Source organism: Pogona vitticeps, chromosome 2, assembly GCF_051106095.1.
Source record: "Pogona vitticeps strain Pit_001003342236 chromosome 2, PviZW2.1, whole genome shotgun sequence".
In the NCBI taxonomy this organism is placed as follows: domain Eukaryota; kingdom Metazoa; phylum Chordata; class Lepidosauria; order Squamata; family Agamidae; genus Pogona; species Pogona vitticeps.
In genome coordinates, this window is record NC_135784.1 from 8143199 (window position 1) to 8215141 (window position 71943).

The 71943-nt window shown below is 45.6% G+C and overlaps 2 protein-coding genes across 3 annotated transcripts in view; both read left to right on the top strand.

The window, feature by feature from the left end:
* The first annotated feature begins 7708 nt into the window (after positions 1–7708).
* Positions 7709–40477, top strand: LOC144587410 (uncharacterized). The gene is given in 5 exon segments (XM_078387999.1): positions 7709–7943; positions 9090–9216; positions 22093–22172; positions 22443–24186; positions 38465–40477. Coding segments are annotated over 5 exon segments (3735 nt in total). The 5' UTR covers positions 7709–7723; the 3' UTR covers positions 40029–40477.
* Positions 40478–44531: 4054 nt separating this feature from the next.
* The window catches only part of LOC110071311 (uncharacterized), a 29080-nt gene continuing 1668 nt past the window's right edge, over positions 44532–71943 (top strand). The window contains exons 1-3 of one of the 2 annotated variants that reach the window (XM_072987749.2): positions 44532–45382; positions 60127–60188; positions 70860–71943. The exon at positions 70860–71943 is cut by the window's right edge and continues 1668 nt beyond it. In XM_072987749.2, coding sequence (XP_072843850.2) covers positions 71191–71943 — 753 coding nt within the window. In that variant the 5' untranslated portion in view covers positions 44532–45382; positions 60127–60188; positions 70860–71190. The remainder of the gene's footprint in view (positions 45383–60126; positions 60189–70859) is intronic. The other variant, XM_072987751.2, reaches the window with a different exon arrangement.

Below are 71943 nucleotides of genomic sequence, written 5' to 3' on the forward strand. Positions count from 1 at the left end.
GGAGGAAAAGTACAAGTAACTTCAGAGCTAATGAAGTGGTTGGGCCAAAGCCGAAAGGACGCTCAGCTGTGGATGTGCCTGGAAGTGAAAGGAAATTCTGATGCTCCAAAGAAAAATACTGCATAGGAATCTGGCATGTAAGATCTATGAACTTTGGTAAGCTGGATGTGGTCAAACAGGAGATGGCAAGAATAAACATTGACATCCTGGGTGTCAGTGAACTAAACTGGCCGGGAATGGGTGAATTCAATTCAGATTATTATCATATCTACTATTGTGGGCAAGAATCCCACAGAAGGAATGGAGTAGCCCTCATAGTCAACAAAAGAGTGGGAAAGGTGACAGCAGCCACAAAATTCAAAGACGCCTGCTTCTTGGGAGGGAAACGATGACAAACCTCAACAGCATCTTAAAAAGCAAAGACATCACCTTGCCAACAAAACTCCAAATAGTTAAAGCTATGATTTTTCCTGTAGTGATGTACGGAAGTGAGAGCTGGACCTGTGAAGGAAACTGTGAAGGCAGGAGGAGAAGGGGACAACAGAGGATGAGATGGTTGGACAGTGTACTCGAAGCGACCAACATGAATTTGATCCAACTTTGGGAGGTAGTGGAAGACAGAAGGGCCTGGCGTGCTCTGGTCCATGGGGTCACAAAGAGTCGGACACAACTAAACGACTAAACAACAACAATTTTCCAGATCCTCTCAGAGGACCTGCAAGAGACACCTACACACACACCCCACACCCGCAACGCCTGCTCGCCCAGCCTCTCCCGGCTGCTTTAGTACTGGGTCAACTTTTGGCTGGATGGGGACAGAAAGGTTTTGCTCTTAGGAACCTCTCCATTCTTCCTCCACCAAGGAAAATCTCCATCCCTCAACAGCTATAATGCTGACTTGCCTTTCTTGGGTTCATATCTGCTATATCACCTCCGTTCGTGGCTCTAGGGGGTTGGAATGGGGCTTCCCAAGAAATGGCCGCCCTGGTCATATTTAGGGGAGAAGATATCCGAAAACGGCTGAAGATCTCACCTCAATTGGAGGGATCTTCCCAAATAAGCCACTTTTATCTTCCACTTCTGGACCAAGTTCAAAAAGACCTCTGAAGGGCTATGTTTTAGATCAATGACTTTCTCCATAGAATTTGCAGAACCCACCTTCAGACGTGTTTTTTTTTTTAATTTTATTTTTAATCCAGGCACGATTGCGACTTGTCCAACTCATTGCTAAACAAAGGCCCTGGCTGCAGCTCCAGAGAATAAAAATGGTGTAAATGGCGTATATAGGGCCGTCTAGTCCAACCCTCTGCTCAATACCGGGATCGAAGTGAAATAATTTATCTGGCAGATCTGGTGTTGGGACCGCTTGCCACCTCCTGAGGAACTCCGCTTCTATTGCTTTACTGCTTTTAACAGTTTAGGACACTTTCCCAAATACTTGCTTCACCATGGGGAAATGAATAGTCCTCTAAAAACAACATAGAATATCATGGCCCAGCAACATGGCCACAAGATGGGTCATTGAAAGATCCTCCCCCCCCCCTATATATGAGGGTCATTTTATACAGGGAAAGCATCTCTTTACCACTGCCTTTTGCAAACGTACAGGTTTAGCAAAAAGGAAGGGGAGGCATTGCTCCCTTCCTTTTCCTTCTCAAGAGGCAAGGGCAGGGCTTAGCAAAATAAGTTGTTGCTCCCTTCCTTTTCGCTAAGCTCTAAAACTTTGGCCATCTTATGAGAAGAGAAGACTCCCTGGAAAAGACACTGATGTTGGGAAAGAGTGAAGGGAAGAGGAGAAGGGGACGACAGAGGACAAGATGGTTGGACAGTGTCATCGAAGCGACCAACATGAATTTGACCCAACTCCGGGAGGCAGTAGAAGACAGGAGGGCCTGGCATGCTATGGTCCATGGGGTCACGAAGAGTCGGACACGACTAAACGACTAAACAACAACAACCCACCTAGAAAACCTCCTCCCATTTCTCCTCCTTCTCACAGCCTATTTATTTGTTCTATGGTTCATGTTTGTTATGTAATGGTTCATGTTGCTGAAAGGCGGACTCAAGTGAGATGCTATAAGAGGTGGAGTCAGAGAGTCAGAGAGGGAGTTCAAGCCAGAGTGTGAGATTAAGAGAGAAATTAAGTCAGTAAGAGTCAGGCAGAGTAATAGGATGTGTAGTTTGGGGAAATTCTGAGGAATGATTAACTACTGAAGATATTCAGGAATCAATCTATGTAATCAATAAACCAAAGTTTTATTTAAAAAGGACTTGAAGTGTGGACCTGAGTCTTTCTGAAGTAATGGTGATTTAGAGGTCACCTGGTGGCAGCAAGTGAAAAGGGTGAAGTTTGTTTGCCTTTGTGTGCTCTGGGGGCTTGAAGGTCAAGCAAGGGGCACGACGGTGGACGCCACACCCTCTTAGACTGCTCTTTCATGTTTGCCATATAAAAATGTATACTTTTTGTATCTGGGGCGTGCTTCTTCTCTGCATGTTTTCTGCCTGTGAAGTTTGTGCCTATTTGCTTGCTTTCAGATGAAAATAAACAAATATTTATTGGATCTCTCTGTCTCTAGCTGGTTGATTCATACATTTTAGGCATCCTTCAGTCTCGAAAGACTATGGTAACATGCTCTGTATGGAGGGCTTGGAACAGCGTCTAGTGTGGCTGAGGAGGCCAATTCGACAGTGACAATCCCTTCCACGCTGATGACAAATCCAATCTGTCCCCTGTCCAGCTCCCTAGTTTTTGCTGCTTTTGTAACTTCTGGATACCACACTTCAAGAAGGATGCTAACAAACTGGAACATGTTCAAAGGAGGGTGACAAGGATGATCAGGGGGCTGGAAACCAAGCCTTATGAGGAAAGGCTGAAAGAACTGGGCATGTTTAGTATTGAGAAAAGAAGGCTGAGAGGTGATAGGATAGCACTTTTCCAATATTTGAAAGGCTGTCATACAAAGCAGGGGCAAGATCTGTTCTCGATCATCCCAAAGTGCAAGACACGCAACCATGGGCTCAAATTACAGGAAGCCAGATTTCATACGAATATCAGAAAAAACTTCCTGTTAGAGCCGTACAACAGTGGAATCAGTTGCCTCAGGAACTGGTGAGTGCTCCAACCCTGGAGGCATTCATGAGAAGCTTAGATCTCACCTTTGATTTGTATTCCTGCCTTGAGCAGGGGGTTTGACTGGATGGCCATGTAGTTCCCTTCCAACTTCCCTTTTCTGTGATTCTGCAGGTGAACAATTCAATTCAGCAGATGTTGTCTATGAGCCATAGAAGTGAACAAGGGACTTGTTCAAGTGGACAAAAGGGAGCAAGTTGTGGCCATCCATCGGGGAAATGATCTCACCTCCAGGTGGGGCCGGATTGGGGGCAAGGGAGGCCGAGGAGGCTGAAGGATGAGTCAGGAAGGAGGCCAAAGGAAAGGAAAGCAAAAGCCATCCCAGAGAGGAGGAAAGGCCAGAACAAAGCAAGACCAGGCTGAGATGCAGCAAAAGCAGCAGTGGCAAAGGGGCCAGGGGCCAGGAGGGGTTGAAGGAAGGGTGGTGTCTTCCCCCATTGGAAAGGGGGCGGCGGGGATAAGAGTCGGGGGAGCTCCATCAGTGGGTCTAAAGCAGGGGTGTCCAACCTTTCACCTTCCCTGGGCCACATTAGAAGATGAAAATTTTGTTTGGACCACACATACATTTGGCTTGGCCCAGTAGGGGGGGGCAGCCCTAGCCGTCCTCCGCAGCCCCGCTCCAAGTGCGCTTACCAGGAGCTGTGATCTCAGACAGCAGAGGCTGCCAGCTTCGACTCTGGTGGCTTTATGGGGCCGGGAGGGTGTCCACCTATTGACGGGGATGGCACAATGCAGTCACACAGCCCCCCTGTCCCCTCCCCTCCCACTCATTCCTTCCTTCCCTCTCTCCCCCTCTACTGTTGTGACATGCCCCGGCCACATTTCCGGCCGCAAGCGCCAGCAGTGTAACTTGAAACTTTGGAATTTCTTTAAAAATAAAAAATTGCACCGGGCCGCACTATGAGCTGATTTGGGCCGCATGCGGCCCTCGGGCCACAGGTTGGACAAGCCTGGTCTAAAGGGTGGGGGGTTACTGCCGTTTCTCCCTCCTGCAGAGGATGATGGGTGTTTTGGAGCAGCAGGCTGCCCAGGCAGGGGAGAAAAGGGGTGGGGGTGGGGGCTTCCCACATCTGGAGGGGCCCAGGAGGAGCAATGAGCGAGGGCAGGAGGGAGAGAAAGATGACTGGAGGAAGAGGCGGCTCCCTGAAGCCTTCTCCCCTTGGGCAGTGACCTCCCTCCATGGACTGAGTTCCTACTCCAGTCCTCTGAAGATGCCGGCTACAGAGACTGGTGAAACATCAGGAAGAAGAACCTTCAGAACATGGCCAAAGAGCCCGAAAAGCCCACAACAACCACTCTAGGCAGTTTACAACAAATAACATAAAACAACAAAGTAAGAAAATAGCAAATAACAACATCAATACATAGGGGTGAAAATGAAAAAAATATAAAGTCCAGGGAGGATAAAATTACAGTACAATAAGTCCAATTAAAAGCATGGAAAAATATTTAAGAGGGTGCCCCACAAGCAGGCTTGCTCAGCAGCTCCTTCCTTTCAAACCCTTCTTTTCTTTCCAGGGTTTTATCTTGTGGTTGGCAGAGTTATTTTCTACCTTTGGGGGCTACCTGCCCATCCAAAATTACCCCAGCGAATGCTCAAAACAGTGGACCCAGATGGGGCAAGAAATCCAGTCCCAGCTGAAGCCAGGTGCTCTGGTGCAGTGACCTGTTTAAATGGTGACTTTGTGAGGTTTCCAGGGGCCTTAAAACCTATTTGGTGGGTGTCTCTTGCAGGTCCTCTGTTATGATCCTGAGACAAAGGAACAGTCTAAGGAATGGAAGCACAGTGGTTCCCCCAGGCCACTGGGAAACACTCTCCAAAGGTGTCGTCCTGTTGCATGACAACGCCTCGTCACATACTGCAGGTGAAACAACGGCAAAACTGACATCCTTAGGCTTTCAAGTGATGCCCCAACCACCCTATTCTCCTGACCTGGCTGCTTTTGACTATTATCTGTTCGCCAAACTCAAAAAACACCTTAAGGGACAATGATTTGGGAGTGTTCTGGATGCAACTAATGCTGCAAATAAGGGTTTCGCGAGCTTGCTGGAGCCTCTATTCTCTCAGGCCTCCAGGAGATGCTCACTCTTCTTCTCAAGTTGCTGCCACCAGGTATTGCTGTTTCAATACCAATTAATCACTGAAACATGTGTTTCTTTGAAACTTAAACTTGTTTATTTGATTAACTATTAATAATAGGTAAATCACAAGTTGCTAATCAATCTCTCTCACTCACTGAACTCACTAATACACAGAACCCTACTCTCACTGACTCACGGGCTCACTCAATCACAATCTCACTGACTGCCAGAACTCTCCAAAACTCTCTTCCTCATACTCCATACCCCCCCTTTATATACAAGCCATTCCCCCCCTTAGCACCACCTTCCATTCACTCATTGGCTCCTTTTCCACTGCTCAGCTGTGACGGACAGGTGAGGGCAGGGCTGAACACTACAAGGGTTACACCAGCAGTCGGAAGAATTTTTATTTGCAAGGACTTAAGAAGCTGCAGGACAGATGTTGGAAGTGCATTGACTTCCTGGCGGAATATGTAGAATAGTGTGGCAGTTACAGTTTCCGAGCTGAATTTTTTCTGGAAAAGGCTCAATAGTTATCAGCACCTTCTTGTACACTCTGCTGTTAATGGCCACTAAAATAAAACATTGTGTGTGATTTATTTACTCCCCCATAGGACTTAAAGCACTCTCTAAGCCGTTTACCTTGGGAGGAATCCCAAGCCCTGGGAGGAATCCCAAACTGAGATTAAGATTGCCGGAAGAAATGTCAACAACCTCAGATATGCAGATGATACCACTCTGATGGCAGGAATTGAGGAATTAAAGAACCTCTTAATGAGGGTGAAAGAGGAGAGCGCAAAAAATGGTCTGAAGCTCAACATCAAAAAAACTTAGATCATGGCCACTACCCCCCTCCCTGGCAAATAGAACGGGAAGACATGGAGGCAGTGACAGATTTCACTTTCTTGGGCTGCATGATCACTGCAGATGGTGACAGTAGCCACAAAATTAAAAGACGCCTGCTTCTTGGGAGGAAAGTGATGACAAACCTCGACAACATCTTAAAAAGCAAAGACATCACCTTGCCAACAAAAGTCCGAATAGTCAAAGCTATGGCTTTTCCAGTAGCGATGTATCGAAGTGAGAGCTGGACCATAAAGAAGGCTGACTGCTGAAGAATTGATGCTTTTGAATTGTGGTGCTGGAGGAGACTCTTGAGAGTCCCTTGGACTGCAAGGAGAACAAACTTGTTCATTCTGAAGGAAATAAACCCTGAGTGGTCACTGGAAGGACAGATCCTGAAGCTGAGGCTCCAATACTTTGGCCATCTGATGAGAAGAAAAGACACCCTGGAAAAGACCCTGATGTTGGAAAAGTGCAAAGGAAAGAGGAGAAGGGGACGACAGAGGATGAGATGGCAGGACTTTGTCACTGAAGCTACCAACATGAATTTGACACAACTCCGGGAGGCAGTGGAAGACAGGAGGGCCTGGCGTGCTCTGGTCCATGGGGTTACAAAGAGGCAGACATGACTTAATGACTAAACAAAAACAAAAACAACAAGCTGTTTACAATCAAGCTATGCAGGCTATACTTTATTGCACCCCAAATCCAGCAACCTGGGAACTCAGTTGACCAACCTGGGAAGGGTGGATGGTTGAATCAGCGTTGAGTGTGCTACCTGGGCTTGCTGGGCTCATACTGAGGACGTTAGCAGGAATCTTGACTGCAGTCTGACGGCTGCACCACAAGATCTCTGCCATTCGGAAGACCCAGCTCACAAACTTGTTGATCCCCTCATTGATCTGCACATCTTTGGGGCAGTGACTGGGAGTCCCCACCCCTGAAGATTATGAGTTTCTCTTTTGTTTTTGTTGTTGTTCATGTGAGAGGCACCACAGTGTTATTCACACACACACACACACACACAAGATATTTTTTATCAGACAATATATATATGTCTGATAGGATGAGCGTAGATAAGAACGAGAACACCGAGGAAAGGTTTTATGGGTTTGCCCTATAAATGAATTTACTATTCCTGTTCTTATTATTTTTAAATTCCCACATTTTTCTCTTCCAAAGGACCCAAAGCAAAGAAGCCAGTTTGGTCGTGTTAATAAATGAGATCTTATTTATTTATTTATTTTTACCCCGCCCCTCTAGACAAAAGTGTCCCATAGCACATAAATTAAAATTATTTGGTGGGTGTCTCTTCCAGGTGCTCTGAGAGGCGTGGCTCCTAACCTTGGATAACCCAACTATTCTCAGACTGCGACTCCCAGAAGCCTTTGCCAGCACAGCTAGCGGGTGAAGGCTTCTGGGAGTTGCAGTCCAAGAACATCCCTCATTATTGTCCCCCGGGCGCCAACGTTTTCCTGATGTTTATATTTGCAGGGTCTTCTGTCTCCAGGCGGGAGAGGAACCATGAGGAGGAGGCAGGGAGGAAATGGGTCCCAAGCGGGTGATGCATCTTCACCTGTTGGAATCCTGCCTGTTCCAAAGCCGTTAAAAGACCTCTCTCCCCTCCCCCCTCCTCCTCCGCGGCTTCCCCCAGCCACACCGCTGCGCATGCGCCTCCGTCCCCCTCCCAGGGTGGGAAGTCAAGAGCGCGCAGGCGCCGCCTGGAGGGTCGTTGGAAAGAAAGGGGGGAGGAGGGGGCAGGGAGATACGGCGGGCGGGGCTGGAAAACAGGTGCGGGAGGGGCGTCGCCGCTGTTTATTCCGGTTGGGCGCCCCTCCTGTTCCCCCCTCTGCCGGTGTTTGCCTGGGAAAGGGAGGCAGGAAAGAAGGTGAGAGGAAGACCGGGCATCTCTTTGCGGCTCGCCCGCCTCCCAAAGCCAACCTTCTCCCTCCAAGCGGCGGGGTGTCTTCTCACCTGGCTTCCCCACATCCACCCCCTTTCGCTTCCCTCCCCGGGCAGCCTTTCCCGCCATTTCCCTCACCCCCCAGGCCCAGGGACCCTTGTGGTTCCCCCCCTCCTAGTCGTCCTCCTCCCGCCTGTCAGCGAGGGGCATAAAATGGCGGCTCCTGGGTGACCCGCTTCTTTTCTCCCTCAGCCTCTCTTCTGTCCCTTCTCCGGGGCAGGGCAGGGGGAGGTGGGCTGGAGGAGGAGGAGGAGATGGTGGGAAGGAGGCACCCCCCCTCCTTGAGCCCCACTGATGGAGCCCCCCCTTCCTATCCCTGCTACCCCCTTTCCTAAGGGGAGAGACGCCACCCTTCCCTCGCCCCCTCCCAGCCCACCCCCCCCTTCGTCCCTTTTCCCGCTGCTGCTTTTGCTGCATCTCCTCCTCGCCTCGCTTTGTTCTGGCCTCCCCTCCTCTCTGGGATGCCTTTTCCTTTATTTTTGCCCTCGCCCTCCCGCCCTCCATCACCTCAGGTCTTAAACTGTGAACCTCCTGGGCTTATAGAACGAAACCCTTGTCCCTTGGTGGATGAGCTGCCACCCCACTTGGCCTTGTGGTGTGTGTTTGGCTGTGACAGTCCTAGGGTGTGAGAAAGTAAATTTGGTCTCCAGCATTAAGATTTTAGCCTTTAAGATGCCCCAGGCTCTTTGTCTTTATTTTTAAAAATTCTCATGCTAGAATAAACAACAAAGCTATTTTTTGTTTAAAACCACAGCTCTGAAAGGCGCCTCGTTCTGCTAGTGAGACTGTAAAAGAGTCTGAATCGTCCTCGACTGATCCCCCTTTTTCTCTCCCAGGTGAGTAAAGGACGCCAGAAATGCCTAAGCAGGAATCTTGGCTTTGTCTTGGAGTACTCATGGCACACAATAAAGTGGGTTTAGTGTTGCACAGGTGGATGGGAGGCAAACTGGATACTTTACCTCTCTACGCACCTTGCTAGGTGGAAACAACGCATTTCTGTTGTCTGTCGACTGCGTGAGCCAGTCTTCTTCGTTCACTTTGTGAAGAGAAATTGTTTCTTTTTTCTTTCAGGATCTGGTGACGTTTCAGGAAGTGGTCGTGCTTTTTACATAGGAAGAGTGGGCTTTCCTGAGTCAGGACTAGAAAGCTTTGCAGAGAGAAGTTGTGGAGGAGATCTGGTGGCTGTTGGACTCTCCTGGTAAGCCTTCCTTTTTTCTTTTGGTCAATAGTAATATGTCTTATTAAAACATTATTTTAATAATTGAGCCAGTAAATTGCATTTCTTACAACTCATCGTCTCAGTTCACCTCTTAATAGCCTGACAGGAATTATCTCCTTTTTGGAATTTAAGTACTGATATACCATCTTCCCATTAAAGTGAAAACCGTGATAGGGCTAATATAACAGTGAAGTCGCCTGTGCTCCATCTTCCATGTGTCAGCCCTTGAAATATTTTAAGACGGGCATTATATCACCTCTCAACCTTCTCTTCTTCAGACAAAGCATATGCAGCTCCCTCAACACTTCCTGACAGGTCTTGGTTTTCAAACCTTGCACCATCTTGGTTGCCCTCTTCTGGACACATTCCAGCTTGTTGGTGTCTTTCTTCAATGATGGTGCCCAGAACTGGGTAACGATTGCAGGTGGGGTCTGAGCAAAGGTGAATTGTTATCATCTATTTTATTTTATTTATATCCCGCCTATCTGGTCGGGTCAGGACCAGTCTAGGTGGCTAACAACAAAAATACTACTACAATAAAATTAATATATAAACAATTATTAATAATAAAACATTACACAAAGTGAAAGGAACGATAAGAGAAGGAAAGGGTGTCAGGAGCGTCAGGGATTATTTGATGGAAAGGCCACCCTAAACAGCCATGTTTTTAATTGATTCTTAAAGATACCCAGCGAGGGGGCTACGCGAATCTCAGGAAGTAAGTTATTCCAGAGGCGAGGAGCCACCGCCAAGAAGGCCCTATTTCTTGTCTTTTCCTTCCGGGCCTCCCTCAGCGTTAGGCTCCTCAGCCTCACCTTTAAAATTGCTTCTGATTTATCGCCTCCCTAACTGCGTTTTTGAGGCATGTGAGAGGCTGAGCTAACAAGCTGGCTGCTATACTTTCTGTACCATGGGGTAGCAGGCTAGTTTGGGGTCTTCATAACAACTCACGTAGCACATGCCCAGCTTGGCACTGCTCCCTGTCACTCAGCATGCGTTCTCGAAGATTAAAACTTTCCTTTGCCTAGTGATAGATAGGGCCAGCCCTTGAACATCACCGCATTGCATTTTAGAATACTTTTCACTCCTCAGTGTTTTGTATTTTGCAAGGGGGTGTGAGGCCGTAGTATTTTGAAGTGCAAAATCAATTATCACATTTTCCCCCATGAAACAATTCCCAAAATATATACTCTGTGACGGAATCTGACGTGCTGATAGAAAGCAATAAAAGGCAACCATCCCCACAGATCCACTGTGCCAGGAACAGAACTAAATCCCTGATGTAGCCAAAAGTTCAACTTCAGACCAGTTAGACTCTGTTTTTTAAATTTTCTTTGTAACTTTTACTGGCAATCTGGCAGGGGGGGGAGATTATAATACAGGGCTGATAACCCAATTAATACACAACAATATATTTATCTTTCAGAATAATACAGTCAAATTGAGTAATCCCTTTCTGCCCACATTCCATTGACCTTAGAAGATACAAAACCAGGACTCCACTGGACTTTTCAAAATGTCGTCCTCCCCATTTAAAGCCAAACCAGTATAATTTTGCCCCATCCGTAACCATTCATAGAATCATGCAATAATTGAAAAGTAAAGTTGGAAGGGGCCTACAAGGCCATCAAGTGCATCTCCCTGCTCAATGCAGGAATACAATCAAAGAATATCTGCTAAATGATGATCCAAGTTTTTTTTTTAATGCCTCCAGTGTTGGATCACTCACCAAATCCTGAGATAACTGGTTCTACTGTCATACTATAACAATTAGGAAGTTTTTCTTGATATGCATTCAAAATCAAGTTTGAACCCATTGTTGCGTGTCCTGCAATCTGGGATGATTTTGAACAGATCTTGCCCCTCTGTATGACAGCCTTTCAAATATTTAAAAAGTGCTATCATATCACCCCTTAGTCTTATTTTCTCAAGGCTAAACATGCTCAATTCTTTCAGCCTTTCCTCATAAGGCTTGGTTTACAGGCCCCTGATCATCCTTGTTTTTTAAAAAATTATTATTATTTTATAAACTACAACATAAAATACATAAACCAAAATTATACTAAACAAATGTTTTTCAATATCAACCTGTAGTTCTGAATAGAGGGGGGCTAGCACCTCATGGGATTTGGAAACTATACTTCTATTAATGCAGCCTAAAAGTGCATTGCCCTTTTTTGTAGCCATATCACACTGTTGGCTCTTATATAGCTTTTGATCTATGACAATTGCAAGATCCTTCTTGCTCGTAGTTTTCCTAAGCCAGGTATCCCCCATCTTGTAACTGTTCAATTCATTTCTTTTTCCGAGGTGCAGTAATTTGCACTTAACCCCTGTTGAATTTCATTCTATTGCTTTTGACCCAGTGCTCCATCCTATCAAGGCCATTTTGAATTTTGTTGGCTATTCCACCCAATTTGGTATCATCTGCAAATTTGACAAGCATTCCCTGCACTCCCTCATCCAAGTCATTAATAAAGATAGAGAAGGCCACCGGGTCCGGGACTGAGCCTTGTGGTACCCCACTAGTTACTGCCTCCCAGTTAGAGAAGGACCCATTCATCATCACCCTCTGAGTATCATTCTGTACCCATTAATGGGTTTCCTGTTATTAATAAATTTTCAGCATATAAACCAATTTTAGTGCCGGCTGCAAATTAATTTATTTTTTGTAATAACATTGGTCAAGAGTTCTGTAGCTAAAGCAAATAATATTGTGGAAAGGTGACATCCTTGTCTAGCACCATGGGATATGTGGTCTGTTACACCTTCATTTGCCAGTACTGTTGGGCTGTTCTCTGAATATTGCTGATACATGATTTGGAAGGCTGCATCATCCATGTTCATGCTTATGGTTCTTCTGATACTGTTCTGATACCTCAGACTGCCTTGTTACAGGCCATCAAGTTTCCTCCCAACTTATAGTGACCCTGTGGTGAGCCCTAAACCGGGGTATTGTCTTGTCCTCAACAGCCCTGCTTAGCTCTTTTAAACACTAGCATATGGCTTCCTTTTGCTGAATAACTTTGGTAAAATGTTATATCTAGCTAGTAGAGTGTGGGATGAAAAAAATAACATCCGCAAAGTTTCAGACATAACCTCCTACTCACAATTATTAGTCCTATGTGTATTAAATATCACTTTAGAAGCATTTAAATTGAAAAGTGGGTCTTTACTTACAATCAACTGTTACAATCAGATGAACAAAAGGTAAAAAGAAAGTGGGAGTCTCTGTTATGCCACTGACATACATTCTTCCTTGCCTACCAAGTGGACCTTGGTAACAATAAGCAATAATTTCAAAACCTACAAAACGGGTGCTGGTGTAGACAAGCTGCTGGGAAAATAACAGTTTTGCACAAACTAACACTGGGAAGGTTTTCTTAAAAAAATCAACGTACTGGTTCTTGCCACTAACCTATTGGTAAAGATTTTCCCCCTTCCAACTTGCCCCTGCCATCTTCCTATTTGCTTGCTTGTTTTCTCCATTGTCCTTTTTTGTTTTCCTGGTAGAGTCTCCTGACGTAGACTTTACTTTTGTTCTGAGTTTTTTAAAAACGGCTTTCCTAAACTCCACCATATGCACATGGCTACACTGTGCTTTTGTTTCCTTTAAAATCAAGAACTGAAGCAGAACAAGGACACTTTCCCCCAGTGTTCCCCTTACTGATTTTTCTTCCATCAGCTCTTTTCTATTGGTTAGAATCTAGTCAAAAATATCTATTCCTTGAATTTAATCCTCTACTTTTTGTGTGGCAAACTTAATAGCAACACAAGCCAGGAATTCCTTGGAAGGTCCATATTTGTCAGATTTTGCTCCCCAACATGTGTCAGGGTGATTGAAATTTAGTACTACGTTGTGTTCCTTGGTAATCCTCAGGTTGTTTTTCAAAGGTTTCCTCTGCCTCATCTTAATTGGATGGTTGGTAGTCAATTGCAACTACCATATTTTGTTTTTTGCCCCAATAAAATTAATAAAGCTGCTCTTGATGGGATAAATAAGCCCATTTTTCTATAATTTTGTGCAGGAATGCACATTTTTTACATAAACTTTGACTCCATCTCACTTCCCATTCTTTCTGCTCTTTTTGAACAATTTATATCCTTCTGTTGTTGCATTCAAGTCATGGGAATCATCCCACAAAGTTCAAGTTACACCTATCAAGTCATAGTTACCATCCTGAACTAAGACTTTGAGTTGTTAGTTTCTTCTGAGCTACTGGATAGCTCGGTTCTTCAGGTCTCTGGCTGCAGAGCCAGTGTTTGGGAGATAGGTTCCCTACTGTGTCTCGTTGATAAGGGCTGGAAATGATCCATAGGGATCCTTCCAGCTCTGCAGTTCTAAGATGATGATGATTTTGTTTCCCATACTTCTGGCACTCATGTATACATAGTGATGTGTGTGGGGATTTTGGTTTCTTTTCCTTCATATCTTTTTATGAAGATTATTTTTGGGACCCGTTGGAGCTGATCAGTCTGTTCCTCTCAATCTGTGTAAGCCTTTATCAGTTTTTTACCTCTGAGCTGGCACCTATCCTCCAATTCAGTTTAAAGTCCTCTGGATGAGATGATTCATGCTTTGGCCAAACATCTTCCCAGGCATTGTGAGGTGCAACACATCACTTGCCAGTAGTCAATCTTCCAGGAAGTGTAGCCAATGGTCCTACAATCCAAGTTGCTTCTATCAGCACCGTCTTCCAAGCTAGTAGTTCATCTGGAACATTTTTCCTCTCCTTTTCTGTTCTTTTTCTGAGTACTAATAGGTTAGTCAAGAAGAATATCTGGTCCCCATAGTTTCCATCCCAGAGTATCGATATCTGATGTGATTTCCTGGTAGTTCCTCTTGGGTGTGTCATTTGTTCAGCCAATCTGTCCCCCAGATTCCTCTTCAACAATCTGAAAGTGGTTGTTGTGGTTTTTTTGGGCTCTTTGGCCGTGTCCTGAAGGTTGTTCTTCCTGATGTTCCAAAGAGCCCAAAAAACCCCACAACAACCATCAGATCCCGGTCGTGAAAGCCTTCGAGAATAAATCTGAAAGTGGTTTTGCAGTTCAGCTGGTGAAACGTGTGGCATTTCCCCTTTGTGGCCCTTATTTCTTTGGGCTCCACAAAGGTTTTATACTCCCTTAATCACTGCCACCAGGTATTCTCCTAATACCACTTCACGTCCCACACAGGAGCTGCCACCCCAAAGGGTCGTATATCTTAGGAAGCAGGGGTTTTAATTAAATAATCTTTTATTATTGAACAAATCATAAGGAGAATCAAATATGAGTTGGTTCAGGTGTTCATGTCACTTGTATTCAGAACTATTGCAGGTTTTAAATCAATATTTCTCATCTTTCAGTTCATTCCTGCTTGTTCCATATGTTGTAAACTGTTCAATTTCCTTTCCTAACCCCATTTGATCTGTTCCTAAACCCTAACACTCTCTATACATCTTCTGGTCCCTGACTCTTTCTACCTCTCTCTGACTCCAACTGCCTCTAACTGTCCTTCCAACCCTCTAACTGTCATTGTAGCTCCGCCCCTCCTGCTCCATCCTTGGTTCCTCCCCCTTTTCTGCTGTGATGGACAGGCAAGAATGACATCTCCTTTTTGCATTCCGCTACACCATATCTTCTCTTTCTTTTGCTTCTGTGATTCTTTTCCATGGTGCTTCCTCACTGTGCTTGTTCTGTCCTCACATTTTCCTCTCCTGCTTTGTTTTGCTGTTCTTCCACATCCAGTGCTTTCTTTGACTGCTGCTGCTCAAGATTTATAGGTATCCTTCATCTTCCCTTAAGCCTGGTCACTTGCTCTTCCATTTACTTCACTTTTTCTTCCAACAATGCTACCAGTGTGCATTTGCTACATATGTACATTGTGTTATTTTCAGACAGAAAGACAAATATTGCACACGCCAGATTTTTCTTATGGTGCCCTGTCAAGGGGAATTCCCAGGAGTTTTCTGCAGGTCATTGCTAGTGTTGATCAAAATCAGTCACCTCTCTGTCTTGGTCTGCTTGGTTTCTCCTTTTCTTTGGTCTCTTCAATAGACCCTGTCTTTACAATATTTTCCTGATCAAGATCTTATTAGCTCTCTCTGTAAGCCCACTCCCTAGGGCAGCAAAGGCAGACCTATGGCACATGTGCCACAGCTGGCCCTTTCTGCTGGCACACAAGCCATAAGTCGCCAGATCGCTACTCCCACCCCATGCAGCCAAACCTGAGAAGGCGTCTGCAGCTGTGGTGCTGGCACTTCGGCAGGTGGATCCAGCAGCAGACCCAGAGTGGGGGTCTCAAGGCTCCTCCATGCCGGGATTCCCCCTTCCACTGCCACTTCCAGTTCCGCAGTGGCGGCACGCCAACCGCTCTTCCCAGTTTGGGCACACAAGCCCAAAAAGGTTCGCCACCACTGCCCTAGGTTCTCTCTCAGATTTATGCCTCTGCTATGCTCTGTTAGGACAGGGGTCCCCAATCCCCGGTCCACGACCCAGCAGCACTCTGCAGCCTTGGCAGGACTGAGCCGCAGACACAGATCTCCTACGCCATGTGCATGTGCATGACTGTGCTGTGCCCACTAGTGGGCGTGCCACGCCTCCTATGTGAGCGTGCCACCCCCAACCAGTCTGCACTGGGGAAAAGTTTGGGGACCACTGTGTTAGGAGAATCCCCCATCAAACTCTTCTTAGCTCTCCCTGTGTCCTCTCCCTGGTCACTTGTGCTCATAGAACTCTGCACTTGCTCCTGTTAAATGTCATTCCACTCTCTTTAGCTGGTTCGTGAGGCCAATCAAGATCTTTTGCCAGTCTCTGCGCCCAGCATCTTCAGAGGACAAGAGTCAGAACTCTGTCTGTGCTCTAGTGCAGTTTGTTGGATAGTTGAGTATTTATAGCTGTAGGATCAGCTTTTGTCCTTAATGTGTAGGCTGCATAATTAATCTGTAAACCATCCAGAGAGTGCTTGAAGCAGTATGGGGTGGTATATAAGCAGCACGCTTTGCTTTGCTTTTTTGTTGTGGGTTTATTGTTCTGATAAGGAGGAGAGATTATCTGTCACTGTGATTGATGGGTGTTGTTAGCTGGTCTTTTGTGTATAGTGATCACTGGTCCTTGTGGCTGGGTAGAATTCGTTGACCTTTTGCAGGTTGTATTTTTCAGTGCTGGGAGCCAAGCTATGTTGAGTTTTAAACTTTCTTCTTTTTTGTTGAAGCTCTGCTGGTGTTTGTGGATTTCAATGGCTTCCCTGCGCAGTTCAATGTAACTATTGTTGGTTTTGTCCAATATTTGAAATACAATTTCATATCCAGCTTGTTTTAGGGCATGATCAGCTACTGCTGATTTTTCCGGTTGTTTTAGTCTGCAGTGTCTTTCATGTCCTTTGTTTCTGGTGTGAATGCTTCGTTTTGTGGTTCCAATATATACCTGGCCACAACTGCAAGGTATCTGGTATACAAAGAGCCCCAAAAAACCCACAACAACCATTAAATCCTGGCTATGAAAGCCTTTGCTAATACGTTGCTTGCTTGCTTAATTGATTGATTGATTTGATAGATTGATTGATTTTTGCATTCTGTGGCTCCTAGGGTTTGTGTACTGAGACCTCTTGTGTTTTAAATTGTGTGTGTTTAAAATGTGACTCCAAAATATTTTTGTTTTAAAATCAGAAACCTTTCTCTGAAGGGCTCTGGTTGCTGGAATGGTGTGAAATGTGGTTTAGACTTCAAAGTCTTTTTGTTAATCAGAAACCTTTTTCTAAAGGGCTCTGGTTGCTGGAATGGTGTAAAATGTGGTTTAGACTCAAGTCTGCTCCCTCCATTGTTTTCTCTCTCTTTCTAATCTCTTTAGGTGCTTAACATCACAAACCTTTGTCTGAGGGGCCTGTGTACCCCAGGGATGACCTTCTTCCTTTTCTCTTTTCCCCATTTTTCCTTCCCTCCCTCCCTCTTTTTGTGCCCTTTTTTTGAACCTAAGTCATCTTAGGTTAAAAGAAGAAAAATCCTCCCTCTAGTGGTAGAGGACGGATTAACCGCATTTGCATTAGTTCCTATGGGAATGAATGCTCGGGTTACAACCAGCACCTTGAAATACAACCCAAAAATAGCCGGAACGGATTAATCAGGTTTCAGTGCATTTCAATAGGAAATGCTGCTTCGACTTACAACTATTTTGACTTATATCTTCTGGAACAGATTAAGTTCGTAAGTTGAGGCACCATTGTAATCAATAGGGTTTTCATATCTCCTATTAGTACTACTGCCATGGCCAGCTGTCTTGTTCATCATAGATTTCACTTTCAGAGCTGTTGATACCAGAATGCCCAACCCCCCCCCTTCAGTTTCCCTGGTCCATGCCCTGGGATTGCCCTTAACATGAAAGAGTTCAAACTGTCTAGTACTATGTCTTTGTCATACTAGGTTTCTTGCAGAAGAATGATGTAATATTTACAGCAGAAAAAAGGAGTATCATGGGTATGGGAGATACATCTGGTCCAGCCTGCCACATTCCATGATAGAATGCTTGAATGTCTGGTGGCCCATTTCGTTCATGAAGTTTCAGTTTGTCTACTTTTGGGGTCATTACGCCTCCTCTGGCAGAGAGAATTTTAATGGGGTTCCCTTCCTTGTGTATCATAAGCTTCTCCAGAGCAGGCTGAGATACCTGCATCTGGTGACTGACAATTTCTGTGGTTGAGGGGACTAGTTGTTGTGGGTAAAGGATAGTCTTTACTGGCCCAGTCTCTGTTGTTTTGGTTTCTTTGTGTCCCTCTAATACATTGGGGTCTTGACTTGTGAACTTAATTCGTATTGGAAGGCGGTTCGCAAGTCAAAAAGTTCGCAGGTCAAAATCTGTATTCCCATAGGAATGCATTGAAAACAATTTGATCCGTATCTGCACCAGCCAGAGCACAGGCAGGAACAGCCGCAGCTGCAGCAGGCACTGCCCTGGCCAATGGACGAACGACAGCAGTTTCCCCGCCTATGCCACCCCTTTCCCCCCCACATTTTGGTTCGTACGTCAATTCTCCGTTCGCAAGTCAAAATGGATTTTTGCAGATGGAGAAGTACGTAACTCAAAAAGTTCGTAAGTCAAGCCGTTCGCAAGATCCCACTGTAAAGGAAAACCTTTCATCTTTGCATGGGTAAGTAATCTTTGATACATTTCAGACTATGGGATCTTTGTGAAGTAGGGCTTTTTGTTTCCCCCGCCCCATGCAATATTCCAGGGCAAAGGCTTCTTCCTATCCGTTTGCCTTTTGCCTGCCGATAGTCATTTCTGGGAAAAAGCTACTAAAGGGGCATATCTATTGCCCATGAGCCACTCGGGGATGGAATTGGAGGTAGTACCAATTGTGAAGCCCGTAAAGTCATGGGGCTTGTTAAAGGGGATATTGTTTGGAAAGGTTGCAAAATGAATATACGTTTCCTTTCCTCTGCCATCTGCATTAGTTTTCGAAGGTGAACTATTGTAAATGGTGGAAGCTTCAGCCCTGGATCTGCGAGGAACATAGTTGAGATTTTTGGCTGTTATCTTCTTTACGAAAATGGTTGAGGGGCCATCTCTTCGTTCTGGAGCCTAAATTTCTCTGATTTTGTTAGTTTGTATGTGTCTACTTTTGTGATCCATTTGAAGTTGATATTTGAGTAGGTTGTATGCATTCCCCATTTGAAGGATACTGCTATTTTTTCAAACTTGTATAACAGGCCTGTTTAAAGGATGGGCCTGTTTAATATCGGCAAATTACAGTGGCGCCTCACTTAGCGATGTTAATCCGTGCAGGAAAAATCGCTACTAAGCGAAAATAAAAAGCCCATAGAAACACATTAAAATGGAATTAATGCGTTCCTATGGGCTAAAAACTCACTTTTAAGCGAAGATCCTCCATAGGGGTGGCCATTTTTTGTGCCTCTTAAGTGAGGAAACACAGTGGCTGGCCATTTTGTTTACCCAGTGGCCATTTTGAAACCGCCGATCAGCTGGCCCAAAATGGGGGCTTTCCGATGATCGCTTCCCTGCGATCATCGCAAAGTGAAATTTCCCCATAGGGACCATCACAAAGCGATCGCTTTTGCGATGGCAAAAAGTCCATCGCAAAGCGATTTTGTCGCTATACGGAGCGATCACTATGCAAGGCACCACTGTATCATGCACACCCTGCCTCTTAATAGCCTGGGCTTACTGCGGTATATAGAATAGCATTTTGTGTTCGTTTGAGCATCCCAATCCTCACCCAGTACTGTATTTCTATTACAATCTGTAATACTTCTCACTTGGAGGCCCAGGTGCCATTCAGTTTTCTTAGTGGCCAATTGTAGATGGTGATGTGGTTCACGGGAGGGGTGGTGGGGTTTCAGCCAAAGTGGGCTCTTCACTATCTGAGGTTACTGTCCCTTGGGGATTTTCTCTCTGTACATTTTCTCTGCATGCTGTCTCTGCAAGTGGACGCTGGGGATAGGGTTCTTCTGGGGTGTTTCCCTGCCATTCGTCTATAGTCAGTAACTCTGGATTGGAAGATGTTAAGTCGGGTCCCTCTGTGGCATTGCTTAGGTCATATGGGTCTGCCCAAGCCTTTAGGGTCAGCCCAGAGATGGGCATTCGGTCCTGAGTTGTTTTTTCCGGTGACTGTATCTCTGACCTTTTAATGCTGGGGAGTTATCTTTTTGTGTTGGATGTTTTGTGCACATTTCCTTTTTTGCCTGAGGTCCTCTCTGTTCAGTATGCTGAGGATTTGAAGGTGCTGCTTCATTTAAAATCCCCAGCTTTATCATGTCAGCAATGCATTGTAGTGTTGCTTTAAAATCAGCGATTTCTTTATTTAAAGTATGCAACTTATTGAAGATGCTTTATTTATTTATTTATTTATTTATTTATTTATTTATTTATTTATTTATTTATTTATTTATTTATTTATTTATTTATTTATTTATATCCCACCTATCTAGTCAATTACGACCACTCTAGGCGGATTGGGCTGAGAGGAAGCACTGATTGCATAGTTGGGTGTAAATAATCCTAATTTGTTCACTCCCAAGCCCTTGAACCCCTTGGGTACCTATTTTCACCTTCATAATGGTTCTCCTTGGGTCCTGGGGTTGGTAGGTTTAGGTGTTTATAAAGTCCATAGAGGCAGAGAGAGCCTTCTCTAGGAATTCTCTGTCCAGAGACCAATTGCTTCTCACCTCTCCAGATTGCGGTGTGTTGGCTGCAACCTCCTGGTGGGTCTCCCTATTACTTATGCCTACATTGTCCACAGTAAGTAATGTGATGTAAATTCCATAATCAGTGGTCTTTGATTATGAGAAGAAGCATATTCACATTGGCTAATGAGATCTGTAGCCACAAAGAAGTCTTGTGTTGATTACTAGTTTGAGTTTTTTAATCTTGCCACAGATTGGTCGTAGTAACAACCATGGTTGCACTCCACAGATTTAGCTTATTTAGTAGCCCCTTCTATTTGTGCAGGTATAAACTTCCACTCAAAGGGAGCAAAATATAGGCCTTGCACAGTTACAGTCAATAGCAGCTCTATAGAAAACTTCTTAGCTCTGGTAAGCACTTTAAATGTTAACCATTAAAGGGCAGGTTATTCTACCCTGTTCCTTAGAGGACTTTTACTCACTGTAAGCCAACTGTGAGTAACGAGATTGACAGAGCAAGGCCCCTTCTGAGTGCCAGACTTCCCTCCAAAGGCAGATGGCTTCTCTTATACAAAAGAGATGCTTTTCTCACAGACTTAATTCATGTAGATGCTTGCTACCCACTGGGGGAAAGGGATGTGGCTTCTTTTAGGAGATGAGAGACTAGTTTATCGGAGGCTCCTGGAGATTAGTGCTTATGCCTGGTCTTCTCTCTGTGTTCAAGGATGTCGTTCTCAGGGGAAGGAGTAGTGGTGTTATTATTTATTCTGTTTTCTTTCCAAAGCTTCAATTGTATAATACAGAGGCAGTAGGTATTTCTAATGTCTCTCGGCAGTTCCAGCAGTCATTATCTCTGTGTTTCCTTTTGACAAGGTTAAAATCATGCCTCCAGCCGGAAGGTAAGGTGGCAGTTTGAACTAGATAAATGCAATAAAGCCATATGAAATTAAGTAAAATAAGATAAAATCACAGCTGCTTAGCCACAAGCATGCTGCCTGGCAGAGCTGAAACTGGAAGTCCCTCGGTAACCCAACTGTGTATACACCTGATGTTCTAGTCAGTCCATATTTTGTTAATTTGCTAATCAGAATATCACAGGGCACTTTGTCAAAACCTTTCCTGAGGTCAAGATACATTACATCTACACTATTCTCGCAGTCTAATTTTAAAAAGTTACTTAAAATGAAAGTTGAGTACTTCCTTTGTCATATTTTCATTTCCCCCCACTAATTAAGCAGCTTTTTATCTGCCTTTTGTTTTGCTGTATTGAAGAATGTTTTCTTGTTGTTTTTAGTCTCTTTAAAACCTCAGTTCATTCTCACCTTTCCTATTGCTGTCCTTGCATTATTTTTCCCACTTTGCTGTTCCTTTGTGGTCTGGTCTTCTTTCCACTTATTATAACTGCCTTTTTTGTTTTAAGGTCCTCTCTGAACTTGTTTTGAAGCACCTTTCCTTTTTTCCAATTTTACATTCTTTTGTTGTAATTATTTGTAGTTGTGACTTTAGAATTGCTTTTCTTAAACACCCACCCATTTTCGATTCTTTTGTTAGGATCTCCTACTGTGAGATCTTACCTACAGTAATATTGTCGTAAGCTTATTAAAATTGGCTCTCCTAAAATCTAGCCTCCCTGTGTGGTTTATGCTCACCTTTAGCTATTGTTACTTCATCCAGTAAAGACCACTAGCTAGAACCAATTCAAGAATAGCTAACAGTTTCTTCCTCCTCCTTTGTGTAGGAGGAAAGTGTCAGCAATACAAGCCAGGAGCTTCTTAGAAGTCCATGTTTGGCAGAATGTAGCACCCCAAAGGTATCAGGGTAACTAACTGCTAATTACATCATGTATCTTTGACAATTCTTACTGTTTCTTTTACAGAGGCTTCACCTGCATCTTTTTAATTGGGCTTCTTAATTGGGTGTTAGACTCCAACCATCACATTCCTTTCATTTTTAACCACAATTATTTTAATGCTGTTCATGCAGCTGAGAAGCCTATCCTCCTCTATTTCTGTGTGGGAATATATGTTTTTAATTATACCATCTTTTTTATTAAAGGACCTTTCTCTCTTTCTCTCTCTGTCTCAAAAGGTGGCCACAAACAGGCTGATCAGCATTATAAGGAGCCATCTGTTCAATTGGTGAAAAGAATTGAGAGTGAAGCTCAAAAAGAAAATAAGAAATGTTCAAAAGGAGTTAAAAAAGAGAAGGGAAGCCACCCAATGAAGGGTGAAAAGGAATTGGCAGCTTCTAAGGGTGTTGATCCCAGTGAAAGCCTGATCATCAAGGAAAAACCCAAAGGAGAACAAAGCAGAAAGGATTCCTTCATAGGAAAAGCATTCAAATGTACCTCAGACAGAGTAGACCCAGTAGAAAAACCAAATCAGTGTGTAGACCACGGAGACAGCATCCGTGTAAGCTGCAGTCCTCTTTCACATGAAACAGCCGAGAGAGGGGAGAAAGAGTATAAATGCATACAGTTTGGAAAAAGCTTCACTGCAAGCAGCAATCTTTGTATTCATGAAATGACTCACACTGAGAAGACACCATATAATTGCTTGGAATGTGGAAAGAACTTCATTGACAGTACCAGCCTTAGTTCACATAGAAGAACTCACACAGGGGAGAAACCACATAAATGTGTGGATTGTGGGAAGAGTTTCAGGCACAGCAGTAACCTTCATTCTCATCAAAGAACTCACACTGGGGAGAAACCGTATGAGTGCATGGAATGTGGAAAGAGCTTCAGTCGGAGTGGTAACCTAAGTTTACATCAAAGAACTCACACTGAGGAGAAACCATATAAATGCATGGAATGTGGAAAGAGCTTCAGACAGAGTGGTAACCTTAGGTCACATCAAAGAACCCACACTGGGGAGAAACCGTACAAATGCATGGAATGTGAAAAGAGCTTCAGTTCCAGCAGTAAACTAAATTCACATCAAAGAACTCATACAGGGGAGAAACCTTATAAATGCCTGGAATGTGGAAAGAACTTCAATGACAGTACCAGCCTTAGTTTACATAAAAGAACTCACACAGGAGAGAAACCATATAAATGCATGGAATGTGGAAAATGTTTCATTCAGAGTAGTCACCTTAGTTTACATAAAAGAACTCACACCGGAGAGAAACCATATGAATGCATGGAATGTGGAAAGAGCTTCAGTTCCAGTAGTAAACTAAATTCACATCAAAGAACTCACACAGGTGAGAAACCGTATAAATGCATGGAATGTGGAAAGAACTTCATTGACAGTACCAACCTTAGTTTACATCAAAGAACTCACACAGGAGAGAAACCATATAAATGCATGGAATGTGGATTGAGCTTCAATCGGAAGGATAACCTGAATTCACATCAAAGAACTCACACAGGTGAGAAACCATATATATGCTTGGAATGTGGAAAGAGCTTCAGTTACAGCAGTAAACTAAATACACATCAAAGAACTCACACAGGTGAGAAACCGTATAATTGCATGGAATGTGGAAAAAAGTTCATTGACAGTACCAGCCTTAGTTCACATAGAAGAACTCACACAGGGGAGAAACCATATAATTGCATGGAATGTGGGAAGAGTTTCAGACACACCAGTAACCTTCGTTTCCATCAAAGAACTCACACTGGGGAGAAACCGTATGAATGCATGGAATGTGGGAAGAGGTTCAGTCGAAGCAGTCACCTTAGTTCACATCAAAGAACTCACACTGGGGAGAAACCGTATGAATGCATGTTATGTGGAAAAAGCTTTATTCAGAGTGGTGACCTTAAGTTACATCATAGAACTCACACGGGGGAGAAACCATATGAATGCATGGAATGTGGAAAGAGGTTCAGTCGGAGCAGTCACCTTCGTTCCCATCGAAGAACTCACACTGGGGAGAAACCATATAAATACATGGAATGCGAAAACAGCTTCAGTCAGAAATTTAACCTTAGTTCACATGAAATAATTCATACAGAGGAAAAGCTATAGAAATGCTTGGCATGCAGAAGAGGTTTAAGTCTGATCAGTTACCTTAATACACATCAAAGAACATACACAGGGGTGAAACCATGTAAATGTACTGTATGTTGAAAGATCGTCAGTCAGCAGTAGCCTTAAGGAGAGAAAGCATGCACGTACGTGTAATGTGAATGGAGCTTCAAACTTCGAACTGTTAAAAGTGAACCCCAGCAAACAGATAAGTTTGCAAATAAATATAGAAATGGGGAGATCAAACAAGATGGCAGTAAACATAACCACATTGTATACCTCTTTGAAAGCAGAAGTTCAAATGGCAGTGGGTAAGACAAAAAGAGGTGAAAAAGGTCAACTCAGCCCTCCATCCTACCAAGGATGGTTAAATGAGTGCCAGCTTGGTAGGAGGCAAAGTGTTCCTTCCATTATTACGTTGTAAACCACCCAGAGCATATCTTAGGTGTTCCTGAGATGGTATGTGAGTTCAAGCAAAAGGAGCAGCAACAACAATCATGTTATGGAAAATGGATTAAGAATATTGAGAGATGAAGTTGAGCATCGAGAAAATTGTAATTGCCGTAAAAACTTCCATTTAAGGAATTTTAAACAGGGAGAAAAGACAGTGGTCTTGAGATATATAGTCCTGAAGTGCATTCAAAACCTCTGCCTGCCTGGATGTCAGAAGATTTAATTTTGAAAGAGTTCGCAGACTGGGTCCTAAGCAAGAAACGTGAATAGAGGTACACATTATAGAACAAACAGCAGTGCTCCATTCATTAAACAACATAGAGTCATAGAGTTGGAAGAGACCACTGAGGCCATCCAGTCCAACCCCCCATACTGGAACATCCTTCAAACTACTCCAAACAGATGGCTATTCAGCCTCTGCTTAACAGCCTCCAAAGTAGGAGACTCCACCACCCTTCAAGGCAGCCTATTCCACTGCCGGACAGGTCTGACCCTCAAGAAGTTCTTCCTAATATTCAGATAGAATCTCTTTTCCTGTAGTTGCTCTGTGTCCTAGTCTCTGGAGCCCTGGAAAACAAACCTGTCCTCTCAAGCTTGAAACCCATAGCTATTACTGTATGTTCCATCTCAACCTTCTTTTTGTAAGGCTTAACATTCCCAACTCCCTAAGCCACTCCTGGCAAGACATTGCTTCCAGATCTTTATCCATTTTAGTCACTCTCGTCTGGACACGTTCCAGGTTGTCAATATCATTTTTGGATTCAGGTGCCAAAAACTGGAAACAATACTCCAGGTGAGGTCTGACCAAAGCAGAATAGAATTGTACTATCGCTTCCCTCCCCCCCCCCCAAAAAAGTGGTCTGAAGCTCAACAGCAAAAACAGTAAGATCATGGCCACCGGTCCCATCACCTCTTGGCAAATAGAAGGGGAAGATATGGAGGCAATGACAGATTTTACTTTCTTGGGCTCCATGATCACTACAGATGCTGAGAGCAGCCACGAAATTAAAAGACACCTGCTTCTTGGGCGGAAAGTAATGACCAACCCCGACAGCATCTTTAAAAGAGACATCACATTGCCGACAAATGTCCGCATAGGCAAAGCTGAGTTTTTTCCAGTAGTGATGTATGGAAGTGAGAACTGGACCATAAAGGCTGACTGCCGAAGAATTGATGCTTTTGAATTGTGGTGCTGGAGGAGATTCTTGAGAGTCCCCTGGACTGGGAAGAGATCAGACCTATCCATTCTGAATGAAATCAACCCTGAGTGTTCACTGGAAGGATAGATCCTGAAGCTGAGGGTCCAATACTTTGGCCATCTCATGAGAACAGAAGACTCCCTGGAAAAGACCCTGGTGTTGGGAAACTGTGAGGGCAAGAGGAGAAGGGGACGACAGAGGATGAGATGGTTGGACAGTGTCATTGAAGCTACCAACATGAATTTGACCCAACTCCCGTGGGGCAGTGTAAGACAGGGCTTGGCGTGCTCTGGTCCATGGGGTCACAAAGAGTCAGACACGACTTAGCAACTAAATAACAATCACTTCCCTTGATCTTGACGCTATACTATTGATGCAACAAAGAATCACATTGACTTTCTTGGCAGCTGCATCACACTGCTGACTCATGTTCAGCTTGTGGTCTGCCAATACTCCTAGATCCCTTTCACAGGTCCTGTTGTCTAGCCAGATGTCTTCCATCCTATATCTGTGCAGTTCATTTTTTCTGCCTCGCTGCAGGACCTTACATTTCTCCCTGTTGAAATTCATTTTGTTAGTTTTGACTCACGACTCTAATCTGTCAAGGTCATTTTGAATTTTAATTCTGTCCTCTGGGGAATTAGCAAATCCTGCCAATTTGGTATCATCTGCAAATTTAATCAGCATACTCTATTCCTTCATCCAAGTCATTGATAAAAATGTTGAATAATACGGAACCCAGAACAGAACCTTGGGGTACATCTTTCCAGGACAAAGGGGAGCCATTTGTGATCTCCCTTTAGGTTTGTTCAGTCAACCAATTACAAATCCACCCAACAGTAGCCCTATCTATTCCACATTCTACTAGCTTCTTTTCAAGAATATAGTGAGGAAACTTGTTGAAGGCCTTACTGAAATCAAAATACAGTACAGTGGTGCCTTGCTTGACAACATTAATTCATTCCAGCGGAATCACTGTGGAGCGAAAAGAAACGAATTTTTTTAAAAAACATTGAAACACAGTGAAAACCGTTCAGTGTGTTCCAATGGGCTGAATACCTGCTCGTCCAGCGAAGATCCTGCATGCGGCGGCCATTTTCTGGTGCCTGTTAAGTGAAAAATCAGTTCTAAAAACTGGAGGGCCATTTTCTTCAGCCAGCTGCCATTTTGAAGCCCAATGATCAGCTGTTTGCTGATCGTCGTAAAGCGAAAATCAGTTCCCTAAGCAGGGAATTGATCATTGTGAAATGAAAAAAACCCATTTAAACCATTGTTTTGCAATCGCAAAAGCAATCGCAAAAACTTCAACATTAAGCAGATTTGTCGTAGAGTGGGTTAATCATCCAGCGGGGCACGACTGTATGCTACATCCACAGTGTTCCCTTCATCCACCAGGTCTGTAACTATCAAAAAAAGAGAGATCAAATTAGTCTGGCATGACTTGTTCTTGAGAAACCCATGTTGACTCTAGTAATGACAGGATTGCTTTCTAAGTAATTACAAACTGCTTAATGTTCTTCTCTACAATCTTTCCAGGAATTGATGTCAGACAAGGGTTGATAATTCTTTAAGCCTCCCCCCCTTTTGAAGATAGGGATGACATTTGCCCTCCTCCCATCTGTGGGGACTTCCCCCATTCTCCAAGAATTCTCAAAGATTATTGCCAATGGTTCTCATATTCTGCCAGTTCTTTTAATATCCTTGGATGGAATTCGTCTGGCCCAGGAGACTAAAATTCATCCAAGGTAGCCAGGTAATCCTGTACTACTTCTCGACCTATTCTGTGCTGCATTTCCCGCACTGCATTTCACCTATTCTTCCTCAGGTTGAGCACTATTTTCCTTTTTGGAAAAAACTGAGGCAAAGAAGGTGTTGAGTAGTTCTGTCTTTTCCCTGTCCCCTGTTAGTAATTGGCCATCATCTCCATGCAGAGACCCTATCATTTCCTTCTTTTTCCTTTTAATGCTCACATAACTAAAAAAAATTCCTTTTTATTATCTTTAATCTCTCTAGCAAGCCTAAGTTCGTGCTGTACTTCAGCTTTTCTTACCACCCCCCTACATGTACTGGCTATTTGGTGCTTTCCCTGTTTTTCCATTTCTTGTACATTTTTTTTTTTGCACTTAGCTAAGTTTAAATTTCTTTAGTCAACCATTCTGGTTTCTTTAGACATCTCCCATTTTTCCTTCTTGGAACAGTCTTAGATTGTACCTTTAGTATCTCAGTTCTAAAAAAATTCTCATCCATCCTGTACTCCCCTCTCCTTTAGTGCCTCCATCAACGGAATGTCAGCCAATAATTCTCTAAATTTACAAAAATTGGCTTTTTTGAAGTCTAGAATGCGTGAATGGTTTCCCATTCCCACTATATAACAAATTCCAAGAGAGCATGGTCACTCCCACTTAAGGCTCCCACCACTTCAATCTCATTAACAAGGTCCTCCTTGTTAACATACCTGAAAGGCTGTTATACAAGATCTGTTCTCATATCATCCCAGAATGCAGGGCATGCAACAATGGGATCAAATTACAAGAAACCAGATTTCACTTGAATATCCAGGAAAAAAAATCCAACTGTCCGACCAGTACAACAATTGAACTAGCTTTACCTCAAGAAGTGGTGTATGCTCTCAGCACTGGAAGCATTCAAGAGAAATTTGAACAACTACCTGGCAGATATCCTTTGATTTGTATTTGAGTAGGGGATTCGACTCACTGGACTTTCCAGCTGCATTACTCTATGAAAGGGGTTGTTGTATAAAGGGGGCAGGATTGAAATCTTCAATGACTTGGCTACTGAAACAGTTAAGTGGCACAGACAGTGGAAGCTGTTTTACTGAGTCACTTTAGAACCAAGGAATTTGGGGATTTCCCTTGAGATTGATTGGACCGGACATAAAGCTAAGATTCTAACTGCAAGAGGACAACTGCAAGATTTGTTTAAGGAGAGGAAGAGTTGGACTGAAAAAGCAGAAAAGCTGAGGAACAGATTTCTCAAAGAAATAGAATGCAGTTATGGTAGAGGAAAGCAGAAAGGGAGAAAATGTTAAAATAGAAGATTGCTTGTATAGTCCCTGGGTTGGTTCATTTTTTTACCTTTGGGGAAAGATTATAAGCAACCCAGTTACAGTATATCATACTAATTTGCTGGAGTGATTGTAAGAGCAGATTAAAAACACTTGGAATTTAAAATTTAAAAGTAAGAAACAGCTCATATAATTATAAAATAGTCTGAAAATTTTAAAAAAATCTGCATTGATATCTGTCTATATGTAAGTGTGGGCTAGGAGAACGAGGAGTTTTTGCTGCAAAAAATAGTAGCCATTGATCCCACAAATAATACTCCACATGGAACAGCTTGTTTTAATATGCAGGAGGTCAGGTGACCTTAGTGCCATCAGTTGGGTAGAGGGGAAGGGTTTGTGGAGAGCGGATGAGGACAGAGAGGGGAGAAGAAGAGCAAGGTTTTGCAGACAATTTGTTTTATACGGTTGCAATACAATCACTTAACATCCTTTAATATATACTCAAAGAAGACTGAAAGCACAGCTAACCAGTTTAGTGAGTGACACATTAGATTACTTAATTTATTTCCCAAATAAACAATACAGAATTGTGTGCGCTATTCATCAGTTGGGTACTGCTGTGTTATTGCTATAAGAAACACACGATAGAAATCTAGGGCAATATATAGGAGAGCACTTTAATGGAACAGGAGAGGGTAGCAGAAATTATAAATTTTTTGGTACCCTCTCCTGTTCCACTATATATATGGGGTAGATTTATTGAATATGTGCTAACAAAAGAAGGGAAAGTTCCAAATCAGGAATCAATGCAGTTCTGCAGAAGAGGACAATAAAGAAGAATAAAGACAATGGGAGAAGATGATTGCAGGTGGTCCCAACTAGGGTGGTGCAGAACACAATTGATTTGTATTTTGGTTTATGTGTTTTATGTTGTGGTTTGTAAATATAAAATAATTTTTTTTAAAAAAAAATCTAGAGCAATATATAGGAGAGCACTTCAGTGCAATGAAGAAATCTAAGGGAGAGGGTAACAATTTGATTTAAAATTCTCAATTTGAAATGGTAGATCAACTGTAGGATTCTGACAGCAGGCACATAATTGATCATAGGGAGACTAGGCAGCCAATAGATTACTTTTGGGTCATATGTTCTTGATACAGGCCAGGCAAAATTTATGCACAATCTTTTGTGCATAAATCAGTACAAAAGATTGTGCATACATTTTCGGCAGTTTGTGTCAGGAGAAATAATCCAGGGAGGAGATGCTAATTATCTTTTGAATATGAAAGGGGACGCAATCAAAAAATAGGGAGATGTCTGCTGGTGGAGCAAGAACTGGAAAATTATTGAAAAAGGAAGGTTTAATTGATGGATGGAGGTATTTAAATCATAAAGGTCTTGGGTCTTCTGTGATATATTCTTACATTTGATCTTTTCTAATTCCTTCATTGCTGCTGTTCTGAGTCTCAGTTGAAATAGCTTTTAACATTTTACATATTTCTAATCATTCACTGTATTTTAATCGGGATTAGACTTTCATTGTTTTTAATGTATAACTCAATGTGTTTTAAATCCTCTTTTTAATGCTGTGAGCTGCCTTGAGTCCCCTTATTGGGAGGATGGCAGCCTATAAATAAGATAAGTGAATAAATATATTGAACATCTGGTGATGTCCATGCGTAGAGCCGTTTTCTCCATGTCCCTCTTCTCACATATGTGTTGGAGTAATTGTGGTTCCAAAGGATCATTGGAAGATATGTGGATCACCTGTCTGAAGGTTAAGTCATTCTGACATGATGCAGTAGAGTGCTTGGGTGAGTTAACCCAGCAAAAAGATAGTTCCTATTGAAACTTTACTGTTCCTCTTTACCACTTCCAAGGCTGGAACCTTGGAAGCACTTACCAGGCAGCGCATATTCCTCTCCTCCTCTTTGGCTGTTCAGCCAGTTCCCAGCAGACAGTCTTGTCCGGTGTGAAACACACCAAACCTGGAAGCAAAGAGAGATGGCAAAAACCTTTGTTTGAAAAAATCACTGTTGAAAAAGCCTTCCTTGGATCATGTAGGACTGAACAGTTACCCACCGATCTTCTGTTCTGTTCTTGGGGAAGGTGCTGGAGCACGCCATGGCTTCTCAGCTTCAGGAGTTTATTTAGTTATTTATTTATTAGATTTATATCCCACTCTTCTAGACAATGTCTACTCAGGGCAGCTTACAATAAAACATATAAAACAGTTAAACCAATTTGAGTCAATGGTATTAGTATTGTTCAAGATGGGCAATGTGAAAAAAACTAAGGTAAGAAGTAAAAGTTAAGTATTGACAGGAGGGAAGGCCTGCCTAAAGAGCCAAGTCTTTAACTGACTCTTAAAAACACCCAGCGAGGGTGCCAGGCAAATCTCTGACGGCAAGCTGTTCCAAAGTCGAGGGGCCAGTGCCAAGAAGGCCTGGTTTCTTGTTCTTTCTTTCCGGGTCTCCCTCGGCATTAGGCCCCTCAGCCGTCTTTCCTGACTGTAGTGAATCGCTTGAGTAGATCTAGGTGGGAGAAGGCGTTCTGCTAGGTATCAAGGTCCTAAACCATTTAGGGCTTTATATGTCAAGATTAACACTTTGAAATGAATGGGCAACAAATGCAAGGAAGTCAGAGTGGGAGAGATAAGCTGGTATTTTCTCATCCTACTAAGAAGTCTGGCCGCCACATTTTGCACCATTTGAAGCTTCTGCATCAATCTCAATGGTAGCCCAATGTACAGCACATTACAGTGGTCTAATCTTGAGATTACGAGTGCATGGACCAGAGTTGTGAGGGTCCCGCCATCAAGATAGGGACGCAGCTGGGGAATCTGCCACAGATGGAAATAAGCGGAGTGGACCACTGACGCCACCTGGGTTTCCATGGTAAGCACCTGATGCAGATGTACTCCCAAGCTGCAAACCTTTTCACGGTGAGTCACCGCTCCAAAAGAGGGAGTTTCCCAAACCATCAATGGAGGGGCCACCCACCATCAGTGTACTGATGACATGAGGTACCACACCCCCTGATAACCCCACCCAGTGGCCTCATATAGATATTAAACAGCATTGGGGAGATAATTGAGCCCTGCAGAACCCCATAATTGAGACTCCACAGGGCTGAAACACTTCCCAAGCTGTACTTAGAGGGTGGTCCTCCAAGAAGGATTGGAGCCCGGCTAATGCCTGTCCACTGATTCCCAACTTCGAGAGCCTCCCCAGGAGGATGCCGTGGTTGGCTGTATCAAAGGTGGTTGAGATATTGAGGACCAAAAAGACATTTTGCCCCTGTCAGCCTCCCTTAGCAAATCATCCAATAGTGCGACCAGTGCTGTTTCTGTGCCATGCCACGGCCTTAAGCCCGACTGGAACAGATCCAGGGCATTGGTTTCATCCAAAAGAGCCTGAAGCTGATCAGCTACCACCTTCACCACTTTACTGAGGAAGGAAACATTGGCGACAGGCCTATAATTGCCTATATCTGGCTTGTCCAATGCGCGGCCCAGGCTGACTTCTAATGCGGCCCAGTGAAGGTCCTGCACCTCCCACAACGTTGTGCTAGAATGCAAAAAAGAGGAGGCAGGGACAGCAGCAACTCCTGGAGCCAGAAAGCTGTAGTGCAGCAGGGCAATCAGCCTGAGCTGGAAAGATGCAGTGAGGGGAAGGGGGAGAGGGAGGAGCTGCCCGCCCGCCTGTGGAGTGTGTGTTGGATGCCAAATCCACCCCGCAGCTCAGCCAACTCAGTGCATGGGGAGAGGGAAAGCAGGTAGCCGAGCTGCTCACGCCGTTGCTGCCCAGAGTGAGGGACGAAGTCAGCCAATGGTTCGTCTGTCCAGTTGCCAGGCTTTGGGTTTTCCGGCCAAGCGGGGAGAAAGACTGGCAAAAGGCTGAATGTAAATAGAAACTTCAGAGTTTCTACTTGGGAAGCCAGGGCTCTGTCTTCTGCAGCCTAGTCCTCTCGTGCTGCTAACTTTCCAGCCCGGCTAGGAAGGAAGCAGCGCAGAGATAAGAGTGGAGCGCAGGAGATAAGAGCCCGGTGGAGAGGGGTCTTGAATTTGCCCAGCTCTGTGGTGAGTTAATAAGGGATCTTAAATAACCCAGGATGGGTCATCCAGGTTTTAAAAATAACCCCTGGCCAAGGGACCCACATGTGGGGGGCTGTTTTATTTTACAGTCATGTCATCTTGTGGTTGCTGCACAATGCAGTAATCACATTGATTATTAAACCAAGCTTTCTAAAAGTCCTTTTTTTAAACATTCCAGCATGGCTTCTGAAATGTCAAAAAATGAAAACAAACACAAAGAAAAATTACAGATGAAGGAAGAGTGTTCCAAGAAAAGTGGACAGATGAATACTATTTTGCTGAGTACAATAGTAAAGCAGTCTGCTTAATTTGCAAAGAAATAGTGCAAGTTTTTAAAGACTACAATTTCAAAAGGCATTACATGACAAGATATGCTGAGAAATTTGCTGTGTATAAAGGAATGTGTTGTAAAAACAAAATCGCTGAACTGAAAAAAAAACTCATCTCAACAAAATTATTTTTAAAAAAGTATCGATTCAATCAGATTCTATTGTCAAAGCCAGTTATGTGGTTGCACACAAGATAGCCAAACATTCAAAACCATATTGTGATGGTGAGTTTATTGAGTGCATGGAAGATGTAGCTGATATAATTTCCCTCTTTCCCCCCCCAAACACGAGGGGGTTCCCCCAAAAGTCCAGATCCCCCCCCCACCTTCTGCAAAATTAGAAAAGGGGCTTTTATGGCTGGGTGGGAAAGGGGGGGCTTGGCAGGAGGAGGAAGAAGAAGGGACTGAGAGAGATAAGCAGGAGGGGGGCAGAAGGGGGGGCTGAGGCAAAGGGGAGGGAGGGGGCTGAGGCAGGCAATCAGAGAGAGAGAGACTGTCCTTTTCGGATGGTTGAGGAGGTTTCGCTTCTGCTACTCATCTAGGCATCAGGAGAGAGGAGGGCAAAAAAATTTGAAAGGGTGAGGGAAATCCACTTAATTGGAGCCCCCCCTTTTTTTTATTGCTCCCCACCCACGGGGGGGGGCATCCTCTGTGAAGCAACACCAGGAAAACCCGAATGGAGCTTCCTTATATTTCTTTTTCTTTTTTAAGTCGAGGAATTGCTCTCTGGCCTTGCCAGTTCCCCCATTCTGGATTGGGAGTGTGAACCCTCTGCCTCTTCTGTCCCGGCCTGCAGAAGGGAAAATATTTTCAACCCTTTTTCCTCAGGGTTTCCCTGTTTCAGCTGCAGCCTGTGAAGGGAAGGCGGGAAAGTGCTCGGGGCCTCCAGTTGAAAAGGGAGGGCGGAGGGGGGGGGTCTCGGTCCAGGGCCTCGCTCCCCTCCCCCCTTGTCTGCCTCTCCTGTCCCGACACCGGCGCCCCCTCACCCCTCCGCAAGAGGGAGGCGGAGACCCCGCTGGGACTCGCGTTCGCCCTCATCCACGTTTATGAGCATCCGCGGAGAGGATCTCCCTTGCCCATTGTGACGGGGTGGGGTCCCTCCTGTATAGCAAAGGACTCGGCAGCCCCTCCTCTTTGCCTCCCCTTTGAAGAAACCACCACCACCACAGGCGATGGTATTCGCCCGGCCTCAGACTGCAGGAGCGGAGGAGGTGGGGCCTGGCTTGAGTGACGGGTGCTTGGCTCCTTCCCTCCCTCGGTCCTCCTTCCCCCCTCCTCTCGGGCGAAGGGGGACCGGAAGCGGCTGCTCCTTCCTGCCCACTCTATGGTCGCCTGTGGCGGGAGAGAGCGCGCTTGGCTAGAGGTTCCTGCTCCGCCTGCTCGTCTCTGGAGCTGGAAGGAGGTCGGACACGGGAGGAAGGGGGGGGTCGGGCTGAGGAGGGGGGGCAGAAGGGTGGGTGGGGGTCTCCTCGTTTGGCAGGGACGCCCAGGGAAACTGCTTTTGGGGGGGGATTCCTCCTTGGGGAGATTCAGAAGGGAGGGGTGCCAGGACCCTACCCTTGGAGACCATGGAGTGCCTCCCCCCGCCCGCAGCATGCCTCCTCCGTGCAAGGTAGCAGGTCCCCCGCGGGTGGAAACCGGGCGGGGGGGGATAATCGTGCTCTTTCCTGCGGAGATTACCCCCCCCGCGCGCGCGCGCGTCGGTCCTGCGAATCCTGCATGGACTGGGGTGTGTGAAAATGGCGGTGGTGGTGGGAGGCGAGAGGAAGGCACTCTCTCTGCCCTGCCCCCACCCTTGCTTTACTTCGAAAACCAAAGTCAGGAGACACCTTGTGGGTGGGGGTAAGAAGGCTCTCCTTTTTCCCCCCATCGGGCAGGAAAGCAAGCCTGGTGGGAGGGAGGAAGAGGAGGGGGGAGGAAGAGGGCGGCCAAGGGGGAAAGGAGGAGGAAGAGTGTGCCGTAAGGGGAGAGGAGGAAGGTGGGGAGGAGGAGGAGGAGGGGAGCAAGGGGGAGGAGAAGAAAGAAAAGGGAGGGAACAAGGAGAGGAGGAGGAGGAAGAAGAGTGGGGGGCAAGGAGAGGGGAGGAGGAAGTGGGGGCAATGGGGAGAGGAGGAGAAAGAGTGGAGGGAAGCAGGGGAAGGAGGAGGAAGTGTGGGTGGGCATGCGTCGCCTTGGCTCCAAATGCAGGGAAATGAAACAGGCCCCGGGGGGGGGGGGAGGGATGAGAAAGGGAAATGGCCAAAGAAGATCCCGGGGAATCCACTGGGCAGTTGAAAGATGGGGAGGGGAGAGATCTGTCTGAGGGTGGTGGATGATCATTTAGGGGGGGTAGGAAAGGGCTTTAGGTTGGCTGGGATCTCTATTTAGCTTCCAATGAGAAAGGTGTTCAATGGGGGAACCTCTGGGCCAAAGCCACAGCAGGACAGGGGGCTCCCCAACAGACTGACTAACCAGCTTCAGGAGAGGTGGTTTTTTTCCGAGGAGGCAGAGATTTGAATCCGGGTCTCCTGAGTCTTGGTCCTGTCCACATTGGCACTCCATTGCCACTCTGAAAAGAGCTCTTGAGGGGGTCTGGGGGAAAAATGAACATATATAAAAACAAAAAAACCTTTGTATGATTATGCAGTCAATACTTTGTGTTCCTTCCCCCCCTTTGATCCCTGGCTCTCCTTTTTTATTTATTTATGTCTGCATAAATGATTGAACACTAACTAAAAGATGAATTCAGCTAAACATGGGCTGAACAGCAACTACCAGGTGGATCCACAGTTGGGTAGAACATTGTACTATTGAAGTTCTTAACTCTTTGTCAGACTGGGAGGAGATAAGAAACGGGGTATGAGAGGGCTCAGTCCTACCTCAGTAGCACTTCATGGAAGTAGGAGTCTGGAAAGGTTTCAGCTCACAAGCTGAAGATGAGCTCACTGTGTCATGCTATTGAAAGAAAGACCAAAGCTGCTTTAGGCTGGAGAATAAAAGTATCCTATCTTAAGCCCTATGAAGTACTAGGCTCCCTCTTTTCTGCACTGTTGAGGCCTCTCTTCTAGAGTACTGTGTCCTCTCTTAGACAGAGCCCTTGAAGAAGGCAAGGTAAAGGTTCCCCTTGACATTTAGTCCAGTCGTGTCCAACTCTAGGGCTCATCCCAGTTTCCAAGCCATAGAGCCAGCGTTTTTCCAAAGACAGTTTCCGTGGTCACGTCGCCAGTGCGACTAGACATGAACGCCAGTACCTTCTCACCAAGGTGGTACCTATTTGATCTACTTGCATTTTTAACATGCTTTCAAACGCTAGGTTGGCAAGAGCTGGGACAAGTGACGGGAGCTCACTCTGTTCCGTGGATTCAATTTTACTACTGCTGGCCTTCTGACCTTGCAGCACAAAGGCTTCTGTGGTTTAACCGCAGCACCACCATGTCCCTTCTTGAAGGAGGAGGCAGTCAAAGTGGATATTTCGGAAGAGGCCAAGAAAGAGGATCAGGAGCTGGAAACCAAACCATAGGAGGAAAGACGGAACAATATGAGCTTCTTTAGCGATGAGAATAGGGGACTTAAAGGCAGCCTTATCACTTTTCAAATCCTTGTCTAATATAACAACCAAATCAGGTTGTTAGCTACCATGAGGTTCGGGGAATCATTCTCTGTCCTTTCCCCACACAACATCAGACATAGGCTCAATCAAGACAGTTAACAATTAGTTCTTTTCATCTCATAGCAGCGTATTTCCCCCTTTAATAAAGGACAGGTTCAAAACTTCACTTTTCGGATTCCATTCTGTTCATTGCAGTCTCCTCTGGCTCAACCAAATTAGCAACAGTAACATCAAATCGCCCACCACGCGAATAGAAGTAACCTCAGCACCCATACATTGCTTTATTGGTGAAAGATCCAGCTCAGGTTGGATTCCCATATTTAACAGCCCGGATCACTGCGAACCTGGAGAGGCACCTGGTTCTTCCCATAATTGGTGTTGGAGGAATCTTGACATGGTCTTGTTTCTCTATTTATTAGCTTCCCGAGCAAAACTTACCCTTTATTTTGTTTGGTCTCTTTCTTCCGTTTTTCCCAATAAAGGAGACTTTCTCACCGGCTCATAGAATATTATTTTCAATTTTAAAATATGTCACCAATTAAATAAATATAAATAAAATAAAATAAATAAATAAATAAAATATTTGTAATTCAAGTAAACAGAGGATCCAAAAGGTTTGACAATTCAGATACCTTTTGAACATTTCTCATACGTTGGTTTTCCTAACCACACGAATAGTGCTAACATGGATCACCTATTCATTTTTCTCTTTCAAGCATAATGGGAAGGCTTGAGAGTTTACCCTGCTAATTTTTTGCTTTCCTAGCTATGTCAGCCTGCTTCTGAAAAGTAAAGTGATTCTGAAAGGTTTTCTGCCCCTTATGTTTCACTGAGAAAAGAAAAAGAAGAAATGTTATGATTTCCACAAACCAAATGTTCTGGATGCTGCTTTTCATTGGACTCTGCAGATAAATTGGAATTAAGCCATAAGGATAATTTCCCTTTTCTTCTGCTGGCCTTGGTGCTCCTTTTGTGTTTTTCCCTCCCTCATGTCAGTCAAAGACCAAGAAAATACATCAGCAGAATTTCCTTCTGTTGTCCCTTCTATGTTGCAGTACTCCTTCATCTCTCTTTTTTTCTCCATCAGGTAACAAACAGGACAATTGGATGTCTATGGAGCTAATAGTTCTTTCAGGGGAAAAAACACCCAACAGTGAAGCAGGAAAAGAAAAAAATTACACTGTTAAAAATCTTCAGCTTCTTCTGTTGATGTTTCTGCACTTCTCATCATTTGAAAAATACCAAGAGGAAAAAGTAAGGAGAATATGTTCAATGGACTGATAAGCATTGATGTGTACCTTGGGTTACAGTAGAACTGGAAGAGTCCACTCAGAGGAGAAACAAAATCAAGTAACAGAGCAGCACCATGTATAATAATTGTATTCCATGGAAAACACCCTTGAGAGGGGAGAAAGAGTATAAATGCATGGAATGTGGAAAGAGCTTTAGCCGAAGCACTCACTTCAACAGTCATCAAAAAATTCATACAGAGGAGAAACCATATGAATGCATGGAATGTGGAAAGAGCTTCAGTCAGAGTGGTAACTTTAGTGTACATAAAAGAACACACACTGGGGAGAAACCACATAAATGCATGGAATGTGGAAAGAGCTTTAGTCAGAGTAGTCACCTAAGCTCACATAAAAGAACACATACAGGGGAGAAACCATATGAATGCATGAAATGTGGAAAAAACTTTAGTCAGAGTGGTACCCTTAAGGCACATCAACGAACTCACACTGGGGAGAAACCACATAAATGCATGGAATGTGGAAAGAGCTTTAGTCAGAGTACTCACCTATACTCACATCAAAGAATTCACACAGGGGAGAAACCACATAAATGTTTGGAATGCGGAAAGAGCTTCAGTGACCACAGTAGCCTTCGTAGACATGAAAGAATTCACACTGGGGAGAAACCATATAAATGCATGGAATGTGGAAAGAGCTTCAGTGTCACCAGTTCATTCAGGAGACATCAAACAATTCACACACTGGAGAAGCCATATATATGCATAGAATGTGGAAAGAGCTTCAGTGTCACCAGTTCACTCAGGAGACATCAAACAATTCACACACTGGAGAAGCCTTATAAATGCATGAAATGTGGAAAGAGCTTTAGTCAGAGCAGATACCTGAGTTCCCATCAAAGAGCTCACACAGGTGAGAAACCCTATAAATGCATGGAATGTGGAAAGAACTTCAGTCAGAGAGGTAACCTTAGTAAACATCAAAGAATTCACACAGGACAGAAGCCACATGAATGTTTGTCATGTGGCAAGAGGTTCAGTCACCATAGTAGCCTTCGTAAACATCAAAGATCTCACACAGGGGAGAAACCCTATAAATGCTTAGAATGCGGAAAGAGTTTCAGTGACCACAGTAGCCTTCGTAAACATCAAAGATCTCACACAGGGGAGAGACCCTACAAATGCATGGAATGTGGAAAGAGCTTCAGTGTTAACAGTACACTTAAGATACATCAAAGAATTCACACACTGGAGAAGCCATATAAATGCATGGAATGTGGATTGAGCTTTGGTTACTTAACTAGCTTTCGATCACATGAAAGAACTCACACTGGGGAGAAACCCTATAAATGCATGGAATGTGCAAAAAGCTTCAGCTCGAGTAGTAGCCTTAGTTCCCATCAAAGAGCTCACACAGGTGAGAAGCCCTATAAATGCAAGGAATGTGGAAAGAGCTTCAGTCAAACCAGTAGTCTACATTCACATCATAAAACTCACACAGGGGAGAAACCTCATGAATGTATGGCATGTGACAAGAAGTTAAGTGACCATAGTATCCTTCACAGACATCAAAGATCTCCCACAGGGGAGAAATCCTATAAATGCTTGGAATGCAGAAAGAGCTTCAGTGACCACAGTAACCTTTGTGAACATCAAAGATCTCACACATGGGGAAAACCCTAGAAATAGTTGGAATGTAGAAGGAGCTTCAGTCACAGCAGTAACCTATGTTCACATGGAAAATATCACACAAGATAAACTGTATACAGTCAACCCTCGACTGTTATGAACATTTTGACTTATGAACTCTGATAGGAAAATATGGACTTGCGAACTTGGATTCGAGTTAAGAACAGAAAAAAAAGTGCAGGCAAGGCAGGGAAAGCGGGAAATTTGAACTTCCAATTAGCGAAGAGGCTGCTTGTCTGCTTCCTCGCTCATCCAAGCGGTTAGAGAGTGGGAAGAGAGACCAGGGACTGCCTGGTATTGTCATTTTTAAATGTAAAATTTAGTTTAAAAGGTGCTTTGCTTGGGTAAAAGGGAGCTCGGTTTGAGTTAAAACCTGCTTGGGTAAAACCGTGCTTGGTTGCTTTAAAAGCTGCTTGTTTTGATTTAAAAGGTGCTTGGTTGAAAAGGTGCCTGTTTTGGTGTAAAAGGTGTTTGATTTTTAAAGTGTTCTTTTTTAAATAGTGTTCATTTGTTCCCTCCGTGGTGTCCTGCCTTTTTTTAATCTCCACCATCTTAAGTTTAGAAAAAAGTTTCTGCCTCTAGTGGTTGGAATGGATCAACCAGCTTTGCATGAGTTCCTATGGGAACTAATGCTTTGACTTAAAAACCGCCCCTCAACCTAAGAAGCAAAAATAGCTGGAACGGATTGTTTTTCAATGCATTCCTATGGGAAATGCTGATTCGAGTTACGAACTTTTCAACTTACGAACATCCTTCCGGAACAGATTAAGTTCGTAAATTGAGGGTTGACAATGTACGGAATGTGGACAGAACTTCAGTCATGGCGCTAGCCTGAGTTTACATCATAGAACTCACCTAGGGTAGAAGCCATAGAAATGCTTGATATGTAGAAGGAGCTTCTGTCAAAATCCTAGGCTTCATTCCCATCTAAAAATGCACAAATGAGAAAACGTACTCCACCCACAGAAGCATGGTACCAACTTGGTTACTATTATATCCATCTTGCTGATGCAGTCTTGCTACCTGGATTACATCAGATGTACAGTGATTCAGCAGAGATGATGTCTATTATGTCATAATTTTCCTTAAAGGGACAATATTCTCTAGTATTATCACTACTTAGCATGAAAATGGTCCACCCCTGCAGGCTATTGGATCTTGTTGGTTTCCAAGATGCAATGCGAGGATTACCAGCTGAGCTGATTGGCACCCCTGTTGCTCTGGTGGACGGTTGGTATACCGCTGCTACCAGGGTAGCTGATGCGATCACACCTAAACACCTCTTTCATTGCTGAACACGCCCAGCTGCCTAGTATAACTGGCAGCTATGCGTGAGGAAGCAAAATAGGAGGCTAGAGAGTTTTTGGAGATGTGACCTGATGGAAGCTAATTTATTAGCTGCTAAAATCGCATCTAACGTCTATGAAAAGCCCAACTTGGCTGCAGATGACATACACTATAGACCCTGTCGCCAATGTTCCTTTTATGAACATGCTGGTGAAGACAGCAGTGGCCAATCAGCTTGCTCCTGGAGGAGTCCAATGCCTTTGATGTATTCTAGTCCAGGTTTAGGCCGTATCATGGCACCGAGACAGCATGCAAGATGACCTTTTGAGGGAGACCGATGGGGCAACATGTCCTTGCTGGTCCTCCTTGATCTATCAGCGGCCTCTGATACAATCGACCATGGTATCCTCCTGGAGAAGCTTCTGGGATAGGGATCAGAGGTCAGGCCTTGGCCTGGCTCCGGTCCTTCCTGGGGAAATGTCCCCAGAGAGTGCAGCTTGGGGAGATGTTGTCCATTCCGTGTACTCTCAAATGTAGAGTACCGCAGGGGTCAAGCATGTCCCCAATGCTATTTAATAGCTATATGAGGCTGCTGGGAAAGGTCATCGGGAATTTTGGAGCTTCGTGCCATCAATATGCAGATGACACCAAGCTCTATCTCTCCTTCCTCTCTTCTGTGGTGGATGCTGTCCCATTCCTTGAGTGCTGCTTGGATGCTGTACTGGGGTGGATGAAGGATAATAGACTGAGGCTGAACATGGACAAGATGGAAATCCTGTGGGTGAGGCCCCCTAGAGCCTGGGGTTTGGGAGCCCCCCTTTCCTTCGTTGGAGTCTCCATGAAGGATGAGCGTACTCTTGGGCCTAGCGCTATCAATGGTATCCCAGACAGCATCTGTGGTCCTAACCACCTATTTTCAACTAAGTCGAATCACTCAGCTGCATCCCTACCCTGACACTGGGTCCCTCACCATGCTGGTCCATGCACTGGTGGTCTCAAGGTTAGACTACTGCAATGCTCTCTACATGGGGCTGCCCTTGAGGCTATCACAGAAACTCCAGCAGGTCTAGAACTCGGCCTCCAGATTGGAAAGGGGTGAGGAGACATGAGCGTGGGGGTTAAAGGAGACAGAGACAAGCAGGTGCCCACCTTTGACGTCCGGTTCCTGTTTGACCATCACCGAGGAGAGGCGCTCCTCTACCACCTTCCTGACTATGTTTTTTCCAAGAGTAGCCCTCCCCATCATCTCCACACGGGGGAAGGGGAGGCAGAGTGTCTCCCTGAGGCGCAGGCCAGGGGCAGAAGGAGAGAAGAGCGATAACACTGGGGGGGACTCAGGGGAGGAAGATTGGGGGGGTGAAGGATAGGAAAAGCCCCTCCCAATCCCTTGCAGGATCCCAAGATGGGACTTTCCACCTGAGGGGGGAAGGTGTGGGATGGGGAGGGGTGTCCAGAGCAACAAAGGAGCACGAAAGGGCACCTTTTGGCCTCCCCTTCATGAAGGGACCCATGGCTGCCTCTGCATGGGAACCAGAAGAACAAGGCAGGGGCCTCCACCTGCTTTCCCCATCTCTGGGGCCTCCCAGAGGGAGGCTACAGAGGGCCCTTCCTCCCTCCACAAGGCAGGAGTAAAAAGCAAAGTTTCTGCTGGGAAGGGGGAGAGAGAAGACCCAGAAAAGGATGAGAGGCTTCCTGCCACCCAGAGGTCTTTTCCAGGCATTGCAAATGAACCCCTGCCAGGTAGACCTTGCTGGAATCGAGGCAGTTCCGGTGGATGCCATCCTGGCCCCTACTTGTCCCATTTTCGTGGCCGTTTTTTAGGTGGGGCAGCTGGATGGTGTGACCAAGATTCCTGGGGAGCTGAATGTGCCCCCCCCCAATGCATGCTGGATCCTGGCTCAGAAAAGCAGCCCGAGGGAGAGATGGTTGAGTGGGTACAGGGAGTGGCAAAGGCCTCCTTGCAGAGAGGGCAGGATCCCCGCTTGCTTTCGATGAGGCAGGAAGAAGACTGTGATGAAAGAAGTCCTCCCGGGATCCCAGTCTACTGGACAATGAGGGGCCAGTCTCAAAGATTCCAATTCCTGGGCAAGGTCCCGGAGTGTTTGCTGATTTCTCAGCTCCAGCGGTTCCTGTAGGTGACGGATTACCTGGATCCTTTTCAATCTGGCCGTTTCAGGCCTGGTTATAGGACAGAGATGACGGCTTTGGTCCCTTTGTGGGACGGCCTTGGCTGGGATCTGGACAAGGGGAGTGTGTGTGCCCCCTTCTGGTTCTGTTGGGCCTCTCCTGAGTGTTCAATATCATCATCCATGGTGTCCTTCTGGATCTTTTTCTCCAGGATGGGACTTGGGGACATCTTTTCTATGGCTACGGTCCTTCCTGGAGGGGAGAACCCAGTGGGTGATGCTGGGGGGGTGGTCTCCAGTTGGACACGCTGGTCTTTGACCTGTGAGGTCCCTTGGGGATCTGTTTTGCCCCCTATGAATGGTTTGTGTGTCTCTGTCTGTGTGTGTGACAAGGGGGCCTTTTTGCCCATTTTCCAGATCTGCTCCTTTTTGCTTTGAGAAGAATTTCCTGGTCTGTTTGGCCTTCCTCACAGGCAGAGCGGGAGGGAAGCACTTGCGTGCATGCGTGCATGTATGTGTGTGTCACTTGCACAGACCAATATGGCTATGCTTTCTGCCAGTAGGAAGGCTTGTTGTTATGTTTCAACTTGGGGGTTGATTCAAGATGGCCACTCAATGATGACAACTGTCCTATGGCTCACTCCTTTTTAAAAACCTTTTTATTTTAACCTTATGCTCATCATCCTATTGGGGTGTCCTGAGGGCATCTAGAGACCACCGTGTTGGCCTAAATGGTCTTTCAAACACCTGGATTACTGTGGATTATTGGAGCTCAAAGAATCGGCAAAATGGGGAAGAAGGAAACGACAGCAGACTGCTTCTAACTCTACTCCCAAGGTTGCTAAACAACCGCAGCTAGATCAGCGGGACCTCTTTGTGACGGAAACAGTAAGTGAGTCAGCTATGAACACCACTGGAAATAAATTCTCTGCTTTGGCTACAGACTCCCAGGAATACAGTGGGAAAAGTCTCAGTTATTGAAAACCTCACCCTTCTCACTGACTTGAAAATAGCAGGACCAGCTATGAAACAAACTGTATCTATTCAAGCTGGTGAAGGGTTAGAAACCTCAGAGGAGGGTAAAGATTCATTGACCGTGGTGGATAAGGGGGTGATAAATCTCCAACTATTGAGATTAATGGGGGAGCACTGCATCTTTGAGAAAATCCAGCATATTGTTGATCAGCTGGACCCCCTCCAGAATTTACTAAAACAAACAGGAAAATATCACACACACACATCTGACAGCTCCAGGCACAGGGGAAAAGTAAGGGAGACATTCCCAGCAGAGGATAAACAGTACAAGACTCCTCTAAGTCAAACAACCACTTGTCGATGCCTTCTAGTAGCACAAATAATGATAGAAGTGATCCACAAGACAGGATTGAGCACGTCGTGGGGGGGTATCTTTCCTCTGAAAGTCACAGTCCTCCTGCTCACCTTTCCAGTCGCCTCTAGGAATCCATCTCTCTTGTTTGGCGTGCTTTCCCTCTAGGAATCCGTGTCTCTCTGATCTCTTTCTTGTCTCGGACGCTCACTCTCTAGGAATCTTCTCGCTGTTCAAGCAACCAGAATGTCTGAGTTCCTGTCTAGAAATCCGTCTCTCTTGTCTGGCGTGCTTTCCCTCTAGGAATCCATGTCTCTGTGATCTCTTGTCTCGGTTGTTCAAGCAACCAGAATGTCTAATCTAAGAGAGTTCCTCTCTAGGAATCCGTCTCACGTTGTTTTATATATAGTGGTCCCCAACCTTGAGGCTCCGCCCCTTCCGCTCCTTCTTCCCCCCCTCCCTTCTTTCCAGTCTGGAAAAGAGGAAAAACCGAGAGCTCTCAAAGGGGGGGGGGGGGAAGAAGAGGAGCCACTCCCAGGGGTGGGGGTCGAGGCAGAACCGGAGGTGGGAAGCTGGGAGTCCAGCCTCCTCCTGCCCTCCCCAGGATCCTCCAGGGGAAAGACCGCTTTGCAAGGGGGACTGTGGCTTCCTCGCGAGTTTCCCGCCAGAGGACCTACAGGGAGGTGAGCAATGGGGGGGGTGCAAGACTAGGAAAGGCGGGGGGGGCCTAAGGGGTTTGTTGAAGAAACAAAATAAAAAGGAGCCCCTCCTCCCGCTCAGTCTGCAACCCGCGAAGGCCTTGCAAAGGGAAGGCGCCTATTTTGTTTTCCTCCTGATCCTCCTCCTCCTCTTCCTCCTAGATCATGATGGTCTCCATCGCCCATCATCACCGGCCAACCCGCTCAGTGGTGGTGGATGATGAGATCTATGGGGTAAATGTGGAGGAGGTGGGAAGTCTCTGGGAGGGGTCTCGATCCTGCCCGAGTAAAACACCCGGGACCTTTGTCTGTGTGGTATAAAACTAGTTTATAAAGTTCTAAGGTCACAATACAGTAATAAAGAGTTATGAAGGATGATTTTACAAAACGGAGTATATTGTGTGATAGGCAGAATGTGAGCCCTCCGCTGTGGCCGCATTGGCCAGAGGGAAAGAGAGGGAAAATATGCGTCAGGTATAAAAGTTGCTCTTTGTGTGTTGTGAGGGCAGAGACCATACTTGCCGAAGTGCAGGCAACCATCTTTGTGGGGGAAGAGAGGGGGGGATAGGAGAGAGCATCCCCCCCCCAGTACTCTTTCTCTCTCCCTCCCCAACTGCTCCTTCCTCCATACAACCCTCCTGGTCTCACCCTCCCTTTTGTCCAGGCTTGTAAAAGTTACGTACTTGGAACAGGCCCCCTGTCTTGGGAAGGAAGGAGAGAGGGTGCTGCAAAGAGGGGACATGAGGGGGTCGCAGAAATGGGTCTTTGGTAGGGTTGCCAGATACATGGGTACTAAAAGGAGGACATAGAAAGATGAAAAGGAGGACAAAGGAGGACATATTGAATGTTTCATTTGAATCGTTCCAGATTAAACCCGCAATCCATACAATTTTATTACAATAGCTGCCAATAAATGTCTCTTAGTGAACCGACAAAGAAACAGTCATGTTAAAAAAATAAAAATAAATTCAATGGAGGCCTTTTTTTTGGAAAATACCGGGAGTGGGTGGTCAGGTGGGGGTGGGAAAGCCAGGGGGAAGGGGGTCCTTCCACCTCTCCCCCTGTCATCCAAAATTATAATATATACAAAAGCCTGACATTTCAAATTTTTTTATCTTTGCCTGCCTGACGGAGGACATTAGGCTAAAAAGGAGGACATGCCCTCCTTTTGCCTGTCATCTGGCAACCCTAGTCTTTGGGGGTGTCAGCTGGGGGCAACAGTGCTCCCTTCCCCAATGCCTGCCCTGCCCTCCTGAGCCCCTTCTGGATCCCCCTCCCTCCGTAGTGTTTGACGGGGACTCTTAAGGAGCACTTGGTTCAGTGGTTCTGGATCGAGAAGAGGGAGGGGCCGACCAGATTCCCCCCCCAGACCAGATCCCAGGCTGGGGATCCACTACAGGAAGGGGTGGGTGGATGGGTGGAGGGATTTCTTTCATGTGTTCCTGGTGTGTGTTTGTGTGTGTGTGTTGGGGGGGGGGGCTCCCTGGTGGCATTACAGGAAAAGCCTTTGTTTTATCCAGAAAGGAAAGCAGGGCAGAAAGAAAGAAGCCCAGGAAGGCCACAGGTTTGGGGTAGAGGCAGAAAGGAGATCTCCCTCCCCCCAAGGAGAGGATCCTCTCCTGGCTTCAAGGAAGAGGCTTGTCCGGGTGGGGGGCTTTCTCCTGAATGGGACATTTAGAGCCGTCCCGTTTGCAAAAAACCCCTCCCACCCTCCCAGCTTTTTTCCTTCATCCCCTGCTCCTTTTTCTGCCCCACGGGATGGAAGAAGGAGAAAGGCTGCTGGCCAGAGGGAAAGACTTCTATGGCAAGGAAAGCTAGAAAATTTTATTGCAGGAAAGGGAAAGAAGATAAGATTTATAAATACTGTAGTGTCAAATATAGACTGGGTCAAAAGGGGGGATTAGGGATACCACAGCTCCAAAAATATGATGAAGCCTTGCAAATAAACCAAATTATTAAACTTATACAAATTGACGAGACTTGTAAAAATTTCGATTGGGTCAAATGGAAAGTGAAATGAAAACGGACATACAGTGGGGTCGCTACTTAAGAACTTAATCCGTATTGGAAGGTGGTTCTCAAGTTGAAAAGTTCTTATGTTGAATCTGCATTTCCCATAGGAATGGACTGAAAACCAATTAATCCGTTCTGGCTGTTTTTTTGTTATGTAGAGGTGCGTTCCTCCATTTCCTCAGGAAGTTTTGTCTAGGAAGGAAGCACAGGTACTGGCTCTATGGGCTTTTCTGGCTTATTCTCTCTGTCCCCACCCCCCACCGCATGGTTAAATTGGGACTTCCCAGGAGAGGTTTCCTCCATTTCCTCAGGAAGTTTTGTCTAGGAAGGAAGCACAGGTACTGGCTCTATGGGCTTTTCTGGCTTATTCTCTCTGTCCCCACCCCCCACCGCATGGTTAAATTGGGACTTCCCAGGAGAGGTTTCCTCCATTTCCTCAGGAAGTTTTGTCTAGGAAGGAAGCACAGGTACTGGCTCTATGGGCTTTTCTGGCTTATTCTCTCTGTCCCCACCCCCCACCGCATGGTTAAATTGGGACTTCCCAGGAGAGGTTTCCTCCATTTCCTCAGGAAGTTTTGTCTAGGAAGGAAGCACAGGTACTGGCTCTATGGGCTTTTCTGGCTTATTCTCTCTGTCCCCACCCCCCACCGCATGGTTAAATTGGGACTTCCCAGGAGAGGTTTCCTCCATTTCCTCAGGAAGTTTTGTCTAGGAAGGAAGCACAGGTACTGGCTCTATGGGCTTTTCTGGCTTATTCTCTCTGTCCCCACCCCCCACCGCATGGTTAAATTGGGACTTCCCAGGAGAGGTTTCCTCCATTTCCTCAGGAAGTTTTGTCTAGGAAGGAAGCACAGGTACTGGCTCTATGGGCTTTTCTGGCTTATTCTCTCTGTCCCCACCCCCCACCGCATGGTTAAATTGGGACTTCCCAGGAGAGGTTTCCTCCATTTCCTCAGGAAGTTTTGTCTAGGAAGGAAGCACAGGTACTGGCTCTATGGGCTTTTCTGGCTTATTCTCTCTGTCCCCACCCCCCACCGCATGGTTAAATTGGGACTTCCCAGGAGAGGTTTCCTCCATTTCCTCAGGAAGTTTTGTCTAGGAAGGAAGCACAGGTACTGGCTCTATGGGCTTTTCTGGCTTATTCTCTCTGTCCCCACCCCCCACCGCATGGTTAAATTGGGACTTCCCAGGAGAGGTTTCCTCCATTTCCTCAGGAAGTTTTGTCTAGGAAGGAAGCACAGGTACTGGCTCTATGGGCTTTTCTGGCTTATTCTCTCTGTCCCCACCCCCCACCGCATGGTTAAATTGGGACTTCCCAGGAGAGGTTTCCTCCATTTCCTCAGGAAGTTTTGTCTAGGAAGGAAGCACAGGTACTGGCTCTATGGGCTTTTCTGGCTTATTCTCTCTGTCCCCACCCCCCACCGCATGGTTAAATTGGGACTTCCCAGGAGAGGTTTCCTCCATTTCCTCAGGAAGTTTTGTCTAGGAAGGAAGCACAGGTACTGGCTCTATGGGCTTTTCTGGCTTATTCTCTCTGTCCCCACCCCCCACCGCATGGTTAAATTGGGACTTCCCAGGAGAGGTTTCCTCCATTTCCTCAGGAAGTTTTGTCTAGGAAGGAAGCACAGGTACTGGCTCTATGGGCTTTTCTGGCTTATTCTCTCTGTCCCCACCCCCCACCGCATGGTTAAATTGGGACTTCCCAGGAGAGGTTTCCTCCATTTCCTCAGGAAGTTTTGTCTAGGAAGGAAGCACAGGTACTGGCTCTATGGGCTTTTCTGGCTTATTCTCTCTGTCCCCACCCCCCACCGCATGGTTAAATTGGGACTTCCCAGGAGAGGTTTCCTCCATTTCCTCAGGAAGTTTTGTCTAGGAAGGAAGCACAGGTACTGGCTCTATGGGCTTTTCTGGCTTATTCTCTCTGTCCCCACCCCCCACCGCATGGTTAAATTGGGACTTCCCAGGAGAGGTTTCCTCCATTTCCTCAGGAAGTTTTGTCTAGGAAGGAAGCACAGGTACTGGCTCTATGGGCTTTTCTGGCTTATTCTCTCTGTCCCCACCCCCCACCGCATGGTTAAATTGGGACTTCCCAGGAGAGGTTTCCTCCATTTCCTCAGGAAGTTTTGTCTAGGAAGGAAGCACAGGTACTGGCTCTATGGGCTTTTCTGGCTTATTCTCTCTGTCCCCACCCCCCACCGCATGGTTAAATTGGGACTTCCCAGGAGAGGTTTCCTCCATTTCCTCAGGAAGTTTTGTCTAGGAAGGAAGCACAGGTACTGGCTCTATGGGCTTTTCTGGCTTATTCTCTCTGTCCCCACCCCCCACCGCATGGTTAAATTGGGACTTCCCAGGAGAGGTTTCCTCCATTTCCTCAGGAAGTTTTGTCTAGGAAGGAAGCACAGGTACTGGCTCTATGGGCTTTTCTGGCTTATTCTCTCTGTCCCCACCCCCCACCGCATGGTTAAATTGGGACTTCCCAGGACCGCGCGCCTAATGGCGCGCGAAAGTGTCAAATACTCCTATTCTATCTACGATCCCATCTCCGTCCTTAACATGGTAGATATGCATGGCCTGTGGGAAGGTGGAGTTTTAGCTTTGAAGGAGGCTGAGCAGGAGAGCGTGTCAAATGGCGTGCTAAATCTTCAAATCCTATCTTTACCGAAATTTGATACATTGGAATGACAACAAACATAGAACACTTCCACACTATTAGAGAGGAGGCCGGGTAGGTGGGGCTCGTCAGCCCTGGAAGGCAGCCCATCTAGGAGAAGGAAAACTCCGACTTCAAACCTCCACTGCCTTGTGGCTATATCCACTTATGGAAAGGGCTTCAGGAGATAACCTCGAGGCAAAATCCGGAGCCGGAGTCCCGGAGGCAGTTTATATCATTCCGCCAACTCCTGCGACGTCACTGGAACCAATTGTACTGGCTCTTGCCTTTCCACTGGACAATTTCAGTGACGTGGAGAGGGGGGATTTGCTGCTTGGGTAACAGCCTATCCTCCATACTATTTTACCCAGGCTTCGTGCTCTGGAGAGGACACTCCAGCTTCGCATACAGCGTCGAAACAACACGGGAAGTAGCAGTTACCGGTTATAAGTCCTTGCTCAATTGGCGTAGAGCATGACGCCAGGGGCTACTTCTGACGGTGGGAGAGGTCATTACACCTCACCAGGTAGATACCGCCCGCCTTAAGCTGGGCAGCCCCCAGCCAGTAAGGTGCTACCTCGCCACGGTCTGTTAACTTCACGGGGTGCGTGGGGTTTAGGGTCAAACCCGACAAGCAGATCGATAACTGTGCACCATGCAACAATCGTAAGAAAACGCCTGCCCTAAAGCTGGGCACCTGGAATGTACGGACAATGACCCCTGGCTTTCCTGACTACGGCTTTCCTAATGACCTGCAAGAAATAGACGATGTGCGCAAGACAGCTGTCATTGACATGGAACTGAGTAGACTGCAGATGGACATTGTTGCCCTGCAAGAGACAAGATTGCCAGACTCGGGATCTGTCAAGGAAAAAAACTTCTCATTCTTCTGGCAGGGAAAACCATCGAATGAGACCAGGGAATATGGTGTTGGCTTTGCAGTCAGAAATACTCTCCTGAGATGCATTGTTCCACCTACTGTGGGGAGTGAAAGAATCCTGTCTCTGCAGCTCCACTCATCAGCAGGACCAGTAACCCTCATTAGTGCATATGCACCAACACTGTCATCCACTCCAGAAGTGAAAGACAAATTCTATGACGATCTGGCAGCTGCTATCAAAAAAGTCCCTGAAAGAGAGGCACTGTTCATTCTTGGAGACTTTAACGCTAGAGTTGGTGCTGATCATAATTCTTGGCCCACTTGTCTAGGTCGCTTTGGCATTGGAAAGATGAATGAAAATGGCCAGCGCTTGCTGGAGCTTTGCTGCCATTATGGTCTTTGCGTCAGCAACACATTCTTTAACACGAAGCTGCAACACAGAGTTTCCTGGAGACATCCAAGATCCAAGCATTGGCATCAGCTTGATCTAATCCTCACTAGACGTTCCAGCCTTCCTAGTATTACGATCACACGCAGTTACCAGAGTGCTGATTGTGATACTGATCACTCCCTGGTGTGTAGTAGAGTAAAACTGCGAACAAAGAGAGTATATCACACGAAAAAGGAAGGAAGACCACGTATTGACATCAGCAAGACTCGCGATCAAAGAAAAGTGAAAGAATTTGCCCAAGCACTTGAGGAAGCCCTTCCAGGTCCGGCTACTGCAAATGCACCTGAACGATGGGAACACTTCAAGAACACTGTCTATAACACCGCCTTGTCCACCTTTGGCAAGAAGACCCAAAAGGTGGCTGACTGGTTCGAAGCCCATTCAGAGGAGTTAATGCCAGCCATCGAGGTTAAGAGAAGAGCACTAGCAGCATACAAAGCCTGTCCTAGCGAGTACAACTTGCAAGCTCTTCGAGCTGCTCGCAGCCAAGTCCAACAGGCTGCCAGGAGATGCTCCAACGACTATTGGCTCCAGCTCAGCTCTCATATACAGTTAGCAGCGGACACAGGTAACATCAAAGGAATGTATGCCGGTATCAAGCAGGCCTTAGGTCCAAATACAGAAGAAATCTGCTCCCTTGAAGTCTGCTACAGGTGTGCTCATCCAGGACCGAGCACAGCAGATGGAACGCTGGGTACAGCACTACTCTGAGCTATATTCCAGAGAGAATGTAGTAACCGAAGAAGCATTAAATAACATTGAGTGCCTACCTGTCTTGGAAGAGCTGGACAGCGAACCAACCCTAGCAGAAATAAAAGCGGCCTTGGACTCCCTCGCCTCCGGCAAGGCACCTGGAAAGGATAACATCCCTGCTGAAGTGCTGAAATGCTGTAAGGAGATCATCACCACTGAACTGTACGAAATCTTTTGTCTCTGCTGGAGGGAAGGTGGAGTACCACAGGACATGAAGGATGCAAACATTGTCACATTGTACAAGAACAAAGGAGACAGGGGTGACTGCAATAACTACCGTGGCATCTCTCTTCTTAGCGTTGTAGGGAAGCTGCTTGCCCGTGTTGTTCTGAAGAGGCTCCAGGTGCTTGCAGACAGAGTCTATCCAGAATCACAGTGCGGATTTCGAGCTAATAGATCCACCACTGACATGGTATTCTCCCTCCGACAGCTGCAGGAGAAATGCAGGGAACAACAACAGCCGCTCTTAGTGGCCTTCATAGACCTTACAAAAGCATTTGATCTGGTTAGCAGGGATGGCCTTTTTAAAATACTTCCCAAGATTGGATGTCCACCTCGTCTCCTTAACATCATCAGATCTTTCCATGAGGGAATGAAAGGCACTGTAGTTTTTGACGGCTCAACATCAGACCCCTTTGACATCCGAAGCGGAGTGAAACAGGGCTGTGTCCTCGCACCAACACTTTTTGGGATCTTTTTTGCTGTCATGCTGAAGCATGCCTTTGGAACTGCAACCGAGGGTGTCTATCTCCGGACTAGATCAGACGGAAAGCTCTTTAATCTCTCCAGATTGAGAGCGAAGACCAAAGTCCAACTGAAATGCATGCGGGACTTCCTCTTCGCAGATGATGCAGCCATCGTTGCCCACTCTGCTGAAGACCTCCAACAACTCATGAATCGTTTCAGCAAGGCCTGCCAAGACTTTGGACTAACAATCAGCCTGAAGAAAACACAAGTCATGGGCCAGGGCGTGGACTCACCTCCTTCCATTACCATCTCTACACAAGAATTGGAGGTTGTTCATGACTTTGTGTACCTTGGCTCAACCATCTCTGACACCCTCTCTCTGGATGTCGAGCTGGATAAACGCATTGGCAAAGCAGCCACCATGTTCTCTAGACTCACAAAGAGAGTATGGCTCAATAAGAAGCTGACGACACATACAAAGATCCAAGTCTATAGAGCCTGTGTCCTAAGCACACTCCTGTACTGCAGCGAGTCCTGGACCCTTTGTGCACGGCAGGAGAGGAAGCTGAACACGTTCCATATGCGTTGCCTCCGACGGATTTTTGGCATCACCTGGCAGGACAAAGTCCCAAACAGAGTAGTCCTAGAACGAGCTGGAATTTTCAGCATGAATACATTGCTGAAACAGCGACGTCTACGTTGGCTTGGGCACGTCGTGAGAATGGCTGATGGTCGGATTCCAAAGGACCTCCTGTATGGAGAATTAGTGCAGGGAAATCGCCCCAGAGGGAGACCACAGCTGCGATACAAGGACGTCTGCAAGCGAGATCTGAAGGCCTTAGGAATAGACCTCAACAGATGGGAAACCCTGACATCTGAGCGTTCAGCCTGGAGGCAAGCACTGCATCGTGGCCTCTCCCAATTTGAAGCGACCCTTGCCCAGCAGGCCGAGGCAAAGAGGAAATCACAAAAGCAGCAAAACCAGGGAGCTGGGCAGGGGACAGATTGGATTTGTCTTCAGTGTGGAAGGGATTGTCACTCTCGAATTGGCCTCCTCAGCCACACTAGACGCTGTTCCAAGTCCTCCACACAGAGCACGCTACCATAGTCTTTCGAGACTGAAGGATGCCTAACTAGAGGTGCGTTCGTACATTGAAGCATTAGTTCCCATAGGAACTAATGCAAAGCTGGTTAATACGTACTCTACCACTAGGGGGAGAATTTTTTTTAACCTAAGATAACTTAAGGTTAAAAAAAGAGCAGGAAAGGTTTTTTTCCCCTGTTCTTATCTTGGATTTCTGTTCTCAAGTAGAAGCAAAATTTAGCAAATGGAGCTGTTCTTAAGTTGGATTGTTCTTAAGTAGGGACGTTCTTAAGTAGAGACCTCACTGTAGTAAGCAAGTATATCTATACTACAAAAAAAATGGAAAAGGAGAACAAATACAGAACCCATTCATTTCTGAAACATTAAGGATATGGAGAAAACATAGTAAAACATTGCCCCCCCCCCAGTATTCTCTTTATGTCCCCTCATGGATCACCCAAATTTTAAGTCTAAAGAGAAATATGCACAATTTAAGGAATGGAAGTAAATTGGCATATATAGAATTAATGACTTATTCAACTCAGGGGAACCACTTACTATCAGGCAAATAGAAGAGAAAACAAAGCAAATAAAAAGCAGTTGGCTACAAATAAAACAAATAAGAAGTTTTGCTACTCACAACAAAAAACCTGGCCTTCTAAGGACATTAACTGAATTTGAACAATATTATATACAAAAAGATAAAAATAAAAAGAGAGGACTAATCTCACTGATATATAAAAGCATTATTGAGAAAGAATGTGGAAAACATCAAAAAGGACAAGATTACATAGTAAAGGAGGACAGTTCAGAAATATATGTTGGGGGACAATCACTGTGGGATTTTTATAATTGTTTTTTCCCTTTCCCTTTTCCTTTTATTGTTAATATGTAATCCTTTAATTTAATTTGTATTAAATTTATATTACAACTGGGCTATGTATTTTTATTATATGCTTATTAAGTAATTTATATAATTTGATTGCACCATTTTCTGTTAATTTTGATATTTTGATTTTGTATTTATTTGTCAATTGTTTTTTTCTCTTTTACTTTTTCCCCTTTTCCTCTTTTTCTTTGTTCCTTTTCCCTTCTCTCTCCCTGATATGGATTGGAAGGCCTGCCCCCCCCCCAGCGAGGGGCCTTTTAAGATCTCTGTGACTATGGGTAATGGGAGGTATAGCATCGGCGCAGTCCCTACTTGTGTTAGAAGAACAAGGAACAGATGTTTGAAGGCTGTTCATTGTTCTGAGACTTTGACCAACCCCCAATATCGAGGTAACCAGTTCAGCCAGCCTTCCACTCTATCCCTGCTGCTGTTGAATGGCAGGTCTGTGTCCAGTAAATCCCAGGTAATTTGTGACCTTATCCTGGAGGAGGACGCAGACCTGGCATGCATAACCGAGACGTGGATTGGCGGGGAGGGGGGTCCTCCCCTGGCTCTCATCTGTCCGCCCGGTTATGCCGTCCAGCGCCAGGGTAGACTGGAGGGGCGAGGGGGGGGGAGTAGCCATTGTGTATAAATCCAGCTTACAGGTTACCAGACGCTCGTCGGTGGTAAGGCCGGGTCTAGAGGCACTCCACGTGTTAATTGGGGCCAGGGATGGAATTGGGACTTTGCTGTGTTATCGCGCTCCCTGTAACCCAGCGATTTCCCTTCCGGAACTGGCCGACTTTGTCTCCGCGGCACTGTTGGGATCCCCAAGGCTTCTGGTCTTGGGTGATTTCAGCGTGCATGCGGGGGCAGAGGTTACTGGGCCAGCTCTTGAGTTCCTGGAAATCATGGCTTCCTTGAACATGTCCCAACATGTCAACGGCCCCACCCACGTGGGTGGCCATACGTTGGACCTGGTCTTTTCCACCAACTGGAGCAAGTGTGGTCTGGTGGTGACCGACCTTGTGTCACTCCCCTTGTCGTGGTCAGATCGCCATCTGGTAAAATGTAAGGTTTCCGTGGCTCTCCCCCCTCGCAGGGAGCAGGGACCTACTTTCATGGTCCGCCCTCGAAGGCTACTGGATCCAGTTGGATTCCAGGATGCCATGAGAGGGGTCATGGCTGACCTGGCTAGCGCTCCTGTTGACGCTCTGGTTGACAGCTGGACCATGGCTGCCACCAGGGCCGTAGATATGATCGTGCCTAAACGCCCTCTCCGTCGCAGAATGCACCCGGCGCCTTGGTTTAACCAGGAGCTCCGAGCTCTGAAGCGACATAGGAGAAGGCTAGAGCGTAAGTGGAGGAAGGACCCAACGGATTATAATTGGATAGCTGTCAGGGTCGCAACTAACCTTTACCTCTCTAAGGTGAAGGCTGCTTGTCGAACTTACTTCGCTAACCGGATAAGCGAAGCGTCCCATCAGCAGGCGGAGTTATTCCGTATAGTGCGCGACCTATCCGAAACTGGTCTTGGTGATAGGCCTCCCCCTAGTTTCTCACCTGACCAGTTTGCAGCCTTTTTAAAATCTAAAGTGGAGGCCATCCGCCGGGACCTCTCTCCTTTTTTGAACACAGTGAGTCGAGCTGAGATGTCCAGCGCTCCGTCTTGCCCGGAGATTTTTGACACCTTTCAGCCTGTCACGCCTGATTCGGTGGCCGCTGTCGAGCCACCACCTCCTCCCTTGACCCTTGCCCGGCCTGGCTAATCAAAGCAGCCAGGCCGATAACAACTGAATGGGCCACTGTAATAATAAATGGGTCTTTCCTTGAGGGCAGGTTTCCTTCTGCCCTCAAGGAAACACTCATTAGGCCCATAAGAAAGAAACCTAGTTTGGCGGCGGACGAAATTGGCAATTATAGGCCCGTCGCCAACGTTTCTTTCATGAGCAAAGTGGTGGAGAGGGTGGTGGCCGACCAGCTTCAAGCTCACTTGGAAGAAACGGATGCCCTGGATCCGTTTCAGTTGGGCTTCAGGCCGCGCCATGGAACAGAGACGGCATTGGTCGCCCTGTACGATGACCTACTGAGGGAGGCTGACAGGGGAAAAATTTCTCTGTTAGTCCTTCTCGACATCTCAGCGGCCTTCGATACCGTCGACCACGGTATCCTCCTGGGGAGGCTCTCCGAGCTGGGAATTGGTGGCCTGGTGCTTGCCTGGCTCTGTTCCTTCTTGGAGGACTGCCCCCAGAGAGTACAGCTTGGGGAGAGTGTCTCGGCCCCGTGGAGCCTCAATTGTGGGGTTCCACAGGGGTCGATTATCTCCCCAATGCTGTTTAATATCTTCATGAGGCCGCTGGGCGGGGTCATCAGGGGATGTGGAGCGTCGTGTCATCAGTATGCGGATGACACCCAGCTCTACATCTCCTTTACTCCAACTGCAGGTGATGCCGTCCTGTCCCTCCAGCGCTGCCTGGGGACCGTACTGGAGTGGATGCAGGAGAACGGGCTGAGGCTGAACCCGGACAAGACGGAGGTCTTGAGGGTGGGTGCCCCCACTGTTGGCGGCTTGGGCGACTCCCTCTTGTTTGGGGGGGTGACTCTTGCCGCAAAGAGTGGGGTTTGCAGTCTGGGGATCCACCTGGACCCGGCGCTCTCCATGGAGACTCAGGTGGTGTCCGTGGTCCGCACCGCCTTTTTTCATCTCTGGTGGATAGCCCGGCTGCGACCCTATCTCGATGTGGGGGCGCTCACCACCCTGGTCCATGCTCTCGTAATCTCAAGATTAGACCACTGTAATGCGCTCTACGTGGGGCTACCTTTGAGGCTGATGCGGAAACTCCAAGTGGTGCAGAATGCGGCGGCCAGACTCCTAAGTGGAGCTCGAAGATACCATCTCATTTCTCCTATTCTGGCCGTGCTGCATTGGCTGCCCATTTGGTTCCGCGTTGACTTCAAAGTTTTGACGCTTACGTTTAAAGCCCTAAACGGTTTAGGGCCTCGATACTTGGCGGAACGCTTACTCCCACCCAGTTCTACCCGTGTCACCTGAGCGAGTCAGGAGGTGAGGCTGAGGAGCCTGACGCCGAGGGAGGCCCAGAAGGAAAAAACAAGAAACCGGGCCTTCTCGGCGGTGGCTCCTCGCCTCTGGAACAACTTACCTCCTGACATTCGCGCAGCTCCCTCGCTGGGTATTTTCAAGAAACAACTGAAAACATGGATGTTCAGGCAGGCCTTCCCCCTTTCCACCTAATACCTAATTATTCTTTTTCTGTTATAATATATCCTGTTTCTCGCCATCTTTGGGAAAAAAATTTGTTCTATCTTTTAATTTATGTAAATTATTATTTGTGATGAGGTTTGTTATATGTTTATTTTTTTAAGTGTATGTTATAAGCCGCCTAGAGTGGTCACAATTGACTAGATTGGTGGGGTAGAAATGAAATGAAATGAAATGAAATGAAATGAAATGAAATGAAATGAAATAAATAAATAAATAAATAAATAAATAAATAAATAAATACAAAAAAGGTGGAGGATCTAAAACTGTGTGGAAAACAAATTTAAATATTAATATACCTGAAGAAATTTGGACAGGAATCTGGAAAAAATATCCATATAAATCGATTTCAGCAAGTGCAAAAGAAATGGTTCTAAAGATAGTGCATTGATGGCATCTATGCCCTACAAAACTACATAGAATTAATAAAGATATATCTGATAAATTCTGGAGGAACTGCGGACAAAAGGGAACTCTGAAACATATGTGGATCTCTTGCCCCAAAATAGAAACTTTTTGGCTGGAGGTAATTAAATGGATAGAAACACTGACTAACTGAAAAAATAGAGATTAATGAAACATTATTGTTATTTTCATTATTCACGGAGGGAAATGAGAAAATACAATATAAAGAGTTAGTTGCAAATCTTATAGGCACCGCAAGATCCGAAATAGCTAAAAATTGGAAAAAAGCCCAAGATCTCTCAGTGCAAGCATTCACAAGTAAAATATGGCATACATTGCTGATGGAAAAATGACTAATAAAGTTAGAGTACATAGAGGAAAAATAAGCAATAGTAAATTCATGGAAAATTGGAAGCCATTATTAAAATATGCTGACAAAATAGACTTTGAGACATGTGGTTTGAAAAGAGACTTAGATTGTTGGTCAATATTTCTTTAAAAGGTGATGGGGAAAGGTATATATGTGATTTGGAGAAATGTGGGGGATAGTTTTGTATTTAATATTTGTAATATGGCCGATTGTCTTTTCATTCTTTAGAAATAAATAAATAAAAAAATTCAAAAACAAAATAAACAAAAAAGAAAAAAGGTTTGCACAAAAAAAAGTCCAGAGGGAAAGCCTTTTCCTCTTCCTTCCTCCCGGGATCTCTCCAGAGGGATCCTTTGGCTTCTTCTCTTCTCCCAGGGAGGGGGAGGAGAGACAGAGCCGATCTTTCCCGGTACCTCCCAGGACAGAAAGAGAAAACTCGAGATCCCTCCAAGCTTTGCAAGGCAGGTGGGCTCTTTTTATTGCCATTAGAGGCACCGCCATGCTATTAAAACACATACTATTAAAACCCATCACCATCGTCAAGCTCGTTCTGACTTGGGTGACCCTTTTTCCAAGGTTTCCCAGGGAGGGAGTTCTCAGAAGCAGTTTCCCCTTTTCCTTCTGGGACGGTGGAGCTGGCCCAAGGCCGCCCCAGCTGGCTGTTCTCCTGGAAGGAAGCCCGTGGGGGGGAATCAAACTCCCAACCTCTGTAGTGACAACCTCACCGGTGATATGCTTCATAACTAAAGACTGCAGTCTGCCTGTTTCATTCTATCAGAGATCTCTCCCTGGTATTTAATTCAACTGTGGGGTAATGGTTCCCTGGGAATTATTAATTATTCCCTACAAACCTCTCCAACCAGCTACTCTCCTGTCAGTAGAATTCCATTTCTTTTTGCAGTATTTGAGCCCCATCGCCAGCAGCCCCAGGAATCTTTCAGGAGGGGGCCGCCACCCCCGTAGAGCATCTCGATGGATCGAGAGGCCACTGAGATGGAGGTGCAGGGAGCCACTGATCCTGAACCCCAGAGCTCTCCAGCCAGCTACTCTCCCGTCAGCAGAAGGCCGTTTCTTTTTGAGCCCTGTCACCGGCAGCCCCAGGAACCTTTGGGGAGGGGGCCGCCACCTCCAGGTCTCCCATAGCCACTCTCGAGGGCTCGAGAGGTCACTGAGATAGGCTTGACATGGCCTGCTCTTCTCTGCCCCTCGCAGAGGTCTAGCCGGGTGCCAAACCTCCATCTTCTTCCCTTCACTTTGGTTCTGTTCTTTCTGCTTCGTTTCATAGCCTCTGAAGTGACTTCAAGCCAACCCGAAGGGGGGAGAGAGAGACCTGTTTGCCAAAGAAAGGTGAGTTTCCCAGGCCAAGTGGGGCTTTGAGTCCAGGTTGCAGGAGTCCCCTTTTGATTATCTACCACTCTGCCTCTCTGAACATGTGCAGAGTGTTGTTATTATTCCTCTAGTTCCTAATCCTGCTCGGCTCAAACCTGCCTTTACTTCTATGGGTGAGATGCAGCTTGATGTGGGGCTTTCCCAAAAATTATTTCTGATCTTCTAACTGTGCGTTGGGTTCCTATTTCCAAGGTGCAGTACTTTTCACTTACTCTGTTGAATTTCATTCATAGAAATCATAGAAAAGTGAATTTGGGAGGGGCCTACAAGGCTATCCAGTCCAACCTCCTGCTCAAGGCAGGAATTCAATCAAAGCAGATCTCCCAGGTGGTGATCTCAGCTTCTCTTCAACGTCTCCGATGTTGGAGCTCTCACTAACAGGACAGCATTCACTGCAGAAGGATGGAAAGAGAGAGCTTCATGTCATCCGCATATTGGTGACACAAAATTCCAGAACACCTGATGACCTCCTCCAGCATTATACAGTGGTGCCCCGCATAGCGACGTTAATCTGTTCCGGATTAATCGTCGCTATGCAACGATTATTGGATTTCTGTCTTGCCCATCTAGACCAAAGGTCTACGGGCAGTTTACAAATTTAAAAACAATAAAACCTAGAAGATATATTATAGATCCAAGGTGGTGAAAGTATAAGAAATTAAGATATGGAAGGAAGGAAAGCCTGGCCAAATTGTTGTTGTTTAGTTGTTTAGCTCTTTAGTTGTTTAGTTGCTGTTGTCCTCTGCTCTTCCTCAGTAGCATGTTGGACGCCTTCCAACCTGAGTGGCCCATCTTCCAGCGTCATATCTTTTAGCCTTTTGTTTCTCTTCATTTGGGTATTCTTGGCAAAGATACTGGAGTGGCTTGCGAATTCGTACTCCAGGTGGATGGCGTTTAGTCGTAACTCTCCACTATGACCTGTCTCTCTTGGGTGTCCCTGCACAATATAGCCCATAGCTTCTCTGAATTACTCAAGCCCCTTCACCACAACAAGGCCACAATCCTGCCCAAATAGCCAGGTCTTAAGTTTATTCCTGAAAACATCCAGAGAGAGAGCCAGGTGGATCTCCACTGGCAAGTTGTTCCAAAGGTGAGGGGCCACTGCCAAGAAAGCCTGTTCCACATGTCACGATCAGCTTCCTCTAAAGGAGAACTTGACCAGTTGGACAGAGAGTAATTGGAAGTCTGTGCACCCTCATGCAGCTGAGTTGAGTCCTGGGTGACCAAGGCATGCAAAACACAAGTCTGCCCTAAAAAGGTAATTGCTTAACCTTAAGAAAAAAGAAGAAATTACACATGAGCTTTGTAGTCCTTAGACCCACTTGGCTCAATAAGGTAGAACCCAGTAGCTTACTGTGGCCTTGCTTTCCCCTCGGGGTATAGCTATGACAGCTTCACTGTTCAAGAGACCAAAAGATTTTATTATTTTATTGAAAAAAAAACCAGTATAGATTTACAAAGTCAGTTTGATGTAAAAGCATAGCAAATTACCGTTTTCAAATAGAAACGAAGCAATAATTCCTTTTAATTACAATAGTTCTAAAAATCCCTAAAAAATCTCTAAAAGCATCTTTAGGGTAGGCAAAAGGCACAAATCCCCCCTTCCTTTTGTCCTTGTCTCCCTACATCTCCCTCAGTCCTTTACCTGCACTGGGCAGCAGGCAAACAGACCTAGAAAAACTATGATGGAAAAAGTAGACCAAAAATTGTAGAACAAAAGAAGGGATCTCTGCACATAGTAAAAGTTCCTTTTTCAAGCTTCTTGGAACCACCCTTCTCCATCTCTCAAGGTGTCATCTAATAACGGCATAAGGTTATGCAAACAGTCCCTCCTTCTCTTCTCATTAGAAACAGGTGTTTTTTCTCAGTCCATTGCCTTCCATGCCACAACAAGTGTCTGGTCTTCTTATCTTGTAATGGCTTGTCCTGGCCTAAAGGAAAAACATTCCCACAGCTCTCTGGAAATACACTCCCAGCATGCAAAATCATTTATACACAGAACCAATATGGAATCCATATTATATTGTTCACAACTACATAGCCCATCTTTAATACATGATTTAAACCACATAAATCAACCCATGACACTGTTTTCTTTCCTTCCGGACCTCCCTTGGCGTTAGGCCCCTCAGCCACCCGGCTTGGCTGGAATGAGTGACTCTGCCAGACCTGGGTGGGAGAAGGCATTCTGCTAGATATCAAGGTCCTTAACCATTTAGGACTTTATATGTCATCGTAAGAACTTTGAAATCAACGTGGAAATGAATGGGCAACCAATACACAACAGCCAACGTGGGGGATATATTTTGGTACCTTTTCACTCCTGTACGAAGGCTGACCACTGCATTTTGTACCATCTGAAGATTCCGTGTCAGTCTCAAAGGCAGCCCCACATACAGCGCATAACAGTGGTCTAATCTTGAGACTACGAGTACATAGACCAAAGTGGTGAGCACCCTCACATCAAGTTGGGGATGCAGCTGGGCAATCCACTGAAGGTGGAAATGTGTGGAACAGACCACTGATGACACCTGGGTCTTGATGGTAAGCGCTGGTTCCAGAGGTACACCCAAACTGCGAACCTCACTCTTGGTGGTAAGAGTCACTCCCCCAAAAGGAAAGGGCTTTTCCCAGACCACTGATGTCTGGGACACCCACCTGAAGGACATTCAGCCTAAGTCTATTCACCTGCATCCATTGCGGAACAGCCCCCAGGCAGCACTCAACGAACAAAACAACATCCACTGTTGTTGGAAAAAAGGAGATGTAGAGCTGAGTATCATCAGCATATGGATGATACAAAGCCCCACATCCCCTCATAACGTGGAACCCCACAATTGAGGCTCCACAGGGCCAAGAAACTCCAATCTGCATTCTCTGGGGACGGTCCTCCAAGAAGGAACGGAGCCAGGCCACTGATTCCCAACTCTGAGAGCCACCCTAGGAGAATACCGTGGTTGATGGTATCAAGGGCAGCTGAGATATCGAGAAGGACCAGCAGAGACATTTTTCCCCTGTCGACCTCCCTCATTAGGTCATCAAACAGGGTGACCAATGCTGTTTCCATACTGTGGCGCGGCCTGAAGCCGAAATGGAATGGACCCAGAGCATTGGTTTCATTCAGAAGAGCCTGCAGCTGATCACTCACCACCCTCTCAACTACTGTGCAGAGGAAAGAAACATTGACAACAGGTGTATAATTACCAACATTGTCTGCCGCCAAGCTCGGTTTCTTCCTAATGGGCCTAATGAGTGTTTCCTTGAGGGCAAGGTATCAAATAGTATCAAAGGACACTGAAAGATCTCTCCCCCCACCCACCCTCCCTAACCCGAAGAGTCTCCCCGGGAGGATTCTGTGGTGAATGGCATCAAAGGCCACTGAAAGATCGAGGAGGACAAACAAGGACATCTTGCCCCAGTCGGCCTCCATCAAGAGGCCATCTTGGAAGGCAACCAATGCGGGCTCCATACCTAAATACAGACTGGATCGTGTGAAAGGAATTGCTTTCCTCCAGGAGAGCCTGAAGCTGATTGAAGTTGAAATCACCCAGAACCAAGACTCTGAGGGACCTCGATGTTGCCGCTGAGATGAAGTCCATCAGCTCCGGAAAAGAGAGTGCTGGATCCCGGGGAGCACGGTAAACCAGCCCCATCCCAAATCCATTCCTGGTCCCCACCAACGCATGGTCTCAAGGCCTGGGATGCTTGAGGCAGAGAGCCTAACAACCTTGAAGGTGTTTTTGTAAATGATGGCAACTCCCCATTCCTGCCCTTCCAGTCTCCCCAGATGTTGGATGGAATATCTGCGTAGGCAAAGTCGTGAAAAGGCTACGCTGCCTTCTGTGCCCAAAAGGGGCTCAGTTGGACAAGCTCGATCTATTAAAAACCAACTAAAAACGTGGATGTATAGACAGGCCTTCCCTTCCAGTTAATTCCTGTCCTCTTTCCTTTTTTTCCTCTTTATTTGATTTATTTTTATTTTTCCCATCTTGTAGAATCATTTAATTAATTAATTGTTATAATTTTTTAGAACTTGTTATCCTTATGTTGTAAGCCGCCTAGAGTGGTTGAAATGACTAGATAGATAGACGGGGTATAAATACAATAAATAAATAACCAACATTTTAAAAATATTAAGTCATCCAGGATTGATCCTGGATTTATTGGGTTTTATTTGACAAGGATCTGGCGTTTAACAACGTCAGGGATAGAGTGGAGTCTGTTACCCCACTTAGGTTATGGTCTTTTACTCTAATGGAGAGACAGATCTGAGTTCCCAAGAAGCTGGCCCATATGAAGAGACTGAACAACCACTTACAGTTTTCCACTTATTCATGTAACATTTACTATATTTTCAATGCATACAATAGTATAATAGATATCGAGGGGCCCCTCACTCACACATTCATCCTATCTTACACACCAACCCTGAATTCCCTCAGTTGACGGAAAGGTGATTGCTTCGCTGTCTCTCGGTGATCAGCCGTAGACATGAAAGTGTGGATGCCCAGTTGCAGTGCTGTTCTGGAGCACATCAGCCATGGAAATATCCCTAGCTTTTATAGTCGAGAGTAAACATGTTGACAAAAGGTCCTCTTTGTGAATCAATCATTTTCCAGCTTCTATTTTTCCCTCAGGAAAAATCAAAACAGATCATTAACTAACTGTACAGATAATACGTTTGTAGATATGCTGTTCTCTGGGCCTTTCAATGTCACACATCCTTATCTTGTTGCCTCCCTTTCTCATTCTGCTTTCTTCAGCTTTTTGCATGGCCTTGTTTAGTCATGTCCGACTCTTTGTGACCCCATGGACCACAGTACGCCAGGCCCTCTTGTCTTCCACTGCCTCCTGGCTTTGGGTCAAATTCATGTTCGTTGCTTCGATAACACTGTCTGACCATCACATCTTCTGTCGTCTCCTTCTCCTCTTTCTTTCACACTTTCCTAATATTAGGACCAAAATCCGGCCTGAAACCCAATTGAAATGGATCCAGAAAATCCGTTTCATCCAGCAGCGCCTGGAGTTGCCCAGCCACCACCCGCTCCAACACTTTGCCCAAATAAGGGAGGTTCACTACTGGTTGGTAGTTAGCTACCAGCCTTGGGTCCAGGTTAGGCTTTTTAAGGAGTGGTCGAATTACCACCTATTTCAAAGCAATAGGGACCACTCCCTCTCTCAAAGAGCATTCACGGCCTCCTGGACCCAGGTGCAAACCCCCCTGGCTGATCTTCCAATTAGCCAGGATGGGCAAGGGTCGAGCGGAGTGGTGGTAGAATGGACAGATCCAAGCACCCTGTCCACATCCTCAGGTCTCAACAGTTGAAACTTATCCATTAATACTTGACCTAAGCACGGCACACTGGACACATCCTCTGATTCTGCAGTAACTGTGGAGTCCAACCCACTGCGAATCTGAGTGATTTCCCCCTCAAAATGGATGGCGAGCTGATGAGCAGTCTGGGACCTCCACCGGATTTCCCAGTTGAAGAAGATCCCGGACCACCCAAAACAGCTCTGCTGGATGACATTCTGAGGAAGCGATGTGGCTGGAGAAATATTGCCATTTCGCCAGCCATATTGCCACGAAATAGGCCCGATAATGGGCTCTAAGTCATGTTCGATTGGACTCACAGCGGGATTTCCTCCACCTGCGCTCCAGCCGTCTCCCCTCTCACTTCATTGCCCGCAGTTCAGAAGTATACCAAGGAGCTGTCTGGGCTCAGCGAGCAGGGAGAGGGCGCTTAGGCACAATCGTGTCAACAGCTCGGGTCATCTCCCTATTCCATAGGGTGACCTGAGCTTCGACAGGAGCGCTGACCATATCAGACGGATAATCCCCCAGAGCATTCAGGAATCCATCTGGATCCATTAGTCTCTGAGGGCGGATCATCTTAATGGATCCCCCACCCTTGCAGAGGGGAGAAGAAACTAATAGACTAAACTTGACCGGGAAGTGGTCTGACCATGACAATGGGGTCACAACCAACCCCTCCACATCCAAACCACCATCTTCCAGTCCCATTGAGAAAACCAGGTCCGAGGTATGGCCCTTCTCATGTGTTGGGCCGATGACACATTGAGACAGCCCATGGTTGTCATGGTGGCCATGAAGTCTTGAGCCACCCCAGTCAAGGGAGCCTCGGCATGGATGTTGAGGTCCCCCAGCACCAACAGCCTGGGAGTCCTCAACACCAGGTCCGAGACTACCTCCGTCAGCTCAGGTAGGGAGACTGTTGGTATGCAGCAGGGTGGGCGGTACACCAACAGAATCCCTAACCTGTCTCGCGAGCCCAACACACAATACAGGCCCTCAAGACCTCCCCTCAAAGAGATAGGAAGCCTGGTCAAGGAGATAGAACTCCTATAGACTATAGCAACTCCCCCTCCCCACCCTCCGAGTGACCTTGGTGGTGGACCGAGTACCCAGGCGGACACAGCTGGGAGAGGGGGACACCACCCTCCTCTTCCACCCAGGTCTCAGTAATGCACGCCAGGTCAGCACCCTCATCCAGAATTAGCCACCTAGAGTGGTCCTCACCGACCAGATAGGCGGGGTATTAATTAATTAATTAATTAATTAATTAAGAATCACATCATGAATGAGGGCAGTCTTGTTTTGTACTGACCTGGCATTCATCAACAGCACTGTGTGGCTCGAGGGTTTGCTGATATGGTCGCCAGAAACCATCTGGTTGGGGGTGGGACTAGAAGAGGGGATAGATGTAAGATATCTAACCTATCTTCTCCTACGTGGGCATGTTCTACCCCCACTGCCATTCCTTCCCCTACCCAGCACCACCTCAATGGCTGCCCCCTCCAATGTCCTCCCCCCTTCCTGTTCCATTAGATCCATTATGGGTCTCTTCTTAATTGATGGCAATTAATCACAATTTAAAATAAGTAAAAAATATAACCTTTCTAAAGCCCCTTTCTCTCCCCTTCCAACCCTGTGGCTCATATTGAGAGGGGGTGAGACAGCCAGGAGCAGCGGGGCCTAGTCCTGCAACAGCAGAAGGTGTCAAGGATTTAGCGACAGAAAAAATGTGCAGACTTATTGAAGACACTTACAAGTTCTTCTTCATTTGCAAGATGGCTGTATTTACAATATTTACAAGTATGTACAGGCAGGCATCAAATGAGCATGGCAGGAACTCTTTACACAAACGGACATAGTGGATTGCAGCAAATGGTGGAGAGAGAAGAGAATGATACACAGACACTGTTCACTTATATACATATACATGGCTTCTCTAGTCCAGTCAGAAGACACATGACTTCATCTTCTGTACCTGGTGTCTTCTCATTTTCAGACATTGCATCATCTTCTCAGTAGTCAGAGTGACTCAGCATACACACATCTGTGCACAATGGCAGCTCAATAATACATTTATCCAGTTTCAGGCCTATAACATTTTTATATTCTGACACCCCTCCTAATTTCTTATACGTGAATAAGACACATTCCCAACTCTTGTATACAATTTTCGTGTTTCTGTGTACTCAAAGGCTTAGTCAATATGTCAGCTATGTTGTCTTCAGTCTGGCAATACTCTAATTCAATCAATTTTTCTTTTATTGCCTCCCTTACATTATGATATTTAATATCAACATGTTTACTTCTGTTTTTCACTCTTTCTGTTTCAGCCATGTGTATACACGTAGTTTTGTCCTCCATCATTTTTATTCCACCATTTGTTTCAATTTTTAAATATTTTGCTAACTGTTTGTACCATGTCAACTCAGAACACAATTGTGACAAAGCAGCAAATTCTGCTTCCGAAGTTGAAGTTGCTACAGAATTCTGTTTCCTGGATTTCCATCCAACTATATTGTTTCCAAATTTTATTACAAATCCAGTCATGGATTTTCTGTCTGATTCATCGTTGGCCCAATCACTATCTACATAGGCAGTCAGTTTTAAATCTTTTGATGGCTTCATTATCAAATGGTAGTTATACGTTCCTTTTAAATATCTAAAGATTCTTTTTCACTAGGTTTTGCCACATACATGCTTAGAATATTTACTGAGGCTGTTATGTCTGGACGTGTCCAGTTTGTTAAATACATTAAGCTTCCAATAGCTGAATGGTATAACTCTTGATTTTCGAAATCTTTACTGTTTTCATCTTCCTTCTGAAAGTCTATTGTCATGGGAGTACTTACACTTTTACATTCTCCCATGCAGTACTTTTCCAACATTTGTTTGATTTTTAACTCTTGACTCAATTCAAGCCCTTGTTTTGTTTTCTGTATTTGTACACCTAGGTAATTTTGTATTGGTCCCAGACTTTTTAATTTAAATTCCTTTTTAACTGTTTCTCAAACAGTTCTATTTGGTTTTGACTCTTTGCCATGAAACAAATATCATCTACATATGCTAACAGTATGTTCAAGTCATTCCCATTTTTCTTGATATATAGACAAGGATCTGCCAGACTGTTATTATATCCCAGTTTTACCAATACAGTGGTGCCCCGCATAGCGAGGTTAATCCGTTCCGGATTAACCATCGCTATGGGGAAACATCGCTAAACGGAATGGGGAAACCCATTCCAAATGGGCACAAAACTCACCGTTCAGCGATGTTCCTCCATAGCAGCAGCCATTTTCGCGTCCTCGGTAAGCGACGGCAGCGGGCAAAAAACTGCACGTGGCCATTTTGGGTCGTCCGACAGCCATTTTGGAACCCCGAACAGCTGATCCCCCAGCGTCGCAATGCGAAGATCGGTAAGCGAAACGCTTACCGATCTTCGCAATGCGATATTCGGCTATAGGGACCGTCGGTATGCCTTCGCATTAGTGATCCGTTTTTTGGGGTCGCTATGCGAATTTGTCGTTATACTGTGCTCTCGTTAAGCGAGGCACCACTGTACTTGGTGCAAACAATCATTCCAATTCTTAGCCGATTGTCTTAAACCATAAATGGCTTTGTTTAATTTATACACTAGTTCTGGCTTTGTACCTTCATATCCTGGTGCCTTTGCCATGTATAGTTCCTCTTTCAGGTCTGCATTCAAATATGCATTGGTAATATTGTAATGATGGATTATGTAGTCCTTTCTAGCTGCTAAGGCTAACGCCATTCTTACAGTTTCAGATCTCACAGTGGGGGAAAAATTTCATCATAATGTACGTATTTCCTTTGCGTAAAGCCTTGTGCTTCTAACCTTGCCTTGTATCTATAATTTACATCATTCTGTAATTTCCTTTTAAACACCCATTTGCTACCAATAACCTTATGTTCTGCAGGTAGCTTTGTTTCTGTAAACACCTTGTGCTCTTTCATGGATTTCATTTCCTCATCCATGGCATCTTGCCATTTCCTCCTTTCAAAATCAGGAAGTTCCATTACCTGTTTATAATTTCTAGGATCTAAGTATACGTGACAAACTCTTACTCCACCCACTCCAAACCGCTTGGGTGGTACACCCTTGTTTGCCCTTTCAGACCTCCTCGGACCCTGTGTTTCTGGCTCTATTTCTGACTCACTAATATGTTTTTCTTCTTGTTCTTCATGTTCTTCTTCATCTTCTTCATCAGTGGACTTCGTGTCTTCTTCATGTGTTTCTGACTGCCTAATCTGACTCCTTCTTGTGTCATTTAATGGGATAAATATCTGTGAATTAGCATGCACTTTATCCCAATTCTCACCTTCATTGAAGCTTGCAGACCTGGATATCACAATATTTTTATTTCCATCCACAAACCTATATTCTTTTGATCCAGGCTCATAACCTAGGAACATCATTTTCTTTGTTTTAGCTCTGCCTTTTCTCCTTAGCTGTTTTGGTACGTGTACCCATGCAGTACAACCAAATAGGATCAAGTGAGGAAAAAAATTATTAGACAGAATTTAACAAAAGAAAACAAATAAACCACAGAGACCAGACCAATACACAGTATAAACTGTTTGCCATGTTGGGAAAAGGGGGGAATCATGTGTCTCACCTCAGGCTCCTTTTCTCAAATGTGCCCAGTTCCTTCAGTCTTTCTATTTTGGCTTTCAGTTCTTATTGCATTGCTTTTAAGTTGCATGCAGAGTGTCTGCTTTGTAATCAGCTCAAGAATTTTCCCTGAGATGGATGTCAGGCTGACTGGTCTGCAGTTCCCTGGTTCCCCTTTTTGAAGGTTTGAAGAGTGTCAACTCTCCTCAACCTGCCTGGCTCTTCACCCACCTCCCATGATGACAAGTGAATATTAGACAGTGGTTCTGCAGTTTCTTCATCCAGTTTGCTCAGTTTCCTTGGATGCATTTCATCTGGTCCTGGGGATTTGAAATCCTCCAAACAAGAAAGGTATTTGGTTGTTGTGGGATTTTCCGGCACTTCAAAGGACAGCACTCTGTGCTCTGGTGTACTTTGTTTGGGAGTACTCTGGTGTAGTTTGTTTGGTTGATTGGGAGTCCCAAACAAATTACACCAGAGCAGAGCACAGAGTGCTGTCCTCTGAAGATGCCAGCCACAGAGACTGGTGAAACATTAGGAAAAACAACCTTCAAAACATGGCCAAAGAGCCCGAAAAACCCACAACAACCATTATATCCCGGCCGTGAAAGCCTTTGTGAATACAAGTAAGGTATTTCTTTTATGTTACACTCCTCTTTCATCTCTTTTCCCCCTCCATCAGGTGATGAAGAGGACAACTGCAATTCTATAGAACCAGTCAGTCCTTCATTAAAAAGAAAACCCAAGTGTGGAACAACAACAAAAAACTCTTTACACATTAAAAGGAAAGGGAAGAAGGGAAGCCAGGAAAAAAAGAGATAAAGAAAACTCCAGCTTCGACTGCTGTTGAATTTGATGCACTTCTGATCACATGAAAAAATCAACAAGGAAAAGAAAGGACAAAAGTTTCCCTGAGCAGGTTAACATGCAAGGGTGCCTCAGATGACAGTGGTCTTGACATAGTTCACCTAGAGGAGAAACGAAGTCAATGCATAGAAAACGGAAAGAGCATCATGATGCAGAGTGACATTAGTTCAACTGACAAATCCCTGAGAGGTGAGAGACAATACAAATGCCTACAGCGTGGAAAGAGCTTCAGTAAGAGCAGTACACTCAGTTGCCGTCAAAGAATGCAAACAGGGAAGAAACCATATAAATGCATGGAATGCGGGAAGAGCTTCAGTCAGAGTGGTGACCTTAGGTCACATCAAAGAACTCACACTGGTGAGAAACCTTATAAATGCATGGAATGTGGAAAGAGCTTCAGTGAAAGCGGTACGCTTAGATCACATCAAAGAATTCACACTGGGGAGAAACCATATAAATGCTTCGAATGTGAGAAGACCTTCAGTCATCGCAGTAACCTTAATTTACATAAAAGAACTCATACTGGGGAAAAACCATATAAATGCATAGAATGTGGGAAGAGCTTTCGTCAGAGAGTTCACCTGAGTTCACATCAAAGAACTCACACTGGGGAGAAACCATATAAATGCATGGAATGTGGGAAGAACTTCAGTCGGCAAGTTCACCTGCGTTCACATCAAAGAACTCACACTGGGGAGAAACCATATAAATGCATGGAATGTGGAAAGAACTTCAGTCACAGAATATCCCTGAGTTCACATCAAAGAACTCACACTGGGGAGAAACCATATAAATGCATGGAATGTGGGAGGTGCTTCAGTAAAAGCAGTCACTTCAATTCACATCTAAGAATTCACACAGGGGAGAAACCGTATAAATGCATGGAATGTGGGAAGTGC